Raw genomic sequence first — 72,089 nt, 5'->3', positions numbered from 1 at the left:
TAAACCACCACCCATCGGCTGGTATGATTCCAGGTCCTGGAATCATGAAGGCCAGCGCATTTGCGTCTGCTGCAACAATTCAAATTGGAGACCAAAAGGACAAAAATAAACAATCATGTTCAGAGTATGTGTGGAATTAAGATTATTATAACAGTGACACATATCATAGACAGAGAATTGCAATGCCGTGGTCATAATCATACCCCAAGTTAAAAAAATAAGCCAATGGCTTTCATATTCTAGCAATATGTCATGGTTCAAACATCATGTAACAATGAGAGGAAAACAGCTATGACAGCGCCTACTCATATTCTACCATAGCACTTACTACTACTATTCTCATATCAACTCTAAGCAATAACATGCGTTGTTATAAAAATCTTGTAAACGAGAGTAACATATAGCAATCATGATGTTATGCTCATAATATGTATTCTAACAATCATTAGATGCCAATTGTTCTCATATCAACTCTAACAATAACATGTGTGGTCATAAAAATCTAGCAAATGAGAGGAACATATAGCAATGATGTGGTTATAGACATGCTATGCATTCTAAATTTGTAACAAATGAACAGGCAGTCGTATTCATAAGGTAAATATGAGATGAGATAGAACAATTACACGACGATAGATTCCACCAGTATAGGCAGCCAATCTGTGCGTCGACCGCGTAAATGATGCCATCGTGCACTATAGCATCAGACAGAAATGTTGCCTCAACAGGATTGATGATGAGCCATAACCATGTATGGCGACCGGATTCCAGATAGACTAATCCCATGTTGAACAAGGCAATGAACTTGTAATCCATGTAGTCTTATGATGGTGTGGGCATTTCGCAGATTACAACTTTCTGCAAACACAGGTCGAGCCAAAAGCTTGACGCGTCTCGTGTGTAGTAGGCAGGAGTGTCCGGCAGGCCACGAGGCTCGATGGTGGCGGTATCCAACGATGGAAGGGTGATCTCTCGCTGGGTGTAGATATCCACGAGACGCCATGGACTACCGGTGTGGTGGATGAGGACGATCCAGTTGGCCTTCATGCCCGCCCAGTAGTGGCCACGCATGAAGGACAGGTGGACGGGTAGTGGTAGCATGTCGAGGGGAACCACGGCAACCTTCGTAGGATCGTCAAGTCAGTGTCTGGGCCACCTGCGAGGATCGGGCATCAGCAAGCAGGGTGTCTTGAAAAGAGTCGGCCGGTTGCAGGCGAGTAGACGGTACAAAGACACCGAGCATGCGGCCAGACGGACGGTGCTGAGTAGGCCCATACGACTACAGATATGCTCCAAGAAAACATCGGGGAGGGAATTCCAATCGCGGCTCTGCGTGTCAGTCGGTTCTGCCATTGGGGTTTTCGGTGCCTGCAAGCCAGCGGGGAAGTGGATTCGGGCGGGCGAGGAAGAAGCTTCTCCTCGTGTGGCCGAGCAGTGAGCGGGGGCATATGGTACACGCGAGCTACCAAGGAAGATGGCGCGGGCGGGCGAGCAGTGAGCAGGGGTAAATGGTGTGCGGCCGACGATGGGGAAGAGAGGAGGAAGAAGAGTGGAAGACGGGGAAGAAAGTGCATTCAATCTCAATTCTACTAGTACTACTACCAAGATATACCGTCCTTCGGAGTGTAAATAGTTACACCGATGACATGTGGGTCTACCACAACAGGGCCCATATGTCAGTTAATGGAGGACAGAGGTGCGTAGGCGTATTTGCGGAAGTGTGCTCTACTGGCAAACATGATGGCAGTACTGGGTAAGGCTGATTTAGTAACACCAACACACTGGTTCAGCTTATTAATTACGTGTCCCATCTGCTGCAGCGTGTATTGTCACTTCACTGCAAAGACTAGTTGAATAGTTCTCTCTGGCGGAGATGGGGAATAATGGATCGCGAGGACTTCCTTTCTACGGTATCCCTATGCCTCTACGCTCACTTCACTCATTTTGCGACGTACCTAGTCACTTGTTGAAATCTGTAGAAAGACAAATACTCCGTATTTGGGAACAGAGGGAGGCTTTTACTCCGTACTATTTGGGAACAGAGGGAGTATCACCATATGGAGGGAACAGAGGAAGCTTGAAATATGAACATGTCAATGGGAGGGAGTAAGCCCCATGCATGCATGCATGCATGCAACATGAAACACTCACACGTACACATGGACGCACGCAACACTCACGCACCCATGCGGCACACTGCACATGACGCAACACACACGCTCATGCTCAAGTGCTCAACCTACTCCCTACGTCCGTGAAAGACTGTACATTTAGAGATTTACACATTGACCAGGGCATAATTAACGCCCAAAAGTAGCAGACTTATGTGTGCATGCGACCATTGAGATAAGAAGATTAAATGAAGGCCGTTGCATGCTGTAATTAAGGATAGACATGTAGCCTATACCTACAGCACAAGTTGGTGCATTAGTCAATCAATATCGATTTAGATTAAAGGCTAAATGCATTGGAAGTGTAGATGTACATCACGTACTACACTCTTTGTTTTATAGCTGATGTACACTCTTTGTTGGAAGACCGAGGGAGGACAGGTGCATGCACTCACATACACAGCCAGGGCGGTTCGCGCGCAAGGGTTGGACTCGTGTTGCGCGTGCGTAAATTTTTGTTTAACTGATTTCTTTACTCTGCCAACTGACAGGTGGGACCCAAAAACCAGGTGACAATTTAACCAGTCAACAAAGTGCCACGTCGACTATGTGGCCGGTCAGTAGGGTGCAATACGGTGCTCTACGATGAGCTAGTGATCGTATAATCACCGCAAAACTATATGTAGTGACCGTAAAGAGCGTATTGTTACATACGTTGACCGCCAGTGTATTTTCTCGTTTCAAATTAAGCCATATTAATCGGAAAGGACGCAGTATGGACTACTACTACTACTACTACTACTACTACTACTACTACTACTACTAGTACTAGTACTGCTTTGATGTGTCCCGTCAACTCGCCGAACGAGGAGAAGCTTGCTTACTACGCCTCTCCCTCGCCCACGCGCGCGGTGGTTCGGAGGACGAGGAGAGGGTTTTGACTACAGCGCCCTCTCCCTCTCCCTCGCCCTCGCCCTCGCCCTCGCGGTGGACATGCAGCAGTTCAATCGGTGTCAGATTGCCAGAAGCATATTGTACTCTAGTATCATCATTGTTGGACCTTCCGGAGAGGCGAAGAGCCAAGTGCAAGGTTCACACGAGTACGAACTGTTGAACCTCCCGAAGAGGCAAAGAGCCAAGCGCAAGGTTTTATAGGAGTTATCATCCTAGTAGGAGTGTACTACAACTATAGCGAACGATGCTACAGTATGATGCCGCCACGTCACGTATATCCAAAGCTGTGCCACCTTTTTTCTCAAAGAGCGTGTTGGAGCCCGTGCAACAACCACACAAGTTGCACGTACACATAACACATTTACTAGTAATAAATTCTAAAGGACAAATGCCAGTATGCCACACAAGTTCATCTCCAATTCTTGTGATAAATTTGTGCACGACTAGTCTACATATATTCACAGCGCTACCGTTCACAATTACCGTACTCCACTTACACGTTATAGATGGGCTACATGTCCTCCTCCAGGTTCCAGTCCCAGGTGTTCTTCATGGATGGCACGATCCATAGCGGTGGGCAACGGGAATCATTGTCGCAGCTTTCTAGTCCGGTTCCACATGATGGAGACTCATCCAAGCTGAAGCGGCATAAATCAGGGATAGCGTGTCCCAGCATGACGTTCATCCGGCGGTGCACACTGAAGACACAACCATGCTTCATGAACGGCAGGCCTTCCGTGTTGTGCACGGAAGGTGGCATCCGCTTCACAATGGGGTAGCTGTCCCCGATGAAAAGCGAGTACTCTCCAAGAGTGTTCCTCGGCACCCACGTAGCATCACGGGGGTCGAACTCGGCGCCGTTCATCTGGTACACGCGGCATCCCAGATCTGGACACATGGTGACGTACATATTCAAGGTCCATGCATAATAATGTTGTGCTCAAATATGGCGGTCAGTAATACTGTGCAGCAAATAGTACTACTCTAGTATAGAGGAAGTAAAATAACCGGCTTATTATATATAGCCACTCTTGGCTACATGGATGAGATAGTAAGACATGGAAAAACAAAAATGGTGGCAGCTAGTGGGTTCAAGTCTTCAAGGGCCTAGCTAGCTATACACGTCCTCCAAGGTAAAAAGTACTCCTACTAGTACTACAAAGTATACTACTAGTACAACAATGAAAGAGAAGGCGAGAGGGTTAAAAAATGGAATACCTGGGTAGATGGTGACGGTCCGATCGTGGTAGATTGTGTGACCATGTTGCACATCAGTGGTACCATGGGTAACGACTGCTAAGATAGTTGATCCCAATATGCCAAAGTCAGCTACAAGGTTCCAGGTTAGACCGAATCGCGGATGCAAATGCACATCCAGGATCGGCGATCTTATTTTGATCGGGGGATGACTGGTCCCTGCAAAATAATGGAGTACCGTTAGGGATGCAAATGATGGTTTGTGCATTCCGTTTGTAATCCCCCGTACCGTAGGATGGCAACCAGATGAAACAAGTCCCCTAGCTTGTCACCGCGAAGATGCGGCCTAGATGGCGCACGGCGTCTTCGAACGTGTAGGGGTACAAATCTGCCGCCACCAACATGCGCCAGCCTCTACCGTTACTGCCTCTTGCATTGATGGCAATCCTTATGTCGAACACCGCGATGAGATAGTAATCGTCGTAGCCGCGTCGCTTTGTCGGCGGGTCCGCAATTGCTATCTTCTTCAATCTCATGTAGGCATCATCATACGCATTCAAGCCCAGCCAGTCCGGAAGGCCGATCCCAATGGTGGAGAAGGGGTCTATCGGAACGGCCGCACTGCTGTGGATGTTGTGCAAAATGATGGTGGTATCCGGCCGGAGGTATGCAAGCCAATCTTCGTTGGCACCGACCCAGACCTATATATAAGACGGTGGGCAGCGGAGAAATTATGGGATGGAAATGGAATAACTAAGTACTACATGATCAAACTCCATTATTGACCTGCTCATCAGACAAAATCCGACTACCTCTCAACGTCGGCAACTCTAGCGCAGTCAACGTGCAACCATGGCCAGGGAGCGGTGGACTGTTCGAAGGATTGTCCCATAGAAGAACCTTCTCCTCGAGGACGCATGGAAGACCAACAAGCATGGCCTTTTCCCAAGCCTGTTTAAGCAGCGTCTTGAAAAAGTTGGTGCAGGAAGCACCGAGTCTTGCGGCGGTGAGGATGTCGGAGCGGCGTGCGATTTCTCCCAGAGGATCGTCGTCCAAGGTCTCCCAGCCCCGACGAGGAGGAGAACCGCCTGGCGAATCCATGGGTGCAGCGACGAACTGCCTTCTCTTCGGGGGGAGGGGAACTGGCGAGGAGGAGATAAGAGCATAGTAACCGCAGGGCCTCGTCCCTTCCAACTGTAGATCGTTCCTCAGCGAAGGGGTGAGGCTATTATTTACTACTAGTACTAGCATTATGGAACGTTATGGGATTGCATTATACTGTAAATAATAGCACTAGTAAGAAATTTTTGGCCTAGGTAGTAGTTTTTGGCGTGGATTAAGAAATTTTGGGTATGTTTTTGCCATTTTTTGTACACGCCAACTAGTGTCAAAAACGTCTTACATTATGTGATGGAGGAGTACGTACTCGTACTGTAGCAGTACTAGTACTACTTTTCTAAACTAGTAGTGCGATGTACTGTACTTCTAGTCTAGTCTAGTATAGTGCACCAGTTTTGAACTCTTGAATCTCAGGGCCAAGGAGCTACAGTTGGAAGTGGAGGGTACTATTGTTCTCTAGAACCATCGCTGCACTATCAATGCAGGGGAAGTACACCTCATAGTGGCCTAGTGGGTACTCTCGGTGCTCTATTCAGCCGCTCCTCTCATGTAGCTGGCCTACTCAGCCGCTCCTCTCACGCACACACTAGCAGCATGTTTGATACAGCGAGACTAGGCTTTTCGCTTCCATTTGTGGAGGTGTAATGGATCTCGTCGAACTTTGTTAGTAGTTCCTTCTTTATGAATGAGATGAAGCAAAGCTTTTGCCTCCGCTTCAAAAAAACACGTCAAGAGGAATTTCTTTTATAGTAGAGCCGATAATGGAGTGAAGTCCATGCGTGCAAAGCCACAAGCTACAGAGTAGTAGTAGAGCACTTTACGTACAGAGCCATATTGCACAGTTCCCAATGCCCCGCCAGGCTTTTCCGGCTCCTCGGGCTTAATTGGGAGGCGCTAGTTTAAATATGCTACTAGCTGGAAGCTGCAAGCGAGGTGCGGCTAGGGCGAGCACGCGAGCCACGGGATGCTGGGAAGGAAAACCCGTTCACGTGGCTAGGTTGTCCAGTGCACCCAGATTGTGGGGCCGCACGTCCGTTTGACTTCAAAACTCAAACTACCCGTGTAAAATATTGGCTCGCAGCGAAGTGTAGTAGTACTATTTAAAAAAAAGCCACCGTGCGTTCGGCCGGGATCGAACCCACAAAACGAGGTATACACTCCCGCGACCACTAGTAGTACTCATTGGAGTACAACGCAACCTAGAATCGCCTTTTGTCGCTAGTAGTACGTACATTGTTCCTTACAAGAAACCCCTAATGGTTAATAGTATAGCCAGCTTACCTTCTCTCTCCTCTTCTCTTTCCTCCAACTAAGCAGAAATATACTAGTTTATTTCTTATAGCCCGCTGACTCAGCTCTATTGTACTTGCTCTAATAATGCAAGAAACCACTAAAATGCCAAGAAACTACTACCACTTGCATACGTGGCAGACTTAAGATAACACTACCTTATCAACCATTGTACATGCTCTTACCAACAAAAATCCTCGAGTGACCTCCTACCTCCGGCCCGTCCACCTAGTCATCCTCGGCCATGGGACGCAGCTACCGCCGCCGGCAGAAGGCGAGGTCAAAACCGCCGGCGGTGCGGAGCCCATGTTGCGGCAGCCCGGATGCCAGCTCCGTCCGGCGCTCGCGGCCGCTAGCTAGCCAAGATAGCTCCGTCCGGCTGCTTGTCTGCAAGGTTTGCTAGCTAGATTGGCACAGCAGCGCGGCGGCTTGCTCGCGCGCGCCGCGCTAAGGCTGGCCATCTGGCTCGAGCAAAGGCCAGCGCGGCGGCTTGCTCGCTCGTGAGTCACGCTCAGGCCAGCCTGCCAACCCGTGCGGAGGCCAGCGCGGCGTCCGGCCCGTCCGGCAGAGCGGCGGCCAACTCGCTCATCACCGGCGCCACCGACGAACACGCATCAGTACTGTTTGAAGTAATGTTCAGGAAAAATAATGATTTGAGGGGGAATAACAGGATAGAAGGTCAGATGTGGGTCCCTCGTGTCAACGGTCAAACAAAATGTGTTGGTTTAAGCTGCCTCTCAGCACGGACGTGTGGGCCAACCCTGTCATAAATGGGTTTAAACGAACCTAATCGGTAGGAGTACTAGGTAGTTTTTGGCGTGGATTAAGAAATTTTGGGTATGTTTTTGCTATTTTTTGTACAATAGATTCTTCCTAGGGCTGATTGAAAGTGGTAGTTTTTTGTTAAATACTCTACATATTGTAAGTAGGAGTGAAAGTTAAGCTTTGGAAGCCAATAAGCAAGGCTAGTTACATAGTGCATATGTGTACATGATTGAAAGTAAATATCAACCATGAGTGACTAATATCTTGATGGAAAACTCGAAACTATTGAATACTAGGAAAAAATGCATGGTTGGAAATACTAGCAATGTTCATGTCCGTTGCAACCAATCATAATTAGAATAATACTTATTCACAAACTTGGTACAAAACACTCTAATTTTGATATACATATGTCACTAGAGATATATTATGTTTCAATTAGAATATATTCCTTGGGCTGTTTTGGTGAGGTCAGGGAGGGATGTGGTTGGTTTTAAGATACTAATTATGGGTTTTTCTGCAAATTGGTAGACAAGTGGGATGTTGGTGAGAAAGGGCAACAACTTACCTCACAATCATTAGATGTAGATCTAATGGTCAGAAACGACGGATGGCAGACACACCAGCATCACCAACTTAGTCTTGTGTAGGAGTACTAGCAAGATCCGTGCATTGCACGGAACATCAAGATGCATTTTTTTATAAAACACTTGTTGTGATTGACCCTTGCGGGAGTAATCCCATGTGTAAAAACTAATGATATCTCGAGAAATATGAGATAAGGTGAAGAGGAGTGGGGTGTGGTGGTGGTTGGTGGTTGGACTGAGCGGAGGCGTGGGGATTGACGACGCCGGCAGCGGCCACCAGGCCAGTTTGTTCCAGAGGCTTCCTTTCTAAATTGCTCAACAATGAGGTTTTTTGGAGATAAGGATGAACGAGGGAAGGCCTTGTCTGCAAATGTGGAGAGGGGTGCGGGTATCTATTAGTTTAATTTCCATCCGTCAGATATAGATCGGACGGTCTATATTGCAAGATGGCACACGTACCATCATCACCAACTCGGTTTTTTATAAGAGAAGAAATATAAGTATGGAGATACAAATGTATTATCGATACTTGCTTCCGTAAACTAGCATCTACATTCTATTCAACGCCTCGGCATGTGGGGCCTTAGCACAATGACTTCTCGACTGTGTAAAACAAATATTTTCCCATCGCTGACAAGGAGGGGATGACGGCGGCGCACTTTTTGGCTTGCTCTAGTCCTAGTAGTCATACTAGGTGGTCTAAGCATGTGTAGATTTATTCTTTTTCACGTCTCGTGTTCGCCGTACTACCATGACTGTTGATGAATAGACGGTAAGTTATTCACGGGGAAACCCTTGTTGAGCGTGTTTGCGAGAGAGAGAGACAGTGTGCGTGTGTGATATGTTAGCGACTAAGGCAATGATAACAGATTCTTTGTGTCTATGTGTGTGGAGGATAGAGAGAGACATGTACATGGGGCTTTGAGTTGTGTAACGTGGAGACACATATACATAATTAGAGAGTGAGTGTGTGAGATACACATGCGGACATGAGGAGAGATGAGGATCCAGATAAATGGGTGTTTGTGAGTGTCTGTGTGTGTTTGTGCACGCGTTTGTGTGTGAGAGGGAGAGAGTGTATGTGGAGTAGAGAGACCACTGATGATGTAAACCTAGTATAAGGGAAGGGGGAATGGTGTGACATGTGTAGTAGCGAGATAGCACGGGTGCGGGCGGGAGGAGCAGACTATTTGGAAGAGACATCGAGTGTGTGTGTGGGAGAGGGGTGTGAGAGCGAGAGAAGGAGAGAGCTAGCGACGGAGAGAGAGAGAGAGAGAGAGAGAGAGAGAGAGAGGAAGAGAGGGGGCGAGAGGGGTCGTTTGTGTCCATAAATGGCGTATAGATAGGGAGACAATGTTGATGTTGTCCGAAATTGGCCTATGAATGGAGACGCAAGGGAAGCGAGTCATCGTGTGTGTGATAGGGACTTCATGAGAGATCTAGAATAGATGGTGTAGAGAACAATGTGCGAAATCGATAACGATTATACATTAGGGAGCTATGCAAAGAGTCACGACATATATGTATACAGGGAAGGAGCTGGGGCGGGTCCGCATGTGGGAGAGATAGAAAGAGGAGAGTGGTGCACAAGGAGACAAAGTGTGCTTGTTTGCAGTGGGGGTGGTGTGTGAGGTGAGTGCGCGAGAACCACATGACTAGGGAGATAGACGTTTGGGGGCGACGTTTTGTGTGTATGGGAAATATACACTCTACATAGTGCGTGTGCTTGGGTAAGAGATATAGCGGGAGACCTAGAGAGTGAGGGAAGAGATGTGTGCATGCCCGAGAGACAAAGTGATAGAGACCTATGTTGGGGTCCAGACTTTACAAGAGAGAGGGGTGTTAATGTGCTCGTGTGTTGGTGTTTGGGGGAGAGAACGACTTCTCTATGTGTGTGTGTGTGTGTGTGGTGGGGGGGGGGGGTTGACTTCAGATAAAGAGTGAGGTGTCTATATTTGAGGGACTTTAGCGTAATTGAGATATTTTGCACTCATGGTTGATCAATTTGTTTCACAGTTTGTACTATGAGATAACGATACTTTTGAACATGCGTGATATACCTTGATGTACCAGAATTACAAACCTAAGATTGGAATTTTGGAATTCGACTCCATCATTAGCTTTTGTAATTCATTTAAACGGAGGTACATTTTTTAAGCCGGGATTTCGTGATTTCAAATTCATATATCAAACCTAGAGATATACACATACGGGCATGTTCAAACTTTATAATCATCCACTTTATTCATACACATACACATTTTTGCTTTTGTCATCATATTTAGGATAAACACATTTGGAATTTCATTTGAATTGGACCGTATGATGGTATTTGCTTGTAGTAGCTCAATGATCCATATTTGAATTGAATGGACAATCTAAGTTTCGAGTTGGAGACATTGATTTTCAAAACTTGCACATTTTTTTGCGTGCAAAACAAACAAATTGTCGGCCATGATATCATAGCCGGCCGTACGAGAGCAGAATACTTATAATTTTAGGCGCCAAAAGCTTTCAAACTTCCCGCTCACATCGAAATATCACACGCCCGAAAGTTTAGCCCTGCGATATTCCTGTTTTACCCCTGCCACATGAACGGAAAAGGGCTGCTTTGGTAACTCCATTATTTTCCCCTCTTTGCCCCCAACATTCTTCCCCAGAGCCCCTCCCCTTCCCCTCCCCGACCCCCCCCCCCAACCACGGCAAGCCGCCGAATCTAGTCCTCCACCGCAGCGGTGGACCTCACACCCCGCCGGATCTACCTTCCGCACCTTGGAACCCCCAACTGCCAACTCACCACTTCACCGGAGCCGCTTCAGCGACTGGCTTGTCCACCGCTCCAGATCTCCTTGACCGCCATCATGGTCCACCGCACCGGATATGCTTAACCGGCGCCCTCGTCCACCACAGCGTAGGCCCTTCACTGACTCCCTCGTCCGCCGCAACAGATCCGCCTCACCGAAAGCACTGTACAACGCGCCCGCCGAAGCCTTCGTCCACTGCGCCGGACCCGCTCCACGGACGCCATATTCAACTCCACCGTCCCTGCTTTACCGACGCCGCAGCCTCATCAGGTTATTTCGATTTGTACTCCTTCGGTTTTTCTCTTTATCGTACAACTGTTCACTTACCACAGATGAGCTTTCTTGTATGTCGACAGGCGCCGCAACCATAGCACCGGAGCCGCTTCAGCGACGGCGACAGCCGGCCCAAACTCAACCGCAACACGAGCACCATCGACGATCCTTAGCTATCAAGTATGACAACGATACCCATACGCCGCCAAGAATCAGGTACTATTATCCAACGGCCGGCGCCTACGTTCACTTTCCTAGCATAAGCACCGCACCTTTGAATTTCTTCAGGGCATCATTCAGTTTTTCATGAGACGCGTTATTCTGCTTGCACCTGTAGGGCCATACTTCTGGCAGTGAACATGTTACATGTGCTAAATTACATACCAGTGCACATATAGTTAATATGCTTTTGTTTTGTTCTGATGCCACCTGTTGGTTCCATCAGACTGCTTAATGTTCTCTATGCTTAATTACACATCAGCAAACTAGCATGTGGTTCCGCTGCTTTTTGTTCGTTTTACCCTGCATTTTCTGATGCTAGCTATTACATCACTGCTCCGAGCCTCTGTTCATTACTTGTTTGTGTGTTCTTGATCTTCCCAAGTTGCATGACTAATTTCATGCTTCTATTAATTATGGAGCTGCCAACCACATCAAGCAAAATATTTGTTCTTTTGGGGCTGGCACCTCGAACAAGCATAAAAATAGAGGGAAGCAGATATATTGTCGTGTATGCACACACCCTTCTTTTATTAGTTTAGATGAACCATTGATGATCAATTCGGACCAGTGCATGCGATTAAAATTAATTTCACCTAAATAGATGGTGCAGAATAAACTACAACAACTAGATTTGCAACCACGGGATGCTGACGATATCTTCAAAGAACATTGCAACAGCAGCTAGGCTTCACAGCAACATATGGTAAGCCAGTGTGTTTTAGTACCTGTGAAATGTAATGCGAGTGGGCTGCTTTCTTGGCTTGTGCCCTCAACGTGTAATCCTACTGAATTACAAATAGTTCAGTTGTCTGCTTTGCTGTATTGCTTGATTCGAATGCTTATTTGTTGTTATGCTATACCTGAGTTGGCCAATATGTCAGTAGTGCCTGCTGTACTATCATAAAGAAATGCATGCCTATTTCATTTGAGTCCTTAACTTTTCCTCTCAACTTCATCACGAGACTGTCTTCGTAGTTTATATGAGGCCACACTGTTAAGTGCTTTCTCAGATTATTTCAACTGCTTAGATGCCTTGGCAACTTAAATATAGCGGTTGTACACTCCCTTTCAACTAGGGATGTCAACTGGGTCCCGTTTAATCCCGATTAAAGTCCACTGGTGGTATGATAGTTCAAAAGAGTTTTTGTTTTTTGTGGAAAATGAACTAGGGAGGTAGCAAAAACTAACTAGATGGGACTGGCGGATGTCGTTTATTTGCCACTTACATCCCTAGTTTCATCTTACCATTTTAATTTCTTTTCGGCTGATGCTGCTTCGAACCATTTAAATATAGTTTGCCATGCTCGGCAATAATTCGTCCGTCGTTTACCATGTAAGCTTACTGCCTGGATCATACGATAACTATCTCTTACTGATGTCCAGCAGAAACCTTTCAGGATGCCGTTCACACTAGGACACAATGTACAACCCCAGAATCTATTTGTGGAAGCAGTGTGCCATCCATGTTACCAGATGGTAGCAGTTCAGAGGCAACACCGCCGGAGAGCAGTCTGAGCACATATATTATAGTGCTTGAGGCTCTACTAGAGGCAGAAAAAGATGGTGTGGCTGCCATGAATGAGGTAATCTTTATCTTGAGGCTGGAAATTACGGAATTAGTGGCACGCATTATGAAAGCAACCCAAGAATTGGAGGAAGTAAGAATGTTGCATTTGAAGACGGAGGAGGTCCTGCTGTTTCTGCTATTTGAAGCCCAAGGTAATCCCGGTTCTTCTTTAGATACCAGTTGAAATTGTCATTAGATTATTGTACTTGCATGTTGTGTCATGTCTCTGAATGGATTATGTTGCAAGACCCCCTATGTTGTCCATGTGTTGTAATGATCCGAATTTTTTAGGCGAGGTAATCCTCAGTACTTGTATGATTGACATAAGGTGAACTGTTTTTCGTGTGAGCATATTGTACTGGATGAGATAACTGTTTGACTCAGAGTGTATCCAACCTACTGAATTCGAAGATCACGGCAATTCTAAATCATAATCATATATAAAGGTGGAATAAATCTTTGTTGTGGTTTTGAATAAATAAATAACAAAACGTATAGTTATCTGTGGATATTCGTAATCGAATACAAATTGGATTTGAATTTAGTTTGCCAGGTCCCAGGGCAAACGTGAATGCTAATTCTCCCAAGTTTTGAACGAAGCGGCTAAACACCCACTATAATTTGTGGGCTTCCCGAAGCAAGTGTTTGCGAGATGGAAATTACTGTCTACCCCTGACACTTGACATCCTTATCGACCGGATTTACACTGCTGTCGATAGGGGTAGACTAGTAACTTCAATCAGATGTGACACGACGGCCTCTGAGCCCATTCAGACACAGTGGGCGCCAAACGTGGGCGGCAAAACACATTTGATTCAAGCTCGTCCGAAAGACATGTGTCTCTTCCTCCATTTCCCCATTCATACACGTTGGGTGGCAAAACAAACTCTCCTCGTCCAAAATCGATGTAGGCTAATATTTTAAATAGGGGCAGATGTGTAACTTCCAGCAGACGTGACACAACCGCCCTACCTGTCAGGCCCGTTCATACACCGTGGGCGCCAACCGTGGGCGGCAAAACACCCTCTCCTCGCCTGAAATAGTTACCGGCAAATATTTGGGAGATGCAAGATTACCATCCTATCCCCAACCGACGCGATGTCCGAAATTTTAAACGGGGGATAAGTTCGTAACTTCCCCCCATTTCAGAGAAGTGTGTCCCAAAGTTTGAGATCCCGCCCCCCCCCTCCATTTCCCCATTTATACACCGTCGGCGGCACGACAACCTCCGCACTGCGGCCAGCCTCCTCCGTCCGCCACCCCATCCTCCACCTTGCTGGAGCCGCTACCCCTACCCCGTCGTCCACTGCAAGAGATGGACGTCTCTCATCCACGGCGCTGGACCAGGATACTTTCATCGCCTCCTCTCGCTTCATCGGCGTCGTCGTCCACCTTGCCGTTGCCGCTCCTACGACCGCCTCGTCCACGGCAACAGGATATATCCCCCGACCCGGCCGTCTGCCGTCTAAAGTCTTCTTCCCCGCCGCCGACAGCCATCGCACCCGCAGCACCCTCAACGTATCAGCATAGGCCTACACGGCGTCGCAAGAGAGGTGGTACTCTTCCATATGTGCTTAAGTTATTGATCTCACCCAGAAAATAGATCGTAATTTGTTTACTGTACTTTTCTTGTCCGTACCAAATCGTAGTGGCTAGTGGAAAGCAAACATTGGTTGCGAAGTAGCTTCGTCCGGTTTGCACCTTCAGATCCGCCATGGCACGGGCACTATACTCGTAAAGCTTATGGTTTCCCCCCTTTATATTCACTACCATCATCGTAGGTGCTTCGTGTCGTGCTAGCACTGCTCCTCACGACCTCAACCCAAAGCTTACGTGTTGAAATACGAATCTGATATGACGCTCATATCACTAAAATAGAGAACGTTTAATTGGTCACCTAATGTTCCTATATTCGTTTCGAAAAGCATGTGCGCCACCCACTGGTCCAGCTAGTTCCACTTTCCTGATTTTTCTCTTGATGCTTAGGGTTTTCACCTTTTATCTACTCTACTATGATCTGCGTAGGTGCTTTCTGTCGTACTAGCATTACTCCACCCTTCAAGCTAAACAACACAACACTCAGAATTCGAAAGCTTAGTTGTTCAAATATGATTGTGATATGATACTGATATTAGTTAATCGACACATTTAATTGGTTAGCTAAAGGTCCCACTTGAGTTTCCAAATGCATGTCGCGACATATAGAGAGACAGCATAATTGCATTTCTTTGTACTTGTTGACCGTACTTTCTTGTCCATACCAAATCTTAGTTGTTATTTCAAAGCAAACATCGGTTGCTAACTACCCTTTGCGCGGTTTGCAGCTTCAGATCTGCCATCCCACTGCCAAGGTCAACATTGTACTCATCATGCTTATGTTTTCCCCATTTTATGATGACCACAATCAGCCTACGTGGTTCGTGTCGTAATAGCACTGCTCCACCCATCGAGCTAAACAAGCTTAGTTGTACAAATTCATATCTGATATTATTGCTGATATTAGTAAAACTGAGAGATGTTTAATTGGTTAGCTAAATGTTCCTACTTTAGTTTCAAAATGCATGTGAGCCACATATGGAGAGACCGGAAAGAATAGTATTTCTCTGTGCGCTCTGGTTCATCATGGGAGGCCAACCGACATTGTATTGAAAGACTTGTAATATCTTCAATCTGCTTGCTCTTCTGCTCTTCTTTAAGATGATACTCTTCTCTTGCGGTCGACTGGTCAGGTCGAGTTGTTCTCCCTTAGTATATTTTGAATCTGTCAGGTCAGGTCGACTTGTTCTTCTTTACTATATGTTGAAGCTATCATCTGCAAAGTGTCATCACTTCTGGAGCTCTCATATTTTGAGTAGTAGGCCACATTATATTAATGCACACAACAAATTACAGCATGCATGGCATCTTTTAAAAGAATTGCAGAGATAGCACAAAGGGGTTTACAGGGAGGCAGTATTGGATTAGAATCACTTCTGCATTACAAAGAAAATCTCACTTGTTTTTATGTTTTCATGCATGTCAGATATTGAACATTATCAAAATGAATATGAGAATGGGCACACGAGAGGAATATTGCGGAACGATCCACTGGCTAACAAACTTGGCATGGTGGAGGATGGCATATCTTATTCACCCATCAAGGTGCTTGCTCTAACTTTGCAAAGTTGTATTGGTCGCACATATTTTGCATCTGACCTCTTGCATTACTTCTACTTTGTTACACCATCTGCTTAGTTTAAGCATCATATATGAGTATATGCCATACCTATCCATTTTCTGTACCTATTCCATGTGTCGTCACACTATGTTTTTCCAGTCAAATGTTGTTCTTTCATAATAGATGTCCAAAAGGAAGAGGGTGAGTGCAGATCCTCAAGGAGTACAAACTAGGTATTTGGAAAAGGTAGTGATACCTGTTAAATCAGATAGATCAACAGCCACAGAAAACACAGGCCCAACTGTACCACACTTTACCCCTACTCCAGTGGCCAAACCCCTATTAGAACTGTTGGGAGCCCAGCGTCAGGTACTGTCTATGATATCAATTCAAAATTTGAACTCCTAAATTTCTGCTTGTGCCTTACCTTCTCTCTTGTATGAAAACCAATTTCAGATGAATCTCCTTGCTCAAAGGATCATACGATCTCAAAACAATAATGGGCTCTGCATTGCTCTTGTCAGTACCTCTCTCCCTTTTGCCTTGTAACGCTGTACTTAATTAATTGCTATTTGATTATGTATCATCAGTCTGCACCTGAGCTTCATTATCCTCTATTTCTTCCAATATTATTTGATCTATATTTACTCTTTGCAAAATGTAGAATAATGGCAACGCTTGTAAAGAATTTTCTTTGGGGAATTTATTGAACTATCCTTCCATCAACATGGAGAAGGGCTTTGTCCAGCCCGTGTTAACATGTAATGTAAGTTCATCCTTCTCAAGCCTTCAAACTTTGTTCTAGTATAGATTTGGATAGGCATCATTTCCTCCACTGTTGTTTGCTTTGCTGTTTACATCTGATTGGATGTTTGCAACAACTACCAGTTTCAAATTGTAGTTGTAAAAACATGTTCCTTATGCAGAGCAGATCCATTTATTTGCTTATATAATTGTGAAACCTGTTACGTGTCTCCTCGTTTCTCTTTCAGACTCGTATCTCTTACGCCAGGCAAAACTTTAGGGAAGATAGTGAGCCAAACCATCTTGAGGACAACGAAATGACCCCAAGGTCCTGTCTTGATGAAGACAGTGAGTTGAAGCTACTCACCAGCAGGTGTGAGACAACCTATGTGCAGTCGCTGCCTCAATCAGTTCGACTTCTTCAGTCTCAACTTAAAGCGGAAAGGCTTGCTTCAGCTCAGCTCCGACTTGAAGTCAAAGATGCAATGATGATGTCAGAGGACTGCCGTGCGCACCATCATGCCTTAAATCTAGTGTTGATGCATCTATCGTTGACACAACTGAGGTCTACTCAGCTTCTTCAGCTGTTTGGGGGGCCCGACGTGGCCAGGCCTAGTGCCTTCTGAAGTGCTCTCAGTTTTGTATATTCTTTTGTCGGCGCGTTTATTTGCACTGGTGGCGAACTTTGATGCACAGTGGATGTAATATGTGTGATAGCCGTGATAGCCTAGCGTAAGTTGCTTGCTTATTTATTTCCTTGTTGTCTTGTTTATTTGTTTGCTTGTAGTCATTGCAGTTCTTTTTTCGCGGTTTGCTAGTGGCTGCAATAACCTATTTTTTAAAACTAGGCCACAATAACCATGGGCTAATATTTACTGTAGTGACACTGGGCCTCCTACGGGCCGTAGAAACAGTGGGCCTTCTACGGGCCGTAGAAACAGTGGGCCTTCTACGGGCCGTAGAAACAATGGGCCTTCTATGGGCCGTAGAAACAATGGGCCTTCTACGGGCCGTATCATCAATGGGCCTTATACGGGCAGTATGATCGATTGGCCAAACATGGGCCAATAACAGGCCGCATTATGGCCGTAAACGGGCTAGAGTTGGAATCGTCTGTTCATGGGCCGACCATAACGGGCCATCATTAATAGGCCGTATTTGATGACGCTATGAAAACGGCCCAACTTATTAACGGACCACAAACGGGCCGACTGTAACCACGGGCTGAATTTGGCCCACAAGCAGAAAATGACAGTAATGGGCCGTAAGTAAACGAATGCTGGAAATGAGCCCAAGAATAAATGGGCTCTGAGAAGGCCGAAAGATAACATGGGCTAGAAACGGCCCAACGGAATAACAGGCCGTTAATGGGTATAAAGTGATACACTGTTCATTACGGGCCAGTTTCAGCACGGGCCGTTAATGGGTGTAAAGTGATACACTGTTCATTATGGGCCAGTTTCACGACGGGTCGTTAATAGGCCAAGAGTTACATAGGGCCTCATATGGGCCGAAAGACGTCATGGGCCATACATGGGCCAGAAGTGAAAATGGGCTGGAATCATATTGGGTGGCCCAGATGACGCTACTGGGCCTAATTCGGATAGGGCATAACGGGCCTTGGGTTAGCGGACTGTAAATGGGCTATATGCGAACAGGCCGTTAACAGGCTTTACATGGGCCGGCCCGCCACCTTTTGACCAAGTCAAACGGGCCGGCCTTTTCACAGGAATGGGCCTCTATTGGGCCGTGCCACGTGTCGACATATCATAGGCGCCTTCTGTCCAATGAGTGGATGACATCTGTCCCAACAATGAGCCGACACGTGTTTCCTCCAGCCAATGATGATTTTACACGTGGAAAATCCCCATTGGTCGGGGCTGTTAACGGGTTATCGGATCCAAAACCCGACCCGATAGCTTAACGGCGTTCCGTTACGGTGGATGCCACGTGTCGGTCACCCTTGACGAAAGCACTTCTGTGACGCGGGATTTATCGTCATGGAAGTGGACACTTCCGTGATGATAATTTTGGTAATGTCATGGAACACTTCTACGACAGCACAGGTATGACTATCTTGATTCTGTCATAAAATCGTCATGGATGTACATGCATGATAGAAAATGCGACCTACTGTGACAAACACGTATCATCACGGAAGTGTATTTTTTTGTAGTGCTAGTGGTGTACCCTTTGTAACTGTTACCGCTGAAACGGTGAACCTGTCTCCGACACTCCTCCCAGTCGTCGTAGACTCCGGGAACCTTACCCTTGTACACGACATACGACGGCATCTCTATGCACTAGACAAACAAAACGTTAGTAGCAATTGACAAAAAATACATAAGCAATATATAAGTATGCAACAAAAGGATCGGAAGAGAAAAGCAACACATTAATAGCACAATTCATGGTCCTACTAATAAATAGCATCGATTACATATAAGTTGAATGACTGTCCAAACCAAAGAGACATACAAGTTCATTAAAGTTTAATTACAACATGAGCTAATCGATATTTCAGAACTACATAGCATCACTACTTTCGACTCGGCTCAGGGACCGGAGCGTGGATGAAGCCGCCGTCTTTCGTGATGGTCATGAATGTGCGTTCGTTGTCAGCCTGCATTTGTAGCGTTGTTTCTATTTCACTATTGGACGGTTGATATTTGAGGTAGAACTGCCCCAAGGTACGAAGGACATCTTGATGGATGATTTCCGCAAACTCCGACTGGATGCGAAAGAATTCTTGTCTGAGGTCCGCGTCCTGGATTGCCGACAAGCGTGCGGCCCAATCTTTGAGACTATTTGGCAGCAAAAGGTAATTATGGTCCCGTACGATCGCCCGCATGTGATGGAGGGCGTAGTAGGCATCCTTCTGACCACCAGGCGGCTGCTTGACGCAGGGGAACGTCGTTACGTGGGTGAACACGTGCTTGCCGTACCTAAAAATTGGCCTCTTGAAGGTGCCTCCAGATTTGGCGTAGCCTGGGAGAACATCATCAAGAACTTTCTTGATATTTGTGTAGTCTTTCTTCGACTGACGGTCCGAGTCGAAATACGTGGCCATGGAGTAGTTCGGGCTTAAGAGGATGAGTGTGCAATGTGTGTCACTGCACAAAACACGGAATGTTAGAAAAAAAAAAGAACGATCGAAATCTAAGAAATCATATGTTACGGGGCGGTGAGGGGATGACTTACTCGGGAAAGTAAGGCACGAGGAAGTTATCCTTATCTGGGTTCGCCAGAATGACGCCTTCGAGGTATGAACTCGCGACTTGCCGGTCCCCAGCGCTGCCCAAGAACTTGGCACACATGTAGAAGGGGTCGACTATCACGATGTCCGGGGTCTTGTCTCTAATGATCCGCATCTCCATACTCAGCGAAAATAGCCGAACGAAGGTGTAGTGCAGCGGATGAAGGTTAAACATAGCGAAGATGTCATCAAACCGCAGGACGATCATACCCCGATGGCGCTATCCACAAAGCCTTGCCCTCTGGCACCTTGGCCACAAAAAGTGGGTATGCCACATCATTCTCGGAGAGACGCCGCTTCTCCAAAGAAAGAACACTGTCATGCAGACTCCGCATAGCACCGGTTGCAGCATTGAGCAGATTAGTCGGTAGCATCGGCCTAGGTACATGCTTGATCCTAGGAGTGGACAAATGGATGCAGTATAGCCTATTTTGTCGTATCTAAGATGCAGTCCTGGGAAGGGGTTTAAGCAGCAATTAGTTGTGTCCAAATCAACAACCAAAGTAGAGTACAGATCTATGTCACTAGGACTTAGTGAAATATTATGGGTAGAAATCCTCTATCAGAATGAAGGTGCTGGGAAAAGATCTTTGAAGGTGTGGTGTAATAATGAATCAGCTATAAGCATAACCAGTAACCCGATCTGGCACGACAGAACGAAGTATGTGGAGATAGATCCTTTATTTATTAAGGGGAAGTTCTATGATGGTATAATTCAATTAAATCATGTAATATCAGGGAATCAAGTAGCAGATGGTCTAACTAAGGGTTTTGGAGTCAAGGAACATAATTTAGCTTGTAACAAAAGATGGGAACGATATCTATCTATCACCAATCTTGACTGGGAGTGTTGGGCTGAGCATAAGAGGGTGATAATGAAGCATTAGTATATTGCATCTTACATGTCCAGCTCTACTTTCTCGTGGCTTTTTATCCCACTAATTGGATATATATTGCATGTACACAGAATATCTCAGATAGAGGAATACAGCTAGTTGCCAATAATTGTCAAGGAACAATTTTGGAAATCTATAGATTAAGTACTAAGATACCCCGGCCCATGCATTAGTCGCAAGTACCCCATATGTCCTATTTTTAGCAAAGTCATGCTAAAATTCATGGAAAATTTCAGCATGACCTTTGCTGAAATAAGACATATGGAGTACCCGACTTTGCCGGAACGGAAGTTAATCGACATTCCGGCAAACTCAAGGGCCTCTCGGGGTACCTGCAAAATCATTATCCCACCTCTCGGGAAACTAGAAGAGACAAAACCCCCCAATATCATCACGGCACGATGGTCGGAGATAAAACCCAGCAATATATCTTCTAGCCATGAAACCCTACCCTGATTCTCCTTTCTTCCTCTTTTTCCACTTAAACCTGCAAACATGTAGGGAAAGCAATTAATACAAGGCACAAAAATGGCATGCTATGTAGCCTTAATGCTACAGAACATGTGAAAGGGAAGCTCTAACAACTATGCTAGCTAGGAACATGCCCCCCGACTGAATTGGTTGCTCAGTCACATCCACATATAACTATCCACATAACTAAGTCCAACAAACATGATCCAATATGATGTAAACAAAAACATCGCTTCTCCTTTAGCTGGTAGTACAGTGGTAATAACTAGGATTACATTGGCATCTTCGAAAAGGGAAAAAATGCAGCTAATTAAGCTAAGCCATGATAATTTGTTCATTTTTAGAAAACTTTTTATTATGTTTTGTGGTCCATGTCAAGCACAAGAGCATTGTTCAATCTACTACCACTACCATATATCCATGTCGATTAATTTGTCTGAAGCGTTCATGTCCATAGTCCCAGATGCCAAATGCACTCTGCACCCTTAATCTTCAGCTTGAGCATCAACAACTACACACAGCTTCCTTCAGCCTGAGTGACTACCAGATGCATATATGTCTCAGATTATTAACTTTACTACTGAGTTCAGTTCATCAACACTCCATTCTCTCACCCCTGGCTAGTAGTATGATGGATGCATTTGCCAGAGCATACTGCTGCTTGTTCATCCATTTACCAGGGGCCTCTCCTACTCTGAACCAGCACAACTACATTCAGTTATCTACTCAAAGATGCATTTGCCAGTACATATCACAGATCGACCAACATGGCAGCACCAAACTAAAAGCTGAACACAGCAGCACTAATCCAACATCTAACCAAATTTGATGAAACAATGCAGATCCTTGGATGGGGTCGGTCGGAGGAAGAAGAAGTGCTCGGGCCTCCTCTCCTGGTGGACGTGAGGCAGAGGGCGGCCAGCGCGAGCAGGGGATGGCCTGGGGGTCAGGGGAAGGTGGGCATGGGCGCAGGGCTACCGGCCAGGTGAGGCAGGGCTCGCGGCCAGGGACTTCAGAGGCGCGGCCGGACGCGGCGCGCGTGCAGCAGGACGGGGCAGCAGAAGGAAGCCCGGCGCGCGGCGAGGCCGTATGCCGCGCAGCAGCAGTAGGGTTCGGTCACGATAGAGTCAGCGTCCTACGGCATCTAAATCGAAGGGGGAAAGGGGGCGAGGGAGGAGCTCACCACGGGGCTTGTGGACACCTCGGTTGCCGCAGGGATGGACCGGAGCAGCGGTGGCGACGGCGAGATGGGGTCGGTCGAAGGAAGAAGAAGTGCTCGGGCCTCCTCTCCTGGTGGACGCGGGCCTCCTCCTCCTAGTGCTCCGGCGGTGGAGCGGGCGCGGGGGTCGTCGGGTGCGGGGGGTCATCAACGGCGGGGGGAGGGGGATCTGGCGAGGGCGATAGCGAGATGGAGGGGGATCTGGCGCGGGGGGCGAGGGAGGGATAGAGGGGGAATGTTAGCAATGGCGCACCTCCTAGGGTGTGCCATAAGTACATCGATAGCAATGGCGCACCTCCTAGGGGTGCGCCATAAGTAACTTTTTATTATTATTTTTAGTTGCATCTAATAATTTTTTAGAAAATGACGATCAAATTTGAAAACATTTATGAATGTGAAAAAATATCATCAAATTTGTTATTTGAAAATATTTATGAATATGAAAAAATATCATCAGATTTGTTATTTGAAAATATCACAAATTTTTTATTTGAAAATATTTGAAAAAATATCATAAAAATTGGTATACCAATGGCGCACCTCCTAGGGGTGCACCATAAGTACATTGATAGCAATGGCGCACCTTCTCCTGGTGCGCCATTAGTAACTTGTTTTATTATTATTTTTAGTTGCATCTAATAATTTTTTAGAAAATGACAATCAAATTTGAAAACATTTATGAATGTGAAAAAATATCATCGAATTTGTTATTTGAAAATATTTATGAATATGAAAAAATATCATCAAATTTGTTATTTGAAAATATCATCAATTTTTTTGGATTTTTAGTTGCATTCATTTGTGAATTGGTAAAACATTTATGAATATGAAAAGATATCATCAAATTTGAAAAAATATTCATGAATTCAAAAAGTGCCCATGAAATTTAAAAATATTCATGAGTTCAAAAAATATTAACAAATTCAATACTTTTTGTGAGTTAGAAATTCAATACCAGAATAAACATAAATATATATTCATGAGGACTAGAACAGAAGAAATATCATTTCAATATGTTGAAATACAATCGAGAAATGAAGACTACGATTTAAATACAATTGATCTTAGCTAGCTATCTTTTCACAATCTTCTTGCCCTTCTTTTTCGCAAATGGAGTTCTTCTGTTGAACGGACGTCCTTTAGGTAGGGTGGTCCTGCTTCTTCTTGTGGTGTATGGCACTTCATCGTCGTCGTCATGTTCCATCTTCGGGTCGCCGTACTTGTCGAAGTCTTGCTCATTGGCGACTCCATCAGGTTGTGCTCGGCGCCCTGTGACAAGGCGAATATGAGTTTTTCTTCTGCGGAAGAATCCTCGTGTAAAGGGTACGACAGAAGCTTCTCCTTGAACCAACACGTGAAACATGAGTTGTGCTCTTTGATTATATCTCCGTCCGTCCTCTGTTCGCCTCGGTCAATGTACGTCTTCTCAATAAAGGTTTTGTGCTCTACCACCCAAGGATCGACCATGTCTATGTGTTGTAGCGCGACTAGGTTTGCTCTTTCAAAGTCGGCGAGTCAACCCTCGAAGTCGACATGCATTTCGCGGTGACCATCGCGGTGACCCCATCCAGCGAGCCTGCCGAGGTGCCTGTTGATGGGCAGACCAACGGGGTTCTCGATGCCTAGATAATTCGTGCAGTAGGAGATGCACTCCTCGGTCAGAAAGCCCCTGGCTATGCTTCCCTCTGGGCGTGACATGTTGCGAACGTATCCTTTGATGACACCATTCATCCTTTCGAACGGCATCATGCTGTGCAGGAACGTCGGCCCGAGTTGGATGATATCCTCCACGATATGGACCAGCAGATGCACCATAACATCGAAGAATGCGGGCGGGAAGTACATCTCAAGCTCGCATAGTATCACCACGATCTCTTCCTGTAGCCTTCTGAGTTGCCTCACGCCAACCGACTTCCGAGAGATGACGTCGAAAAAGTTGCATAGGCCAAATAGCGTTTGACGGACGTGCGCGTCCATGATCCCACGGATTGCAACTGGAAGTATCTGCGTCATTAGCACGTGACAGTCGTGAGACTTCATCCCACTGAACTTCTGCTTCGCTGAGTCTAGGTATCTGCTTATCTTCCCCGCGTAACTGTAAGGAAGTTTTACTCCTATGAGGCAGGTGAAAAACTTCTCGATCTCCTCCTGACTTAGAGTGAAGCACGCGGGAGGGTAGTCATTTCCGATCTTCTTGGCCTTTTTGCCTTTGCGACGACTTTCCGTGTCCTGCTTCGCCTCATCATCATCATTATCATTAGTGTGAAACTCCTCCCTGATGCCCATTGATTTCAAGTCTGCCCTTGCTTTCGGCCCATCTTTGGTCCTCTCTGGCATGTTGAGCAGGGTACCAAGCAGACTCTCGCACACGTTCTTCGTGATATGCATGACATCAAGGCTGTGAGGCACACGGAGGATCTTCCAGTACGGCAAGTCCCAGAAAACAGACCTCGTTTTCCATACCTTCAATAGCGGCTCTGGTGCCTTTCGCTTCTTTCCCGGCTCTGGCGCCTTTTGCTTCTTTCCCGGCAGTGGGCAATCTTTCCAATTTTTCAATAGCTCGTCCATTTCCTCGCCGCACCTCGTACGCGGGCGTCTTCGGGGTTCGGTTTCACCATCGAACAGATCCTTGCGTTTTCTCCATGAGTCATCGTCGCGAAGCCACCTTCGATGTCCCATGAACATGATTTTCGAAGACCCAGGATCTCTATCTAGCTGGCGATACGTTGTGTCATCCATGCACCTGACGCATCCAGAAAATCCGTGGACCACCTGCCCCGCGACATATCTGTAACCGAGATAGTCGTGCACTGTCGTGAGCAGTGCGGCTCTCATAGGGAAATATTCTTTCTCTGCGGCATCCCACGTATTGGCTGGCGTTTTCCACAGCGTGTCTAGCTCCTCTTTCAGCAGCCCCAGATATAGATTGATGTGAATGTACTTCCTCTTCATGCACAACCAGGGGGAAGGTTGTACATCCACACAAACACAGGCCAGGTGCTATGTGTGCTTCTCTGGCTGCCAAACGGATTGACTCCATTGGTGCTCGCGCCCAGCACGATGTTCCTTGGATCGTCCCCAAATTCTGGGTGTTCGAAGTTCAACGCTTGCCACTGGCTCGCATCCTTAGGGTGACTCAGCATCTTGTCTTTTTTATTTATCTCCAGATCATTTCCGTCATCTTCTCGCTTCTTCTCCTCCCTATCCAAGTGCCAACGTAGGAGCTTTGCTACCTTAGGGTCCGCGAAATACCGCTGCAGACAAGGAGTGATCGGAAAGTACCACACCACTTTTCGAGGAGCTTTCTTCCTCTTCTTGTATCGAGTGACGCCGCACACTGGACATATGGTAGACTCCGCGTGCTCGTCCCGATAAATGATGCAATTGTTCATGCACACATGGTATTTCACGTGCGGTAAATCCAGAGGACACATGATTTTCTTCGCCTCCTCTAAATTGGTCGGGCACTTGTTCCCCTTGGGAAGACGTTCATGCCAGAATGACATGTTCTCGTCGAAGCATGCGTCGGTCATTTTGTGTTTTACCTTCATCTCCAGAGCCATGAGCGTTACTTTCAGGCGGGTATCCTCGGGCCTGCATCCTTCATACAATGGAGTAACCGCGTCTATCTCCACTTGATCCAGCTTGGCTTTCTCGGGCGGCAGCTCTTGCGTTATCCATCTGCTTGAGAAGCAGCTCTTGAATATGAGGGTCCTGCACCCAGCCCATCGATGGTCCATCGTCGTCTGCTTCGGCATCTTCATCTTCATGATCATGCCCTTCGTCTTGATCTTCCTCATCATCATGTCTGGCATCTTCTACATGATGACTATGTACTGCATCACCGTCGTGATCATGTCCTGGAGATTCTTCGTCTTCTCGCCCGCCCTCGCCGCGGTTGTCTTGCTGCCCTTCCTCATTTCTTGCCCGGCCCCCATGGACGACTTCATAGTCATCTTCATCACCTTGCCACCGATAGCCATCCATGAAACCACGCAAGAGCAGGTGGTCTCGCACCAGTCCGGAATCCGGGTCCGCAATAAGGCTCTTTAGCTTGCATCTTCGACACGGACATCTTATCTCCGTCTCGTTCTTTTGAAGCATCTCGGCCTTCGCGGAGCTCAAAAACATATTCATGATGCCTTCGGTCATCGTGCGGACCATGGTCGCCTGCGGGGTAGAGCAAAACGATATTTTAGAACCAAAAAAAATTTGGCATGACTTTGCCTAAAAATAGGACCAAAAAGAATGCATAGTGCCAAATTCTCGCCGAAACGGAAATGAATCAACATTCCGGCAAAATATTGGCAACTATCGCATTTCAAATACCAGTACATGCAAACACAAACATATGCAACACCACAAACATACGTAGATCTAGGCCATAAAAAGTGCATGTGCACGTTGTTGGAGGGAGAAAAAAAGTAGATCTACAACATAAAGAAGCTTTCCCCTTACTTACCTATCAAAAAAAGGAAATTTAACCACTTAATTTGGGTGAATCTATGGTGCAAATGAGGTGAGGAGGAGGAGGCAGCCGAGACAAGCTTGGAGGAGGAGGTGGAGAGAACGAAGTGGGGAAAGTGAGTGTGGTAGGTGGCTGTCCAAAATATCTAGCTGCTCTCAGGTTACCAATGGTGCACCACCTAATAATGTGCCATTAGTAACCCTGGTTACTAATGGCGCACCTGTTACGTGGTGCGCCATTACTAGTTTTGTTAAAAAAAATATAATTGTTAGTAGTGGCGCATCGTGGTTGTGGTGCGCCATTACTAGTTTGAACTAGTAATGGCGCACTATACACTGGTGCGCCATTAGTAGTTTTGAAAAAAAGTAAAAAAAAATTGTTAGTAGTGGCGCACAGAGTGTGTGGTGCGCCATTACTAATTAAAACTAGTAATGGCGCACTATGCCCTGGTGCGCCATTACTAGTTTTGGAAAAATAAAAAAAATTGTTAGTAGTGGCGCACCGTGGGTGTGGTGCGCCATTAGTGATATGGACACTAATGGCGCACCTACACATGGTGCGCCACTGCTATATAGCAGTGGCGCACCACATATGTGGTGCGCCATTAATGTCCATATTAGCTATAGCCCTTTTCCTAGTAGTGTAGGGTGCCCAAATATAGTTTTCATCTTTTCATAAATATCGATGGCATCCCCCTCAAGAAAACCTTCTTCAAAAATAGAATCCAAAACTTGCTTGAAAGAAGATGGTAAGCCAACATAAAAAAAATTTAAGTATATCTCAATTTGATATTGGGGCACATAGCTGGCTCGGATTCTTAATAGCCTATCCCAAGCATCTTCAAAGTTTCATCAAGAAAATAACGAAAAATTTCGGGGTCATCTTCATCAAAATTATTCAAACTCTCATCAATAACCCCGGTAGGTCTTTGCATAGCATCATTATTTATGAGCTTAGAAAGGACAGAGGGACTATCCAAAGTATTAAAACCCGGGAAAAAAACCCTTAGCCCCTTTTGGTTCGGCCATAGCGATAGAAAAGCAAACTTAAGCAAACAAGAGGACAACAAGAGGAGGCAAAGGTTTTTGAAAATCATTTTAGAAGTGGGGGACAGGAAAACGAGAGGCGAATGGCAAATAATGTAATGCGAGGGAGAAGAGTTTGTGATGGATACTTGGTATGTCTTGACTTGAGCGTAGATCTCCCCGGCAACGGCGCCAGAAATCCTTCTTGCTACCTCTTGAGCATGCGTTGGTTTTCCCTTGAAGAGGAAAGGGTGATGCAACAAAGTAACGTAAGTATTTCCCTCAGTTTTTGAGAACCAAGGTATCAATCCAGTAGGAGATAACACGCAAGTCACCTAGTACCTGCACAAACAATCAAGAACCTTGCAACCAACGCGATAAAGGGGTTGTCAATCCCTTCACGGTCACTCGCAAAAGTGAGATCTGATACAGATAATAAGATAAATATTTTTGGTATTTTTGTTGTATAGATTAGAAAGTAAAGATTGCAAAATAAAATAAATAGGAAACTAGAATTGTAGATCGGAAACTTCTATGATGTAAAATAGAAGATTATATGATGGAAAATAGACCCGGGGGCCATAGGTTTCACTAGTGGCTTCTCTCAAGATAGCATGTATTACGGTGGGTGAACAAATTTCTGCCGAGCAATTGATAGAAAAGCGCATAGTTATGAGAATATCTAGGTAATGATCATGAATATAGGCATCACGTCCATGTCAAGTAGACCGAAACGATTCTGCATCTATTACTATTACTCCACACATCGACCGCTATCCAGCATGCATCTAGAGTATTAAGTTCATAAGAACAGAGTAACGCATTAAGCAAGATGACATGATGTAGAGGGATAAACTCAAGCAATACGATATAAACCCCATCTTTTTATCCTCGATGGCAACAATACAATATGTGCCTTGCTGCCCCTACTGTCACTGGGAAAGGACACCGCAAGATTGAACCCAAAGCTAAACACTTCTCCCATTGCAAGAAAGATCAATCTAGTAGGCCAAACTAAACTGATAATTCGAAGAGACTTGCAAAGATATCAAATCATGCATATAAGAATTCAGAGAAGAACCAAATATTATTCATAGATAAACTTGATCATAAATCCACAATTCATCGGATCTCGGCAAACACACCGCAAAAGAGTATTACATCGAATATATCTCCAAGAACATCGAGGAGAACTTTGTATTGAGAATCAAAGAAAGAGAAGAAGCCATCTAGCTAATAACTATGGACCCGAAGGTCTGTGGTAAACTACTCACACATCATCGAAGAGGCTATGGTGTTGATGTAGAAGCCCTTCATGATCGATTCCCCCTCCGGCAGATCACCGGAAAAGGCCCCAAGATGAGATCTCACGGGTACAGAAGGTTGCGGCGGTGGAAAAGTGGTTTCGTGGCTCCCCTGATGTTTCTAGGGTATAAGAGTATATATAGGTGAAAGAAGTACGTCGGTGGAGCTTTGTGGGGCCCACGAGGGTGGGGGGCGCGCCTACCCCCCTGAGCGCGCCCTCCTGCCTCGTGGCCACCTCGCGGAGTTCCAGACTTCAACTCCAAGTCTTCTGGATTGCGTTTGTTCCAAGAAATATCATCGCGAAGGTTTCGTTCCGTTTGGATTCTGTTTGGTATTCCTTTTCTGCAAAACACTGAAATAGGCAAAAAAACAGAAAGTGGCACTGGGCCTTCGGTTAATATGTTAGTCCCAAAAATAATATAAAAGAGCATATTAAAGCCCATTAAACATCCAAAACAGATAATATGATAGCATGGAACAATCAAAAATTGTAGATACGTTGGAGACGTATCAGCATGCTTAACGTTCGCTTTACCTAGAACAAGTATGAAACTAGAAATACTTTGTAAGTGTTATAGGATAGGTTTGCAAGATAATAAAGAGCACGTAAATAAAAACTAGGGGTTGTTTAGATAAAGAAACTATTAAGTTAGTTTAACGAGTGTGGAAAAGTGGTGGAAGGATTTGGAAATTGTCCCTAAGCAATTGACTACGTTACTAGACCGATAGCCAGTTTTCTGTGGGAGAGGCCACTGCTAGCATGCCATCCATTACTTGGAATTCTATGCACTTATGATTGGAACTATTAGCAAGCATCCACAACTAATAATGTTCATGAAGGTAAAACCCAACCATAGCATTAAGATATATTGGCCCCCCTTCAATCCCGTATGCATGAATTTTTGTGCTAGGCTGAAGCTGCTGTCACCCTTGCCCTCCAATATATAGTCCTATCAACATACAACTAACCCTATGGTGTGATCCACACGCGCGCTCATATGATGGGCAACAAAGGACAGGAACATAACCACAAGCAAATTAAACCAATCATAGCAATTCACCAATCACCGATAGGACAACAAAAATCTACTCAAGCATCATAGGATGGCAACACATCATTGGATAATAATATCAAGCATAAAGCACCATGTTCAAGTAGAGGGTACAGCAGGTTGCGGGAGAGTGGACCGTTGAATATAGATGGGGGAAGGTGATGAAGATGTTGGGGAAGATGATGAAGGTGTTGGTGTAGATCGTCGTCACATGATGATTGCCCCGGCGGTGTTCCGGCGCCACCGGGAGAGAGGGGGAGAGAGCCCCCTCCTTCTTATTCTCCCTTGACCTCCCCCCTATATGGGAGGAGGGTTTCCCCTCTGGTCCTTGGCCTCCATGGTGGCGGAGGGGCAGGAGCCCCTCCGAGATTGGATCTCTCTCTCTGTTTCCGCGTTCCTAGATTCTGGCCTTTCACCGTTTCTTAAATTCCTGGAGATCCGTAACTCCGATTGGGCTGAAATTTTAACACGATTTTTATCCGAATATAAGCTTCCTTGCGACCGAAGGACACCTTCAACCAACCTACGAGGTGGCCACAAGACTGCCAGGCACGCCCTGGGTAGGGGAGTGCGCCCCTAGGGCTTGTGGGCCCCTCGGGCATCGTCTCGCGTTGATTCTGCTTCCCGAAAATCACATACATTCCTGAAAAAATCTCCGTAAATTTTTATCGCGTTTGGACTTTGTTTGATATGGATTTTCTGCGAAACACAAAACATGCAACGAACAGGAACTGGCATTGGGCACTGGATCAATATGTTAGTCCAAAAATAATATAATAGTTGCCAAAAGTATATGAAAGTTATAGAATATTGGCATTAAACAATCAAAAATTACAGATACGACGGAGACGTATCAATGGGGTCCAACCCCTTTTTTGTCCCAGTTGCAAGTCCATAATCGAGTCGCAATTGGGCTCATAGTTGTTGTACCAGTTGCAAGTCCACCCTCGATTTACAAATGGTATCATAGTTTTGTGTAATTGTTCCAGTTGCAAGTCCGCCCTTGACTTGAAATTGGGCCCATAGTTTGTTTCATCCTACTTGCAAGTCCACCCTTGACTCGTAACTAGGCTCATAGTTTTGTGGTTGTCCCATTTTTAAGTCCGCCCTCGACTCACAAATGGGCCTATATTTTTGTTATTGTCCCAGTTGCAAGTCAGACCTCAACTTGCAACTAGTATAATAGTTTTGTGAAGTTCTCCTAGTTGCAAGTCCACCATCGTCTCACAACTAGGCCCATAGTTTGGTTTTCATCCCAGTTGCAAGTCCATCCTCGACTCGCAACTGGGACTGTAGTTTGATTTTTATCCTAGTTGCAAGTCCATCCTCGACTCACAACAAGGCTCGTAGTTGTCCCAATTGTTGGTCCACTCTCGACTCACAACTGGTCTCGTGGTTTTGTGTAGTTGTCCCAGTTGCAAGTCTACCCTCGAATTGCAACGAGAGCCATAGTTTGTTTTTCATCCCAGTTGCAAGTCGACCCTTGACTCACAACTGGGACTGTAGTTTGTATTTCATCCTAGTTGCAAGTCCACCCTCGACTCACTACTAGACTCGTCATCCTCCTAGTTACAAGTCCACCATCAACTTGCAACTGGGCTCAATCTAGGCCCGACCTTTTATTTCCGCCTCACTTGCAAGTCCATCCTCGGCTTGCAACTGCTAGTGTTTCACCGACTGCAAATTCAAGCCTTCAACACTACTGCAACTGAGGGTGGTTGGGGTTTGACCCCTTTTTGTCCCTATACAAGTTCACCCTCAACTCGCAAGTGGGTTTGAAGTTTTTTGTCTCGATTGCAAGTCCACCATCGACTTGCAATTGGTCCCAAAGTTATTTGGTGTCCTAGTTGCAAGTCCCTCGTCAACTCGTAACTGGGCTAATCTACGCCTCATCTTTCTTTGGCCTCAATTGCAACTCCGCCCTCTCGACTCACGACTACTAGTGTTCCCCCCTGCCACCCCCCGACTGCAATTGCACGCCTTCAATGCCTGCAATTGGGGGTGGTTGTGTTCGGGTTGCAGAATTAGTGTTGTTGGAGGGCAATTGCATGTCGAATATTATTACTACAATTGTTCCGTTTTCACCCTGAATGCGTGGTTATGAGAAGAGCAAGGTGAAAATTGTTGGAGGAACATTTATAACGTATTATTTTAAAATACATGGTTAAATTTTCTAAATACAAGTAAAACATTTTTAAAATACGGGATGGGGTGTCGCATGGGCTGGGTCAAACAAATCGAAATCTCTATACGCTGCTCATTGAGGCAAAATGCCGCTACTTCGCACACACGAACAACGAGCAAACCGTAGATGGTCCAGCCCAAGTAGTTAGGATACGCATTTCGTTTTGTTTTGTTATCTCCATGGTTTTTACTGGTTTTTTCCTTTTTCCTTTTTTTCTTCACTGGTTTTCTTTTCCTTTTTATTTTCTATTTCTTAAAAGGCAATATCACTTTTTAGTAAAATCACAATTTTCAAAAAAATATTAGAAATTCATAAATTGTTCATTTCTCTCAAAATTGTTCGTATTAATCGAAAAATATGTGAAAAATAAAAAATGTGTTCATGTTTTTTTCAAAAATTTCTTGCAGGTTATAAAATGTTCTTGATTTTTCAAAATAAGTTCAAATGTTTGAAACTATGTTTTCGTTTCCAACAATTGTTTGCAAATTTAAAAATCAACTTTTTGAAAAATCATGCATGTTTTCAAAAAAATGTTCATGTTTTCAAAAAATGTTTGGAAGGTTGGAGAATGTTCATATTTTCAAAAAATGTTCTCAACAAATGTTCGTCTCAATTGAAACATCACAAATTTTGAGAAATGTTCGGAGAAGTACTGAAATTGTTCAATCTTCCGCTTTATGTCTGTATTTATAGTTTTACGGTGAATTGAAAACACCAACACTCAACTTATCTGGTGGCTAGCTGCAGGCACAGGAGAATATCAGGTGGTACCATCACTCACATGCTCCCATGATACCAATTCAAAAAATTCAACTTTAAACATTTCAAAAATTCAAAAAAATCATGGATGTTCACAACACACGTGTCTACAGCCCCTAAAAATGCAGATCCAAATTCCATATACACATGGAGAAACAAAAAAGACAAAAGCATGAATGTTGTGAATAAAGACAAAACATGATAAGTGTCAAAAAAAACTACACTATTCACATCAGATTTATCTTTTTTTGTTTCTCAATGTGTATATTGATTTTGGATCTGAAGCTTTTAGGGTTTTAGACACATATGTTGTGAACATCCATGATTTTTTTCAGAATTTTTTAAAGCATTTAAATTTAAATTTTTTGATTTGGTATCATGGGAGCTTGTAAACATAGGTATCACTGATCTTTCTCCCTGCAGGTACTCCACAGTAAGAGGTCTTCTGTTCGAATCCATGTGGTCGCACTTCTTTTTTGGAATTTTGACATTGCATTGTTCGACTGACGCAATGTGGGGCAATTCCCCAAACAAACAAACAAACAAACAAACAAACAAAAAGTCAAACACTGACGCTATGCGGGGCAGCTCCCCAAATAAGCAAACAAACAAAAACGTGGTGGGCTTGTCTCATATGATTTGTTGATGATGCCAAAACTCAGATGAGACATACTTATGTTTCATCTAGATGAGTCCTAGATAGACCCTTAAAAGATTAGCCACTGATTGCTTATACACCGACGTTAACGTGAAGCTGGTGAATGGGAACAGTCGGATGTTTGGCGACCACCCGACGATTCCAGTCCAGATTTTTTTTCTAGGCGATGCGAGACAATGGAGTCTTCGCATCCCTGCCGGTGAGCTGGTTGACACATCATAAACGTATCTATAACTTTTGCCCTTTCATTCTGAAATTATATTATTATTGCATAAGTTTGGCACTTACTTACTTTTTTTATTAAGGGTCTGTTTGGCAACGGACCACTCCCGCGACTCCGCTCTGCTCAGCGCTAGAAATGAGGAGCGACAGAATGGCTGCTCCGCAAAAATAAACTGTGTGCCGCTCCGCTCCACCACTTCAGCTCCACGGAGTTGGGAGCTGGAGTGTTTCCGAACGGGCCCTAAATCTATTAATTCGGTGCTCAATTGTTTTTTTATGTTTTTAGAATTTCCAGGAAAATCAATTTTGCAATAAAAAAACGGAAAATCACTTTTGGAAGTTTATAGACGAGACGAAGCCGGTGGCACATGAGTCAGTAGAGGACCACGCGGCCCCACTACATGGCCAGGGGCATGTGTGGGACCCACGGTGGGACTCCACCGCCTCTTTCTTCCACTGCCTTATATATTCCCAAAATCCCTGAAAATAATTATAAAGATTTTTTTCCATCACACACCTCTCTAGTTTGCCACCATCCAATCTGAAGTCCTTTTTCGGTGCTCTGCTATAGGAGAGAATATCACATGGAAACCAACATTTGATGAAAACCAGACGGAAACAACGATTTGAAGTTTCAAAAAAAATCTCAAAAAATATGGATGTTAAAAGGGTGATGTTTTATTGCCAATGCGAAAAATGAAGTTCAAACACATTATATGATGCCAGCTATGAAAGAAAAACAAAATCAGCATTGAATTATTGAATTTGTTTTTTTCTGTAGCTCGCATCTCGTAGTGTGTTTCAACATGAAATTTCACATGGCAATAGAACATCACCTTTTTAATGTCCCGTGTTTTTTAGATTTGTTCAAAACTTACAAACATGTTCTTCATGAAGTTTTCTTTGAGTGTTAGGTTTTTATGTGATATTCTCACCTACGTGTAAGCCCTGCACCGAGCGCGATTATTATTATTTTTCTATCCGATGGGAGCCCATTAAGTCAATTTAAGTGGGATGGACTATTTAGTCTCACTTGATCCCACTTCCGCCTACAGCCTGACACATGTATATAGACATGTTTTAGTGTGTTTATTCACTTATTTTCAATCCGTGTGTAGTCCATATTGAATTATTCAAAATATCTTGTATTTTTGTGAACTGAGGAGTAAGAGCAACTCCAATGCAGGGACCCAAACGGACATGAACATTGTTCGTTTTTGTCTGTTTGGGTCGCTCGTCCGCTTAGCGGACATGCGGCGGACACGCGAGGACGATGGATACACCCAACGCAAAGACATGCGGCGGACCCATTTGCTGTCTCCGCGGCTGATTCCGTCGGTGAAGCAAGTGCCCGTGCAGCTCGAGCAGGAAGCAACGGGGCTAGAGTGTCCGGACGCGGCTCGGAGCGCGGGCGCGCGTGCATGGCGGGGCCGACGCGGCGAGCTCCTCGAGTTGGACTGCAGGACGCGCTGGCGGGGACGGCAGGCCGGCACTGCTTCAGCTCTCGAGCGGGGTGGGCGGGTGGGTGGGAGAACAGAGAGGAAAAGAAGGAGGGAGATGGAATGGGACGGGTGGGTGGTGGCAAATGGGCCAAGCGGCACATGCAGCCGGACAAAGGCGGATGAAGAGGGCACAGAGAACGTCCGTTTTGTGTCGCCTCTGACCCAAATGTGCCTTAAATTTGGATCGATAGGGGTCCGAGCGGACATAAAACGAACAGCGGACGAACGGTCACCCCGTTGTGTCAAATTTTGTGTCCGAATGACTCAAATGAATAAAATGGGTCACCCGGTTGGAGTCTAGAAGCTATCGGTCTAACGAGGAACGCACAAATCCACCGCGCGACCTGCCTGTATAGCTGACACGTTGGTTCTGAAAGCACTGGCCGTATCCACGTAACAAAAAACAAAGCATTGGCCGTATCACTTAACAAAAAACAAATCATGGCCGTATCGCCGACCTCACAGGCTCACCTGTCAGTTGCAATGCGCCAGCAGGAGGAAGCTTGCACGTGAGGGCAACCAACCTTATCTCCACATCACCGTCACGTCGCTTACACGTCAACGCATATCTCCTTCTCGGTTCCTTGCCTTGGCGGCCTCGCCGTCCCAACTCCCAAAAAGTCCCCGGCTACAGCGTAATAATCACGTTCCGCCCCCTACACAACCAGAAAATATATGATCTCTCATCACAACAACACACACACAAAAAATCCATAACATAAGTACATACACGAGATGATGGACGGGGGAGTCACATGACACTATTTTTTTCTCCGGCAAATGGTGAATTTTATTCACTCAAAATGACACTATTGGTTGAAATTATGGAATTTGCCATGATTCAGAATAATCTCGTGGCACATTCGACATTCATTACAACTTAGCAATGGCGGCAATTCAACATGATAACTACGACGGCAACCAAATGTCGGATCCGCGCGTGAACATGGGGCTCCTCGCCTGAGTCACATATTGTGACTCTTTGTAGATGGACGGCTTCATTTTTCAGAAATAAAAAAGATCCTTGCAAAAAGTTACAGCTAAAATATAGTATGCCGTGGATGAGAACCATGACATTGTTTACGAGATCATCTACTTCTAAATAGAAGGACTACAAGAGTGCTCAAATGAGATGATGAATCCCATAAATATGTAAAACTGTGAATTGCACACGTTCAAAAATATGCCAATGGATGGTTTTACGTCTAATCCACTAGCTATTGAACCACATATTTGACGCCGTATGTCTCGTAGCAATTAATTATTCTTCACGTGGGAACAATGTTCCTATTAGCAGTGCCAGAGCTTCACGGAAAACATTGAGGGGACTAAAAATACAAATAAGCAATTGAGAGTATATTTAAGTATCTTTCTAGAATGATGGGTGGGGGAGCGATGGCTCATTTTGATCGTACGGAACCTCCACCATCACCCTTTGGGCAGTCTGGACAAAAACCAGCGACCAAATCGGCCTCCCCAAATCGCCCCGATTTTCCCGGATAGTTCAGGCCGCCCTAGACCTAGTCCAGATATGAGACCTTGTCCGGGCATGTTCATCATGTCGACCTAGACTTTTTTTGGCCCAACCGAGACCCCACAAAATCCCCTCCACCCCATCCACGCGCAAACCTTAACCCTAGCTCACGCTCACTTTCCTCTCCTGTCCTCTCCTCTACAGTCCCTGTTGCCATGTCTGAATCTAGATCCGGATCAAAGATGATGATATCAAGTGGGACCTCCTCACGGTGGAGGATGACGAGAAGCTCGTTGAGTGGATTGCCCTCTGTTGGTCCTTGGTCGAGATGTGGAATGTCATCCCTGCGCGGATCCAACAACCACGAGTCTTCCCTGCTGCCTTGGCATGGGTCTTGCAGCGCCGGTGCGTCCAACTCACTGTCACTGATTCAGCAGCAGCTCTACCGGCTCACAGTGTCGCATGTCCAGCAGTAGCGGGCCGTCCCCGCCATCCTAGTGGTGGTGGTTGACCCGCCGCCCTCCCTCGCCACCCTCATCTTCTTTGTCCCTGGCTCGAGTGGATGCAACGGCGACAACGACTATTGTGAGTCTGGGCACAGACAACCCGACTCAGAGCTAGCGGCATCGCATCACTTTTCGTTCCAGTGCATGTGTTGCCTGAATCCGACAAGGACCCCGATCATTGACCACCAAAGAATCGATGCTCGCTGCCGTAGCTGCAAGAACGCCAATATGCCCAAAAGAGCTTGTCACCGCTGGCGCGTCAACTAGACGAGAAGCAAGCTTGTACTGTCTGACCCCTCGAGGGACCGAAAGACTACTCATATGACTCCAACGACGTCTCTGATGGCCCCGACGATGTCCCACATGCCGCCTTCAAGCTATGCTACCACTACGGAGAAGGAAACGGAAAGGGAAAATGAAGATCCTTTGACTTTATTTTGAATGTAGTATGTCATAGTGGTATAAACTATGTGTTGTGTGCTATGTCTTTTGTTGTCGAACTATGTATTATTTTGTCCTATGTATGAACTATGTTGAATGTGCTATGCCCTATGTCATTTTTTTGGATCGATATTGCATGGCTTGCATGCATTTGAGGAGGGGGGGGGGGGCTGGTGGTTTTTTATCATTTCATTGACCTTCGAACCGCTCTTGCCCTCCTTTCGGTGTAACGATAGTTCGTTGTATTACACTTTGAACTAACCTAGAGGCCGTGCTTAGGCGCCTGCGCATACGTTTTCTTGCTGGGTCGATTTGTTTTTGGGGGGTGGGGCAATAAGCTTGCTTCTTCACAAGCTTATCCCCGCCCCCTTTCCTGTCTGTCCCGACCGGCAGCAGTTGGGTCTCCCCATCTCTCCTCAACTTCCCCGGTCTTCGGCCCGAGCTGGGGTCGGACAAAGGGATTGCACATGACGTGCTGTCCATGGACAAATAGGAGGGCAAATTTGGCACTTACCCTTAAAGATGCTCTTAATTAGGGAGACATGTATGTGATTTTGTCGGTCTTGAGTCCATAACTTTTATCTTTGTTATATATGTCTATATTATACTCCCTCCATTCCTAAATATAAGTCTTTTTTTAGAGATTTCATTATGGACTGCATACGGAGCAAAATGAGTGATTCTACACCCTAAAATATGTCTATGAACATCCGTATGTAGTTTATAGTGGATCTCTAAAAAGACTTATATTTAGGAACGGAGGGAGTACTCGGTGTTTACATAGTAAAAATATGTATAAACTCATAAGATGGTGTGCATTTCACGTTAGATAGCCGTTTTTCTCTACTCTTATAAAAAACAGAGTTGGTGATGATGGTGTGCCTGCTATCCTGCAATATAGGCCGTCCGATTTATATCTAACGGATAGGAAGGAAACTATGGCAATTTTGCAAAAAGATAGCCACACCCCTCTCCACATTTGCAAATAAGGTCTTCCCTCGTTCATCCTTTTGTCTCACAAGATAAACTACTCATACAAATACATCTTGATGTTACATGCAACGCACGGGCATCTTGCTAGTTTTATTTAAAAACATGTGAACACGTGGATTCGGGAGGCAAAGCCAATATCACGTACTTGCAGGGGCCCAACTGAAAGATGCGCCTCCCGTTGGACCCCATTAAAGCAACGTCCGAACGTAACGGCACCGACTAACTTCGGCTTCGCTTTCCCACACCCCCGCCCCGGCGCGCGCACGCTTCGTCCAACGCCTCACCGCCCGGCGTCGCCATGGCCACCACGTCCCGCTCCGGCCGCCACGGCTCCGACGACGAGGAGTCGACGCCGGCGATGCGCCGCCTCCGACGCCTCTCCCTCCACCTCCTGCAGCCCGCTCCCGAGGGGGGTGGCTCTCTGGGCCCCGCCGCGTGCGCGGGGAAGCGGCGGGCGGGCGGCCTGGACGCGGACGCGGCCGCGCTCACGGCGTACCTCAGGGGGCGGCACCGGAAGATGCAGGCGCGGGTGTACGAGTTCTACGTCGCGCGGCCGGAGCTCCAGACGCCCGTGGAGCTGCCCATGGCCGCCCACCGCGACCTCTGCTTCCGGCAGATGGCGGCGCTCGTCCGGGAGGCCGGGGTGCGGCCGCTCAGCCTCATGGCCGCCGATCCCGCCGAGTACTTCGCCGTCATGGAGGCCGTCGGCGGGGTCGACATCTCCCTCGCCATCAAGGTCGGCGTGCAGTACAGGTTGGTTCGCTGTTTTTATTTCGAAATACCGCGCGTTGTAGTGAATTTACTGGTCATTTGGTGATTCCCTCACAAATAAACTGGTAAAGAACACACCTCGGTCCTGAATTGCTTCCAGATGTTTCATATGGAGATTGTTAGCTGGTAGTCAACGAGAGGGCTTACATAATTGCTTGATGGGTGTGGGATAGAGTGTACAACTCTCCCTTTTGCTTGATGTGATGTTACGAGGGGAACTGCAAACTACATCCATGGATTAATTGGTAATTGACTTTCGGTCTCAGTAACTAAAATCGTTTTGTTTTACTCTTTTGAATGTGTATGATCTCGACGGTTCTGATTATCACATTCACGAGGATTCTAGCATGTTAGCATGGTTAATGTTATTTGTGGTGTGGGGCTTGGATCCGTTGTTAGCTTAACTGCAACCTACTTCACGTACGGCTAGATTGCAATTGCACTCCTTATTGAGGCAAGTACTTATGACTTGTGAGTTGTGAGTGACAAGGACTCTGAAAACAGAGTCGCCTTCAGCATGAGGACAGTTGGGTTTATATTATTTTTTTGGTCACTTGCTAATAGATTATGGCTTTTCCCTGCAATAGTGTGGGCTACACAACTTTGGTTACGATGGTTGGTTGGTTGTTGTGATGAAAAAAGCGGCATTAGCTCTTGATTACGATGGTTGGTTGCTACACAACTTTGGTTATGGTCAGTTTGTGATTCATTTGATTGCCTGCAGCTACAAGGATGCTTGCGTGCACAACTTTTATTGTGAAATGTCAAGCATTTTATGTCCCCATTTGGTGTAGTCATGATAATTTTGTTTCGAGTTTTGGGATTATGCATGTGGAGTTTGGTTGGTGGTTCATTTCATACAACCTCAAACACTGCACCTTTTTCTTTTTATCATTCTGGGATGAGATGAGACCCTCCATTTTTTTAGTAGAACGGGAGGGGAGACCCCTGCCTTCAGATTTTCATTAAAAAACATAAGGAGATAATTTCTTTGGAAAGGGGAAGAGAAAGCTAATGGAGCTGATTGCTTGGTTGCTTGGGACCATGTTAGATTTTTTAAGAGTAAGGCGACCACCTTTCGACGGGAAACCTAAGGAGAACCTGGTCAAACATTTAGCAACAGAAGAGATCACCGGAAGAAAAGCCTCTCTTGGCAACTTGGAGTCTGACAGGGGCAGGCCCAGGTGGGTTTGAGGAAAAGATTCGATCGGGCAGCCCAATACTGTAGAAATATCACCGGAAGAAAATACCCTCAGTGGTTATCTCAGTTTATTTTCTTTGGTGATCTTAGCAGGACAATAACACATCATTTGACATTTGTAATTATTATTTACGGTTTTACATCTTACATTTTTCCTTGTCTGTCCGTTGTTATAAGTCCACTAACTTGCCTGCTTATTAACGCAGTCTTTGGGGGGGTTCCGTAATAAATTTGGGAACCAAGAAGCACAAAGAAAAGTACTTCGACAAAATCGACAATTTGGAGTATCCAGGCTGTTTTGCTATGACAGAACTGCATCATGGTTAGATTATCTATTTAATGGTTTCATCAGTATTTCTGATTTCCTGTTTGGCACTTTGATTGATTTGCGGTTTAACTGTCTATTGGGACTTGTACCCACCACCTAAAACACTGTTTGCAATAGTTTGAAAAGATTTTTTTCATTTCTGTTCGTTGCTTTTCGACAGGATCCAATGTTCAAGCCCTACAGACCACTGCTACATTTGATCCAGTTACTGATGAGTTCATTATTGATACCCCAAATGATGGAGCCATTAAGTGGTGGATTGGCAATGCAGCTCTTCATGGAAAATTCGCCACTGTTTTTGCGAGGTTAATTCTACCGCTTCAGGGAAAAGGAGGGGAACCTGCTGACATGGGAATTCATGCATTTATTGTCCCGATTCGGGACCTTGAAACCCATGCTGTTCTTCCTGGAATTGAGATCAATGATTGTGGGCACAAGATAGGCCTAAATGGTGTAGACAATGGTGCCCTGAGATTCCGTTCAGTTAGGATACCCCGTGACAACCTTCTGAACCGATTCGGTGATGTGGCGCGAGATGGAAAATACACAAGCAGCCTCCCCACGATTAATAGAAGATTTGCGGCAACCCTTGGTGAGCTTGTTGGGGGGCGAGTTGGTCTTGCGTATAGTTCGGTGGGAGTACTCAAAGTTGCGGTAACCATTGCTGTTAGATATGCTTTACTGCGCCAACAGTTTGGTCCACCTAAGGAGCCTGAAATCAGTGTGCTGGATTACCAGTCTCACCAGCACAAACTAATGCCTATGTTGGCATCAGCGTATGCATTTCATTTCGCCAGAGCGTATCTGGTAGATATGTACTCGGAAATGAAGAAAACCAATGACGAGGATGTTACCGCTGATGTCCATGTACTTTCCTCTGGGTTGAAATCCTACATAACTTCATACACGGCAAAATCTATCAGCATATGCCGAGAATCATGTGGTGGACATGGGTATGCTGCTGTAAATCGCTTTGGTGGTCTGCGGAATGACCATGATATATTTCAAACATTCGAAGGAGACAACACAGTTCTGCTGCAGCAGGTACCAATCGGAATCCTCTACAAAGCTCATTACGATATTCGATAGGCATACCTCCAATATTGTACCTTTTATCACGATGCTATATATTGTAGGTTGCTGGAGATCTCCTGAAGCAGTATCAGCAAAAATTCAAGGGAGGAACACTCTCGGTCACCTGGAACTACTTGAGAGACTCCATGGGCACCTACTTGTCTCAGCCTAATCCCGTTACTGCTCGGTGGGAAGGGGAAGATCATCTCAGGGATCCTAAATTTCAGCTGGATGCATTCAGAGTGAGTCCTGTCTTTGTTATTTATAATATCAGTAGCTATTGGATAGAAGTCCTGTACTGATTGTACAAACTCTCTTCTCAGTACCGAACATCTAGACTATTGCATAGTGTTGCTGCTCGACTCCAGAAGCACATGAAGACACTCGGAGGCTTTGGTGCGTGGAACAGATGTTTAAACCATCTGCTCACGCTCGCAGAGTCACACATTGAGTCTGTCATCCTCGCTAGGTTTATAGAAGCAGTGAAGAGGTATAGTTTTTGTGCTGTTACCTGACCTCAGTTACATTATTCTTACCACCATTGCTTACTAGCTAGTTAGCTGCACACATTAGTTTAAAAATAAGATTTTGTTGAATAGTTACTACAAATATTTATTTGGTTGAGACTTGTTATCGGTGAAAGCACTGAAAAATCCTCCTGTCGCCCTGACTGCATTTTCCAACACATCGATCATGATTATTTGTGCTTGAGTTGAAGAATTATCCCTTGAAAATCTTCCTGTCGCCCTTTGTATATTGTTATAGTTCTCTTGCTGGCACCCTTGACTTCTGCCACTGAGCACTCCTTTCTGTGTTTGAGCCATTACCCTCATTCTGTTGTTTAGCTGAATCATGAATGCAAATTAAAGCTGAACTAACAAAGCCTACTCACCATTGAGATGTTGCACGTAACCTTTTCACTTTATCTGGTGAAGTTAAAGCGACAACAATGGCTTATGATTTGTCTATGCAGTTGCCCCGATGAAAAAACACGCGAAGTACTGAAGCTGGTGTGCGACCTTTATGCGCTTGAAAGGATCTGGAAAGACATCGGGACATATCGGAATGTAGACTATGTCGCGCCAAACAAAGCCAAGGTTTGCATCTGCTTGTCAACCCCATGGCACACAATTGCAATTTCAGTTCTTAGCTTCAGACCAGAACCAGAACCAGAACCAGGACCTGATGCTATGCTCCTCTGTATGCTTGCAGGCTATCCATAAACTGGTAGACTACCTCAGTTACCAAGTGAGGCTTGTGGCTCGAGAACTTGTCGACGCCTTCGATGTCCCAGATCAGATCATCCGCGCCCCAATCGGCATGCAATCAGAGGCCTACGCTCAGTATACGCAGGGTGTCGGCTTCTACAGACAACCAACATAGACCTACCATTCTACTTCAAGCTCAGACCGTAAGGCAAGAAGCTATATATAGACAGACTTCTATCATATACCCAACATAGCAAGTCGAAATAAGTGTATAATAAGATTTATACAAAAGAAGGTGTATAAAAAGATGAGTAATAGACATCAGATGTGTATTAAGTGATAATATTGTGAATAAATTTTGTCAGACTTTGTTTTGGCAGCATTGCTTGGAATAAAGCTCATATGTGAGAAATTCTGTAGCTACAATGTCTGATGAATTATCTCCCTTCAGTCACGTGACAAGGCTTGATGTGATGAGGGAAATACCAGAGATGAATAAGGAAGCTGAAATGCCTAACACTGAAGCATAATTGCAGCACTAATACTTAGTCATACATATGCATTGTACTCTGATAGCTGGTGAACTATAACCCAGATCATGTAAAACTGGAGCTATTGACAGATCACTAATACATCCAGCCTCCAGTTCTCTTGTTCGATACAATACGGCACACATAAATCATAAAGAAGCTTTTGAGAACTAGAGTACAAAAGAGACAAACTTATAATGTTACAAAAGACAGGATCATATCACTTCATCTCTTCAATCTGAATCTGAATCATAAGCAGTGGAAGATCTAACCCTCCTATCCTTTGACATGTCAGTTTCATCATCTTCGTCATCATCATCTTTCTTCTTTTCCTCAATTATACCTATATTTGCAGGGTGTTAACATATTCGTTATTTCGAATTGTGAAGGAATGCTGTATGAAGAAGTTAACAGTATCTCTACCTTTCCTCTTCAGTACATTTTCCAAAGCCCTGGTAGAAAAATCATCTTTACTTCCAAGGTCATCAAAACCAACCAACCGATCAACAGCAATACCCTTCCTAAAATACAAAAGCACCGCAAAAACACTAAATTAGAATGAGCCTCGATTAAATTTGACATGACGACATATAGGAATAAAGAGTACAAAACAGTTAGAAGGCTCATTATCTAATGATGGAATAGGTAGAATTCATGAACAATTTATGCACTTACTTGAACAATATAACACATGGCAACGTTTTGATTGCTAGTTTTGCCACAAAGAAGGGAGCATTCTGCAGTAGTTATCAACAAATCAGCATCCATCGATGTAGTAAAAGCAGAAGTAACTTAAAACTAACAGCGTTATACGAACTTCGGCATCAAGCTTGACGAATTTAGTTCCCAAATAGACCGGTGCGAGTGCCTTCAAATGCTTATCCATGATCCTACCAAGATTTACATCATTATCAAGTGTGAGACGCAGATCAGCACCTTACTAAATCATCAGGGGCAAGAGGCATTGTATACATAAAAAGGACTTGTGGCTTACTTGCAGCGGTAAAATTCACGATGGTAGAAATGACAGATGACCTTGTCACCACGAGTGACCTCTCCTAAGAAGTCCCCTTCAGTTATTTCCCTGTATTCACCATGACCTTGCCTCTTTAGCACCTCACGCTTCTCAACCTCTCTCTGTTGCATAGAGAAAAATGAGGTACTTAATGCATGATATGGCACTTATACAAGCCTCTCAAGTGTGAGACGCGGATCAGTACCTTAAGAGCAGCAAGCCGTTCAGCATGCAATTTCTCAAGCTCTGGGTCCTACAAAGCAGTTCTGCATTATAATGGTCGCGCGACAGATACCAAAGTTGTTGGTGGTCTACACTAATGAGAAACGCAAGACGGTAAGAGATGGTGTAAAGTTCAACTCACATCCAGTAACTCATCAAGATCGACTTCATCGTGGATGGCAGGTGCTGCTTGAGCCTTCTCTTTAGCTATAACTTCCTATCATGGTGTCTGTGTCAGTATTGCAAAAGGAAAAATCATGATGAAACAAAGATTAGTGTTATTCTTGCTCCATCTGTAGATTTGGTAAAAAGCACAGGTTCAGAGCCATTCAAGATAGATGTCACCAGCTTACAGGATGGTGGAATTCATGAAAAGTAACCACATTTGAGAATCAAAAGCAGCCTTTATCCTCATTATGCAAAGAAACGGAAAACATTACTGCATGATTCCCAAGCATTATAGATGTAACCATTTTGCTAGATCCCCGGAGCAGGGCTGTCCACTTCCACACGAGCTAACATGACCCGCTCGCCGAATCTTAGGCTCTCAGCAGCGCCCGTCGTTTGATTCCGAAGGCCAAGAAATGCAAGCACACGAAGGAACTTGTCCCAAGATCCAAGGGGGGCACCGGGCACGGCTCGGGCGTCGCTGGATCCTCAGCCGGCCCGGCGACCCGATCGCTGGATCAGACCAGAGGAGGGGTAACGGCGACGCGCAAGGCGTGGAATCTCAGATTGGGGAGAGGTAGGAGACGTCGGGGGCGAGCGAGAGTCACCTTCTTGTAGTCGCGGGCGGCGGCGGCCAGGACGTTGCCGAAGGCCAGGCCTTGGAGCTTCGACTTCACCTCGTCCGGATCCATCTCTCCTGCTCGCGCGGGTCCGCCGCTTCGGCTCGAGCTCGCCGGAGATTTGCTCTGGTTCGGTGCAGGTGGCGATTGCGGTGTTGTGTTTCTTTTTTCTCTGAGTAAAGTTTCCGGTGTTGTGTTGTAGCGCCGTCGCAGCAGCAACAGATTTATACTTTCCTCTGCAAAATTCGGCCCATCAGGCCTACCACTAAGAGCATCTGCCCATCAAACCCGTAAAACTTTTTCCTAAAAAATAAAAAATAAAAAAAATCAAACCCGTAAAAAAAGTGTTTTAGAGTTTCGATTGAAAAAACGGCGCCTGGCAGATCCTGTAATACTCATTCGGCCCTTAAACATTTTAAAGGGCACTGAAAATCTATCCGCGAGAACCTCATATGTACAGTTTTGAAGACAGTATACAATTCAATCCGTAAACTGGTCAAACCTCGTCGGAGCAGACGCGTCGCCCCGCAACTGGCCGGAATCTACCTGGAACTCGCCGGAATCCATCGCCGCACGTCGGAAGAAGCCGTCACACGCCGGAATTTGCCGCCGCCGGTCTGAATTGCGGCCGGCTTGACCTCCACTGCCGAGGCGAAGCGGTCAACAAGCAAGGCGCAGTAGGCCACCGGCGGCCCGAATCAGGACGGGGCGGCACCGGGGCGAGGCACGCTATGGCCGCAGCTTATACGCGTTTTATAGGGTCAACTTATATGGAATCTGTTAGAGATGCTCTAAGGGCATAAGGGTCTGTTTAGGATTGCTCCACCCTCCCAAAATTCAGGTCCGATCTAAAAACGCAAGTGCAGTTTCGAGAGGTTTCTCGTGCCGCCGTCGTCACCGCCATCTGAGAAATTTAGATCCCCTCGCCTCCGACTGTCATCTTGGCACTGAGAGGTGGGAGGACCACAGATCTTCAAGACCTCTATGTTCTTTCTCAACGTCTAGTGATTACCATGGTTAATATATAGTGATTCGACGCCTGCACTTCTAGGGAATCATCCCCAGCCCAAGTATGCTCATCGATCAAGACTTTCCATCTTTTTGGATGGGCAACTCAAGGGGCTTTCAAAAACCACTACTGGTAATGTTCATGTGGGTAAAAGAGTGATAACATCATTGCTTCAGTTCAATTGCAGCCTCTTTACCGAAGTTGTTAGAGTATTTCTTCGAGCAGAGATTGATACCACGAAAAATGTGTTTTCAAGGGATTTCATTGTAATTCTTAGTCATAGGGTTACTTTGTATTTTCTTGGATTTTAGATCCAAATTAGTGTACCTATAATTGTTATGAGTATGAATAAAGTCACAAGTGTTTCTAAAAATAATAATTTAAAAACGCAAGTTTCTCTAAAAGAAAATCTAAAAACGCAAGTTGTCTAAAAAAATCTGGAAAAAAATGGCAAGCCAACGGGCGCGATGTATCGCCCTATAAAGAAAATACCTAAAATTAGAGTACAACTTCCTTTTTTTCGCGAAGCTCTTCAAAAACTCAATTCAAAGAGTCCTCGTGGAGTGGCGGGGAAATTACCCACCACTGTCATCAATAAGTAGATACCCCTTCGTTTTATTTCCACACGTCACCAGCCAAAAAGACCTTTCCCACCAAATTTTCTTATTCTTAATTCTTAAAGCTAGAGCTAGTTCGAAGCCAAGCAGAATAAACTGCCCTTTGATGAAGCTCCAACTTGCATGAAACTGCTTCAAAATGAATTTGATTTAGTGGAGCTGATTTTGAAAAGGGAAAGCAATCCCAGACAAGCCCTAATTTTGGCCGATAGATTTTGGGCAAAAACGTGTAAATAACTAGGTTTTTATTTCTCTTGTAAAAATATTTAATTCCATCCTCTGTAATATGGAAACATGGAAGACCAGCACTCAGCGTCGGGCAACTGGCCAGGTCTCCTGAGCAGTCCTATCCCGAACCTTCTGATCCCTCTCATCCCGCTGTTGAATTTCCCTTATCCCGCACAATCTTCTCTCGTGACCCCTGTACGCGTTCCCCATCTCACCAACCGGTGACGCCATCGCTCGTCCTCCCTAAACCGTCTGATGGGAACGTAGCATGCAATTTCAAAAAAATTCCTACGATCACGCAAGATCTATCTAGGAGATGCATAGCAACAAGAGGGGAGAGTGTGTCCACGTACCCTCGTAGACCGAAAGCGAAAGCGTTAATTTAACGCGGTTGATGTAGTCGAACGTCTTTGTGATCCAACCGATCAAGTACCGAACGTACGGCACCTCCGAGTTCAGCACATGTTCAGCTCGATGACGTCCCTCGAACTCTTGATCCAGCAAAGTGTCGAGGGAGAGTTTCGTCAGCACGACTGCGTGATGACGGTGATGGTGAAGTGATCCGCGCAAGGTTTCTCCTAAGCACTACGACAATATGACCGGAGGAGTAAACGGGGGAGGGGGCACCGCACATGGCTAAGAACAATTGATGTCCTTTGGGGTGCCCCTGTCCCCGTATATAAAGGAGGAGAGGGAGGAGGCCGTCCCTAGGGGGCGCGCCAAGTGGGAGGGAAACCGACTTGGACTCCTAGTCCTAGTCGGCCCCCCTTCCTTCTTTCGGAGGGGGAAAGGGGGAAGGAGAGGGAGAGGGAGAAGGAAAGGGGGGCCGCGCCCCCTCCCCTTGTCCAATTCGGACTGCCCATGGGGGGGTGTGCCACCCCTTGTGGGCTGTCCTCTCTCTCCCCTATGGCCCATGTTGGCCCATTACTTTCCCCGGGGGGTTCCGGTAACCTCCCGGTACTCCGATAAATATCCGAAACGCTCCGGAACCATTCCGATGTCCGAATACTATCGTCCAATATATCAACCTTTACCTCTCGACCATTTAGAAACTCCTCGTCATGTCCGTGATCTCATTCGGGACTCCGAACAAACTTCGGTCACCAGAACACATAACTCATAATACCAATCGCCATCGAACGTTAAGCGTGCAGACCCTACGGGTTCGAGAACTATGTAGACATGACCGAGACACTTCTCCGGTGAATAACCAATAGCGGAACCTGGATGCTCATATTTGCTCCCACATATTCTACGAAGATCTTTATCGGTCGAACCGTTATGACAACATACATTATTCCCTTTGTCATCGGTATGTTACTTGCCTGAGATTCGATCGTTGGTATCCAAATACCTAGTTCAATCTCGTTACTTGCCTGAGATTCGATCGTTGCATCATTCCGTAACCAACTCATTAGTCACATTGCTTGCAAGGCTTATCATGATGTGCATTACCGGGAGGGCCCAGAGATACCTCTCCGATACTCGGAGTGACAAATCCTAATCTCGATCTATGCCAACCCAACAAAACACCTTCGGAGATACCTGTAGAGCATGTTTATAATCACCCATTTACGTTGTAATGTTTGATAGCACACAAGGTATTCCTCCGGTATTCGGGAGTTGCATAATCTCATAGTCAGTCATGAAGAAAGCAATAGCAATAAAACTTAACGATCATTATGCTAAGTTAACGAATGGGTCTTGTCCATCACATCATTCTCCTAATGATCTGAAACCGTTCATCAAATGACAACACATGTCTATGGTTAGGAAACTTAACCATCTTTGATTAACGAGCTAGTCTAGTAGAGGCTTTACTAGGGACACTGTTTTGTCTATGTATCCACACATGTATCAAGTTTTCGGTTAATACAATTCTAGCATGAATAATAGATATTTATCATGATATAAGGAAATATAAACAACAACTTTATTATTGCCTCTAGGGCATATTTCCTTTAGTCTCCCACTTGCACTTGAGTCAATACTCTAGATTACATTGTAATGATTCTAACACCCACGGTGTCTTGGTGCTGATCATGTTTTTCTCGTGGAAGAGGCTTAGTCAACGGGCCTGCCACATTCAGATCTGTATGTATTTTGCAAATCTCTATGTCTCCCTCCTTGACTTGATCACGGATGGAGTTGAAGCGTCTCTTGATGTGTTTGGTTCTTTTGTGAAATCTGGATTCCTTCGCCAAGGCTATTGCTCCAGTATTGTCACAAAAGATTTTCACTGGACCCGATGCACTAGGTATTACACATAGATCGGATATGAACTCCTTCATTCGCTGCTTCCGAAGCAGCTATGTACTCCGCTTCACACGTAGATCCCGCCACGATTCTTTGCTTGGAACTGCACCAACTGACAGCTCCACCATTCAATATAAATACGTATCCGGTTTGTGACTTAGAGTCATCCGGATCAGTGTCAAAGCTAGCATCGAAGTAACCATTTACGACGAGCTCTTTGTCACCTCCATAAACGAGAAACATATCCTTAGTCCTTTTCAGGTACTTCAGGATGTTCTTGACCGCTGTCCAGTGATCCACGCCTGGATTACTTTGGTACCTCCCTGCTATAATTATAGCAAGGCACACATCAGGTCTGGTACACAGCATATATAGCATACATGATAGAACCTATGGCTGAAGCATAGGGAATGACTTTCATTTTCTCTCTATCTTCTACAGTGGTCGGGCATTGAGTCTGACTCAACTTCAGACCTTGTAACACAGGCAAGAACCCTTTCTTTGACTGATCCATTTTGAACTTCTTCAAAATCTTATCAAGGTATGTGCTTTGTGAAAGTCCAATTAAGCATCTTGATCTATCTCTATAGATCTTAATGCCCAATATATAAGCAGCTTCACCGAGGTCTTTCATTGAAAAACTCTTATTCAAGTATCCTTTTATGCTATCCAAAAATTCTATATCATTTCCAATCAACAATATGTCATCCACATATAATATTAGAAATGCTACAGAGCTCCCACTCACTTTCTTGTAAATACAGACTTCTCCAAAAGTCTGTATAAAACCATATGCTTTGATCACCTCATCAAAGCGTATATTCCAACTGCGAGAGGCTTGCACTAGTCCATAAATGGATCGCTGCAGCTTGCACACTTTGTCACCACCTTTAGGATCGACAAAACCTTCTGGTTGCATCATATACAACTCTTCTTTAAGATATCCATTAAGGAATGCAGTTTTGACATCCATTTGCTAGATTTCATAATCATAAAATGCGGCAATTGCTAACATGATTCAGACATACTTAAGCATCGCTACGGGTGATCGAGAAGGTCTCATCGTAGTCAACTCCTTGAACTTGTCGAAAACCTTTTGCGACAAGTCGAGCTTTGTAGACAGTAGCATTACCATCAGCGTCAGTCTTCTTCTTGAAGATCCATTTGTTCTCTATGGCTTGCCGATCATCGGGCAAATCCACCAAAGTCCATACTTTGTTCTCATACATGGATCCCATCTCAGATTTCATGGCCTCAAGCCATTTTGCGGAATCTGGGCTCATCATCGCTTCCTCATAGTTCATAGGTTCATCATGGTCTAGTAACATGACTTCTAGAACAGGATTACCATACCACTCTGGTGCGGAACATGCTCTGGTTGACCTACGAGGTTCGGTAGTAACTTGATCTGAAGTTTCATGATCATTATCATTAGTCCTCACTAATTGGTGTAGGCATCACTGGAACTGATTTATGTGATGAACTACTTTCCAATTCAAGAGAAGGTACAATTACCTCATCAAGTTCTACTTTCTTGCCACTAACTTCTTTCGAGAGAAACTCCTTCTCTAGAAAGGATCCATTCTTAGCAACAAAGATTTTGCCTTCGGATCTGTGATAGAAGGTGTACCCAACAGTCTCTTTTGGGTATCCTATGAAGACGCACTTCTTCGATTTGGGTTCGAGCTTATTAGGCTGAAGCTTTTTCACATAAGCATCGCAACCCCAAACTTTAAGAAACGACATCTTAGGTTTCTTGCCAAACCATAGTTCATACGGTGTAGTCTCAACGGATTTAGATGGTGCCCTATTTAAACTGAATGCAGCCGTCTCTAATGCATAACCCCAAAACGATAGTGGTAAATCGATAAGAGACATCATAGATCGCACCATATCTAATAAAGTACGGTTACGACGTTCGGACACACCATTACGCTGTGGTGTTCCAGGTGGCGTGAGTTGTGAAACTATTCCACATTATTTTAAATGAAGGCCAAACTCGTAACTCAAATATTTGTCTCCGCGATCAAATCGTAGAAACTTTATTTTCTTGTTACGATGATTCTCCACTTCACTCTGAAATTCTTTGAACTTTTCAAATGTTTCAGACTTGTGTTTCATTAAGTAGATATACCCATATCTGCTCAAATCATCTGTGAAGATCAGAAAATAACGATACCCGCCACGAGCCTCAACACTCATCGGACCGCATACATCGGTATGTATTATTTCCAATAAGTCAGTAGCTCGCCCCATTGTTTCGGAGAACGGAGTCTTACTCATCTTGCCCATGAGGCATGGTTCGCAAGCATCAAATGATTCATAATCAAGTGATTCCAAAATACCATCTGCATGGAGTTTCTTCATGCGCTTTACACCAATATGACCTAAACGATAGTGCCACAAATATGTTGCACTATCATTATCAACTTTGCATCTTTTGGCATCAATATTATGAATATGTGATAACCCACAAGTATAGGGGATCAATTGTAGCCTCTTTTGATAAGTAAGAGTGTCGAACCCAACGAGGAGCTAAAGGTAGAACAAATATTCCCTCAAGTTCTATCGACCACCGATACAACTCTACGCACGCTTAACGTTCGCTTTACCTAGAACAAGTATAAAACTAGAAGTACTTTGTAGGTGTTGTTGGATAGGTTTGCAAGAATATAAAGAGCACGTAAATAAAAACTAGGGGCTGTTTTAGGTAAAGAAGCAATAAAGTTAGTATAGCGAGTGTGGAAAATGGTGGTAGGAGTTGCGAAATTGTCCCTAAGCAATTGACTACTTTACTAGACCGATAGCAAGTTTTATATGGGAGAGGCTAATGCTAGCATGTCATTCCTGACTTGGAATTCTATGCACTTATGATTGGAACTATTAGCAAGCATCCGCAACTACTAATGTTCATTAAGGTAAAACCCAGCCATAGCATTAAGATGTCCCCCTTCAATCCCGTATGCATCAATTTCTATGCTAGGTTGAAGCTTCTGTTACTCTTGCCCTCCAATACAAGTCCTATCAACATACAACTAACCCTATGGTGTGATCCACGCGCGCACTCATATGATGGGCACCAAAGGACAACAACATAACCACAAGCAAATTAAACCAATCATAGCAATTCACCAATTACCAATAGGACAACGAAAATCTACTCAAACATCATAGGATGGCAACACATCATTGGATAATAATATGAAGCATAAAGCACCATGTTCAAGTAGATGGTACAGCGGGTTGCGGGAGAGTGGACCTCTGTAGATAGATGGGGGGAGGTGATGAAGATGTTGGTGAAGATGACAGAGGTGTTGGTGTAGATCGCCGTCACACGATGATGGCCCCGACGGTGTTCCGGCGCCATCGGGAGAGAGGGGGAGAGAGCCCCCCTTCTTCTTCTTCTTCATTAACCTTCTCCCTAGATGGGAGAAGGGTTTCCCCTCTGGTCCTTGGCTTCCATGGCATGGGAGTGGCGAGAGCCCCTCCGAGATTGGATATGTCTCTCTGTTTCTGCTTTCCAGATTCTGGCCTTTCACCGTTTCTTATATTCCCGAGATCCATAACTCCGATTGGGCTGAAATTTGGACACGATTTTTATCCGGATATTGGCTTTCTTGCGAAAAAATAAGGGCACCAACCGCCTTACGGGGTGGCCAAGAGGGTCAGGGGCGCCCCCTGCCTCGTGGCCCCCTCGGGCATCGTCTCGCGTTGATTCTTCTTCCCAAAAATCACATATATTCCAAAAAAATCTCCATCAGTTTTTATCCCGTTTGGACTCCGTTTGATATGGATTTTCTGCAAAACAAAAAACATGCAACAAACAGGAACTGGCATTGGGCACTGGATCAATATGTTAGTCCCAAAAATAGTATAAAAAGTTGCCAAAAGTATATGAAAGTTGTATAATATTGGCATGGAAAAATAAAAAATTATAGATACGACGGAGACGTATCAGCATCCCCAAGCTTAATTCCTGCTCGTCCTCGAGTAGGTAAATGATAAAAAAAGATAATTTTTGATGTGGAATGCTACCTAGCATAATCTTGATCATGTAATCTAATCATGGCATGAATATTAAGACACGAGTGATTCAAAGCAATAGTCTATCATTTGACATTAAGACAATAATACTTCAAGCATACTAATAAAGCAATCATGTCTTTTCAAAACAAGATGGCCAAAGGAAGTTATCCCTACAAAATCATATGGTCTGGCTATGCTCCATCTTCACCACACAAAGTATTTAAATCATGCACAACCCCGGTTTTAGCCAAGCAATTGTTTCATACTTTAGTATTCTCAAACTTTTTCAACTTTCACGCAATACATGAGCGTGAGCCATGGATATAGCACTATAGGTGGAATAGAATATGATGGTGGAGGTTGTGTGGAGAAGACAAAAAGGAGAAAGTCTCACATCGACGCGGCTAATCAACGGGCTATGGAGATGCCCATTAATTGATGTCAATGTGAGGAGTAGGGGTTGCCATGCAACGGATGCACTAAGAGCTATAAGTGTATGAAAGCTCAAACTGGAAACTAAGTGGGTGTGCATCCAACTTGCTTGCTCATGAAGACCTCAGGCATTTGAGGAAGCCCATCATCGGAATATACAAGACAAGTTTTATAATGAAAATTCCCACTAGTATATGAAAGTGATCACTCAAGGGACTCTCTATATGAAGAACATGGTGCTACTCTGAAGCACAAGTGTGGTAAAAGGATAGTAACATTGCCCCTTTTCTCCTTTTCTCTTATTTTTTTTGTTTTCTCTTTTTTAGAGACTCCCCTTCTTTTTTTGGAGACTCTTTCTCTTTTTTGGAGAACTCTTTTGGCCTCTTTTCTTTATTATTTCCTCACATGGGGCAATGCTCTAATAATGATGATCATCACACTTTTATTTACTTACAACTCGATATTACAACTTGATACTAGAACAAAATATGACTCTATATGAATGCCTCTGGCAGTGTACCAGGATGTGCAATGGTCTAGCATAGCAAAGATATCAAAAAATGGACAGGCCATGAAAGCATCATGCTAGCTATCTTACGATCATGCAAAGCAATATGACAATGAATGCTCAAGTCATGTATATCATGATGATGGAAGTTGCATGGCAATATATCTCGGAATGGCTATGGAAATGCCATAATAGTTAGGTATGGTGGCTGTTTTGAGGAAGATATAAGAAGGTTTATGCGTGATACAGCGTATCGTATCACGGGGTTTGGATGCACCGGCGAAGTTTGCACCAACTCTCGAGGTGAGAAAGGGCAATGCACGGTACCGAAGAGGCTAGCAATGATGGAAGGGTGAGAGTGCGTATAATCCATGGACTCAACATTAGTCATAAAGAACTCACATACTTATTGCAAAAATTTATTAGCCATCGAAACAAAGTACTACACGCATGCTCCTAGGGGAAGGGTTGGTAGGTGTTAACCATCGCGCGATCCCGACCTCCACACAAAGGATGATAATCAAAAAATAAATCATGCTCCGACTTCGTTACATAACGGTTCACCATACGTGCATGCTTCAGGAATCACAAACCTCAACACAAGTATTTCTACTAATCCACAATTACTCACTAGCACGACTCTAATATCACCACCTTTATATCGCAAAACTATTGCAAGGAATCAAACATATCATATTCAGTGATCTACAAGTTTTATGTAGGATTTTATGACTAACCATGTGAATGACCAATTCCTGTCATCTCTCTAAATAGATATAAGTGAAGCAAGAGAGTTTAATTCTTTCTACAAAAGATATGCCCATGCTCTAACAAGTATAAGTGAAGCAAAAGAGCATTCTACAAATGGCGGTTGTCTATGTGAAGAGAAACAGGCAATCCAAACTTCAAAGGTCTTGATAACCCACAAGTATAGGGGATCAATTGTAGCCTCTTTCGATAAGTAAGAGTGTCGAACCCAACGAGGAGCTAAAGGTAGAACAAATATTCCCTCAAGTTCTGTCAACCACCGATAGAACTCTACGCACGCTTAGCGTTCGCTTTACCTTGAACAAGTATGAAACTAGAAGTACTTTGTAGGTGTTGTTGGATAGGTTTGCACGATAATAAAGAGCACGTAAATAAAAAGTAGGGGCTGTTTAGATAAAGAAGCAATAAAGTAAATATAGCGAGTGTGGAAAAGTGGTGGTAGGAGTTGCGAAATTGTCCCTAAGCAATTGACTACTTTACTAGACCGATAGCAAGTTTTATGTGGGAGAGGCCACTGCTAGCATGTCATCCCTGACTTGGAATTCTATGCACTTATGATTGGAACTATTAGCAAGCATCCACAACTACTAACGTTCATTAAGGTAAAACCCAGCCATAGCATTAAGATATATTGGTCCCCCTTCGATCCCGTATGCATCAATTTCTATGCTAGGTTGAAGCTTCTGTCACTCTTGCCCCCCAATACATAGTCCTATCAACATACAACTAACCCTATGGTGTGATCCACGCGCACGCTCATATGATGGGCACCAAAGGACAACAACATAACCACAAGCAAATTAAACCAATCATAGCAATTCACCAATTACCAATAGGACAACAAAAATCTACTCAGACATCATAGGATGCCAACACATCATTGGATAATAATATGAAGCATAAAGCACCATGTTCCTGTAGATGGTACATCGGGTTGCGGGAGAGTGGACCGTTGTAGATAGATGGGGGAAGGTGATGAAGATGTTGGTGAAGATGACAGAGGTGTTGGTGTAGATCGCCGTCACACGATGATGGCCCCGACGGTGTTCCGGTGCCACCGGGAGAGAGGGGGAGAGAGCCCCCTTCTTCTTCTTCTTCCTTACCTTCTCCCTAGATGGGAGAAGGGTTTCCCCTCTGGTCCTTGGCTTCCATGGCATGGGAGGGATGAGAGTCCCTCCGAGATTGGATCTGTCTCTCTCTGTTTTTGCGTTCCAGATTCTAGCCTTTCACCGTTTCTTATATTCCCGGAGATCCGTAACTCCGACTGGGCTAAAATTTGGACACAATTTTTATCTGGATATTGGATTTCTTGCGTGCTGGCCACGAGGGTCAGGGGCGCGCCCCCTGCCTCGTGGCCCCCTCGGGCATCATCTCGCGTTGATTCTTCTTCCCCAAAATCACATATATTAAAAAAAAATCTCCGTCAATTTTTATCCCGTTTGGACTCCGTTTGATATGGATTTTCTGCGAAACAAAAAACATGCAACAAACAGGAACTGGCACTGGGCACTGGATCAATATGTTAGTCCCAAAAATAGTATAAAAAGTTGCCAAAAGTATATGAAAGTTGTATAATATTGGCATGGAAAAATCAAAAATTATAGATATGACGGAGACGTATCAATATGTGTAGCACCACAATCGAGATTCAACAAAAATAGACCACTCTTCAAGGGTGCATGACCATAAAAGATATTACTCATATAAATAGAACAACCATTATTCTCTGATTCAAATGAATAACCGTCTCGCATTAAACAAGATCCAGATATAACGTTCATGCTCAACGCTGGCACCAAATAATAATTATTCAGGTCTGAAACTAATCCCGAAGGTAGATGTAGAGGTAGCATGCCGACGACGATCACATCGACCTTGGAACCATTCCCGACGCGCATCATCACCTCGTCCTTAGCCAATCTTCGTTTAATCTATAGCCCCTGTTTCGAGTTACAAATATGAGCAACCGAACCGGTATCAAATACCCATGCACTACTACGAGCATTAGTAAGGTACACATCAATGACATGTATATCAAATATACCTTTGTTCACTTTGCCATCCTTCTTATCCGCCAAATACTTGGGGCAGTTCCACTTCCAGTGACTAATCCCTTTGCAGTAGAAGCACTCAGTTTCATGCTTAGGTCCAGACTTGGGCTTCTTCCCGGGAGTGGCAACTTGCTTGCCATTCTTCTTGAAGTTCCCCTTCTTTCCTTTGCCCTTTTTCTTGAAACTAGTGGTCTTGTTAACCATCAACACTTGATGCTCCTTCTTGATTTCTACCTCTGCAGCTTTAAGCATTGCGAGGAGCTCAGGAATAGTCTTCTCCATCCCTTGCATATTATAGTTCATCACGAAGCCTTTATAGCTTGGTGGCAGTGATTGAAGAACTCCGTCAATAACACTATCATCTGGAAGATTAACTCCCAGCTGAGTCAAGTGGTTATGGTACCAAGACATTCTGAGTATGTGTTCACTGACAGAACTGTTCTCCTCCATCTTGCAGCTATAGAACTTGTTGGAGACTTCTTATCTCTCAACTCGGGCATTTGCTTGAAATATTAACTTCAACTCCTGGAACATCTCATATGCTCCATGACGTTCAAAACGTCTTTGAAGTCTCGATTCTAAGCCGTAAAGCATGGCACACTGAACTATCGAGTAGTCATCAGCATGTGACTGCCAGGCATTCACAATGTCCGCAGTTGCTGGAGTGGGTGGCACACCTAGCGGTGCATCAAGGACATAATTCTTCTGTGCAGCAATGAGGATAATCCTCAAGTTACGGACCCAGTCTGTGTAGTTGCTGCCATAATCTTTCAACTTAGCTTTCTCTAGGAACGCATTAAAATTCAAGGGAACGGTAGCACGGGCCATTGATCTACAACATAGATATGCAAAAACTATCAGGACTAAGTTCATGATAAATTAAGTTCAATTTAATCATATTACTTAAGAACTCCCACTTAGATAGACATCCCTCGAGTCATCTAAATGATCACGTGATCCAAATCAACTAAACCATGTCCGATCATCACGTGAGATGGAGTAGTTTTCAATGGTGAACATCTCTATGTTGATCATATATATTATATGATTCACGTTCGACCTTTCGGTCTCCAGTGTTCCGAGGCCATGTCTGTACATGCAAGGCTCGTCAAGTTTAACCCGAGTATTCTGCACGTGCAAAACTGTCTTGCACCCGTTGTATGTGAACGTAGAGCTTATCACACCCGATCATCACATGGTGTATCGGCACGATGAACTGTTGCAACGGTGCATACTCAGGGAGAACACTTATACCTTGAAATTTTAGTAAGGGATCATCTTATAATGCTACCGCCGTGCTAAGCAAAATGAGATGCATAAAAGATAAACATCACACGCAATCAAAATATGTGACATGATATGGCCATCATCATCTTGTGCCTTTGATCTCCATCTCCAAAGCACCGTCATGATCTCCATCGTCACCCGCTTGACACCTTGATCACCATCGTAGCGTCGTGGTCGTGTCGCCAACTATTGCTTCTACAACTATCGCTAACGCATAGTGATAAAGTAAAGCAATTACATGGCGTGTGCATCTCATACAATAAAGCGACAACCATAAGGCTCCTGCCAATTGCCGATAACTTTTACAAAACATGATCATCTCATACAACAATGTATATCACATCATGTCTTGACCATATCACATCACATGCCCTGCAAAACAAGTTAGACGTCCTCTACTTTGTTGTTGCAAGTTTTACGTGGCTGCTACGGGCTTCTAGTAAGAACCGTTCTTACCTACGCATCAAAACCACAACGATGTTTCGTCAAGTTTGCTGTTTTAACCTTCAAAAAGGACCGGTTGTAGTCAAATTCGATTCAACTAAAATTGGATAAGCAGACACCCGCCAGCCACCTTTATGCAAAACAAGTTGCATGTCTGTCGGTGGAACCGGTCTCATGAACATGGTCATGTAAGGTTGGTCCGGGCCGCTTCATCCAACAATACCGCCGAATCAAAATAAGACGTTGGTGGTAAGCAGTATGTGAAGGAAATATGCCCTAGAGGCAATAATAAAGTTATTATTTATTTCCTTATTTCATGATAAATGTTTATTATTCATGCTAGAATTGTATTTACTGGAAACTTAGTACATGTGTGAATACATAGACAAAACATAAGTGTCCCTAGTATGCCTCTACTTGACTAGCTCGTTTATCAAAGATGGTTATGTTTCCTAACCATAGACATGTGTTGTCAATTGATGAACGGGGTCACATCATTAGGAGAATGATGTGATGGACAAGACCCATCCGTTAGCTTAGCATTATGATCATTAAGTTTTATTGCTATTGCTTTCTTCATGACTTATACATGTTACTCTGACTATGAGATTACACAACTCCCGAATACCGGAGGAACACCTTGTGTGCTATCAAACGTCACAACGTAACTGGGTGATTATAAAGATGCTCTACAGGTGTCTCCGAAGGTGTTTGTCGGGTTGGCATAGATCGAGATTAGGATTTGTCACTCTGTGTTCGGAGAGGTATCTCTGGGCCCTCTCGGTAATGCACATCACTATAAGCCTTGCAAGCAATGTGACTAATGAGTTAGTTGCGGGATGATGCATTACGGAACGAGTAAAGAGACTTGCTGGTAATGAGATTGAGCTAGGTATGAGGGTACTGACGATCGAATCTCGGGCAAGTAACATACCGATGACAAAGGGAACAACATATGTTGTTATGCGGTTTGACCGATAAAGATCTTCGTAGAATATGTAGGAGCCAATATGAGCATCCAGGTTCCGCTATTGGTTATTGACCGGAGATGTGTGTCGGTCATGTCTACATAGTTCTCGAACCCGTAGGTTCTGCACGCTTAACGTTCGATGACGATTTGTATTATGAGTTATGTGATTTGATGACCGAAATTTGTTCGGAGTCCCGGATGAGATCACAGACATGACGAGGAGTCTCGAAATGGTTGAGAGGTAAAGATTCGTAAATTGGAAGGCTATATTCGGACACCGGAAGTGTTTCGGGTGATGCCGGGTCACCGGAAGGGGTTTCAGGCAACCCCCGACAAAGATATGGGCTTTATTGGCCAAGTAAGGGAACACACCAGCCCACAAGGGGCTAGTGCGCCCCCTATAGGGCCAGCCACGTGGGGAGAAAGGGAAAGGAGAGGAGGAAAAGGAAAGTATGAAGTAGGACTCCTACTTCCTTCCCCTCCCCCCACCTTGCTTCCCCCCTTGTCCAAATATGGTAAGGGGAGCCGAATTAGACTAGGGGCCCAAGTAGGATTCCTCCTACTTGGGTGCATCCTAGGCTGCCTCCCTCCCTCTCCCTCCTTTATATACGTGGGGAGGGCACCCCTAGAACACACATCAATTGTTCCTAGCCGTGTGCGGCGCCCCCCTCCACAGTTAACACCTCGGTCATATCGTCGTAGTGCTTAGGCGAAGCCCTGCACCGGCAACTTCATCATCACCGTCGCCACGCCGTCGTGCTGACGAAACTCTCCCTCGGCCTCAACTGGATCAAGAGTACGAGGGACGTCATTGAGCTGAACGTGTGCTGAACAAGGAGGTGCCGTACGTTCGGTGCTAGGATCGGTCGGATCGTGAAGACGTACGACTACATCAACCGCGTTGGTAAAACGCTTCCGCTTTCGGTCTACGAGGGTACGTGGACACACTCTCCCCTCTCGTTGCTATGCGTCTCCTAGATAGATCTTGCGTGATCATAGGATTTTTTTTGAAATTACTGCGTTCCCCAACAGTGGCATCCGAGCCAGGTCTATTCGTAGATGTTATATGCACGAGTAGAACACAAAGAGTTGTGGGCGATAATAGTCATACTGCTTACCAGCATGTCATACTTTGATTCAGCGGTATTGTTGGATGAAGTGGCCCAGATCGACATTACATGACCGTGTTCATGAGACTGGTTCTACCGACGTGCTTCGCACACAGGTGGCTAGTGGGTGTCTGTTTCTCCAACTTTAGTTGAATCGAGTGTGACTACGCCCGGTCCTTGTTGAAGGTCAAAACAGCACACTTGATGAAAAATTGTTGTGGTTTTGATGCGTAGGTAAGAACGGTTCTTGCTAAGCCAGTAGCAGCCACGTAAAACTTGCAACAACAAAGTAGAGGACGTCTAACTTGTTTTTGCAGGGCATGTTGTGATCTGATATGGTCAAGACGTGATGATATATAATTTGTTGTATGAGATGATAATGTTTTGTAAAAGTTATTGGCAACTGGCAGGAGCCTTATGGCTGTCGCTTTATTGTATGAAATGCAATCGCCATGTAATTGCTTTACTTTATCACTAAGCGGTAGCGATAGTCGTCGAAGCAATAGTTGGCGAGACGACAACGATGCTTCGATGGAGATCAAGGTGTCAAGCCGGTGACGATGGTGATCATGACAGTGCTTTGGAGATGGAGATCAAAGGCACAAGATGATGATGGCCATATCATATCACTTATATTGATTGCATGTGATGTTTATCCTTTATGCATCTTATTTTGCTTAGTACGGCGGTAGCATTATAAGATGACCCCTTACTAAATTTCAAGGTACAAGTGTTCTCCCTGAGTATGCACCGTTGCGACAGTTCATCGTGCCGAGACACCACGTGATGATCGGGTGTGATAAGCTCTACGTTGACATACAACGGGTGCAAGCTAGTTTTGCACACGCAGAATACTTGGGTTAAACTTGACGATCCTAGCATATGCAGATATGGCCTCGGAACACTGAGACCGAAAGGTCGAGCGTGAATCATATAGTAGATATGATCAACATAGTGATGTTCACCATTGAAAACTACTCCATCTCACGTGATGATCGGACATGGTTTAGTTGATTTGGATCACGTGATCATTTAGATGACTAGAGGGATGTCTATCTAAGTGGGAGTTCTTAAGTAATATGATTAATTGAACTTTAATTTATGATGAACTTAGTCCTGATAGTATTTGCATATCTATGGTGTAGATCAATAGCTCGCGTATAGCTCCCCTGTCTTATTTTTGATATGTTCCTAGAGAATACTAAGTTGAAAGATGATATTAGGAATGATATGGACTAGATCCGTGATCTGAGGATTGTCCTCATTGCTGCATAGAAGAATTATGTCCTTGAATGCACCGCTAGGTGACAGACCTATTGCAGGAGTATATGCAAACGTTATGAACGTTTGGCAAGCTCGATATGATGACTACTTGATAGTTTAGTGCACCATGCTTTACGACTTAAAATCAGGATTTCAAAACGTTTTGAATGTCATGGAGCATATAAGATGTTCCATGAGTTGAAATTAGTATTTCAGACTCATGCCCGTGTTGAGAGGTATGAGACCTCTGACAGTACTTTGCCTACAAGATGGAGGAGAATAGCTCAACCAGTGAGCATGTGCTCAGATTGTCTGGGTACTACAATCGCTTGAATCAAGTGGGAGTTAATCTTCCAGATAATATAGTGATTGATAGTGTTCTCTAGTCACTATCACCAAGCTAATAGAACTTCGTGATGAACTATAATATGCAAGGGATGACGAAAACGATTCCCGAGCTCTTCGCGATGCTGAAATCGGCAAAGGTAGAAATCAAGAAAAAGCATCAAGTGTTGATGGTTGACAAGACCACTAGTTTCAAGTAAAAGGGCAAAGGGATAGAAAGGGAACTTCAAGAAGAATGGCAAGCAAGTTGCCACTCCCATGAAGAAGCTCAAAGCTGGACCTAAGCTAGAAATTGAGTGCTTCTACTGCAAAGGGAATGGTCACTAGAAGCGGAACTACCCCAAATATTTGGCGGATAAGAAGGATGGCAAAGTGAACAAAGGTATATTTGATATACAGATTAATTATTGATGTGTACTTTACTAGTGTTCATAGCAACCCCTGGGTATTTGATACTGGTTCAGTTGTTAAGATTAGTAAGTCGAAACGGGAGCTGCAGAATGAACTAAGACTAGTTAAGGGCGAAGTGACGATGTGTGTTGGAAGTGGTTCCAAGATTGATATGATCATCATCGCCCACTCCCTGTACTTTTGGGATTAGTGTTGAAAGCTAAATAAATGTTGTTTGGTGTTTGCGTTGAGCATGAATATGATTTGATCATGTTTATTGCAATACGGTTATTCATTTAAAGTCGGAGAATAATTGTTGTTCTGTTTACATGAATAAAACCTTCGATGGTCATACCCCAATGAAAATAGTTTGTTGGATCTCGATCGTAGTGATACACATATTCATAATATTGAAGCCAAAAGATGCAAAGTTAATAATGATAGTGCAACTTATTTGTGGCACTGCCGTTTAGGTCATATCGGTATAAAGCGCATGAAGAAACTCCATGCTGATGGGCTTTTGGAATCACTTGGTGCTTGCGAACCGTGCCTCATGGGCAAGATGACTAAAACTCCGCTCTCCGGAACAATGGAACGAGCTACTGACTTATTGGAAATAATACATACCGATGTATGTGGTCCAATGAGTGTTGAGGCTCGTGGCGGGTATCATTATTTTCTTACCTTCACAGATGATTTGAGCAGATATGGTTATATCTACTTAATGAAGCATAAGTCTGAAACATTTGAAAAGTTCAAAGAATTTCAGAGTGAAGTGGAAAATCATCGTAACAAGAAAATAAAGTTTCTACGATCTGATCGTGGAGGTGAATATTTGAGTTACGAGTTTGGTCTTCATTTGAAACAATGTGGAATAGTTTCACAACTCACGCCACCTGGAACACCAGAGCATAATGGTGTGTCCGAACGTCGTAACCGTACTTTATTGGATATGGTGCGATCTAAGACGTCTCTTACCGATTTACCATTATCGTTTTGGGGTTATGCATTAGAGAAAGCTGCATTCACGTTAAATAGGGCACCATCTAAATCCGTTGAGGCGACACCGTATGAATTGTGGTTTAGCAAGAAACCTAAGCTGTCGTTTCTTAAAGTTTGGGGCTACGATGCTTATGTGAAAAAGCTTAAACCTGATAAGCTCGAACCCAAGTCGGAAAAATGTGTCTTCATAGGACACCCAAAGGGGACTGTTGGGTACACCTTCGATCACAGATCCGAAGGCAAGATATTCATTGCTGAGAATGGATCCTTTCTAGAGAAGGAGTTTCTCTCGAAAGAAGTGAGTGGGAGGAAAGTAGAACTTGATGAGGTAATTGTACCTTCTCTCGAATTGGAAAGTAGCTCATCACTGAAATCAGTTCCAGTGATACCTACACGAATTAGTGAGGAAGTTAATGATGATGATCATGAAACTTCAGATCAAGTTACAACCGAACCTCGTAGGTCAATCAGAGTACGATCCGCACTAGAGTGGTACGGTAATCCTGTTCTGGAAGTCATGTTAATAGACCATGATGAACCTACGAACTTTGAGGAAGCGATGATAAGCCCAGATTTCACGAAATGGCTTGAGGCCATAAAATCTGAGATGGGATCCATGTATGGGAACAAAGTATGGACTTTGATTGACTTGCCCGATGATCAGCAAGCCATAGAAAATAAATGGATCTTCAAGAGGAAGACGGACGCTGGTAGTAGTGTTACTATCTACAAAGCTCGAATTGTCGCAAAAAAGTTTTCGACAAGTTCAAGGTGTTGACTACGATGAGATTTTCTCACTCATAGCGATGCTTAAGTCTGTCCAAATCATGTTAGCAATTGCTACATTTGATGAAATCTGGCAAATGGATGTCAAAACTGCATTCCTTAATGGATTTCTTAAAGAAGAGTTGTATATGATACAACAAGAAGGTTTTGTCAATCCTAAAGGTGCTAACAAAGTGTGCAAGCTCCAGCGATCCATCTATGGACTGGTGCAAGCATCTCTGAGTTGGAATATAAGCTTTGATGAGTTGATCAAAGCATATAGAATTATACAGACTTGCGGTGAAGCCTGTATTTACAAGAAAGTGAGTGGGAGCACTACAGTTTTTCTGATAAGTATATGTGAAAGACATATTGTTGATCAAAAATGATGTAGAATTTTCTGGAAAGCATAAAGGAGTGTTTGAAAGGAGTTTTTTCAAAGAAAGACCTCGGTAAAGCTGCTTACATATTGAGCATCAAGATCTATAGAGATAGATCAAAACGCTTGATAAGTTTTTTCAATGAGTACATACCTTGACAAGATTTTGAAGTAGTTCAAAATGGAACAGTCAAAGAAAGAGTTCTTGCCTGTATTGCAAGGTGTGAAGTTGAGTAAGACTCAAAGCCCAACCACGACAGAAGATAGAGAGAGAATGAAAGTCATTCCCTATGGCTCAGCGATAGGTTCTATAAAGTATGCCATGCTGTGTACCAGACTATTGTATACCCTACCCTGAGTTTGGCAAGGGAGTACAATAGTGATCTAGGAGTAGATCACTGGACATCGGTCAAAATTATCCTTAGAGAACTAAGGAAATATTTCTCGATTATGGAGGTAATAAAGAGTTCGTCGTAAAGAGTTACGTCGATGCAAGCTTTGATACCGATCTGGATGACTCTGAGTCTCGATCTAGATACATATTGAAAGTGGGAGCAATTAGCTAGAGTAGCTCCGTGCAGAACATTGTAGACATAGAAATTTGCAAAATACATATGGATCTGAATGTTGCAGACCCGTAGACTAAAATTTATCTCACAAGCAAAACATGATCACACCTTAGTGCTCTTGGGTGTTCATCACATAGCGATGTGAACTAGATTATTGACTCTAGTAAACCCTTTGAGTGTTGGTCACATGGCGATGTGAACTATGGGTGTTAATCACATGGTGATGTGAACTATTTGTGTTAAATCACATGGCGATGTGAACTAGATTATCGACTCTAGTGCAAGTGGGAGACTGAAGGAAATATGCCCTAGAGGCAATAATAAAGTTATTATTTATTTCCTTATTTCCTTATTTCATGATAAATGTTTATTATTCATGCTAGAATTGTATTAACCAGAAACTTAGTACATGTGTGAATACATAGACAAAACATAAGTGTCCCTAGTATGCCTCTACTTGACTAGCTCGTTTATCAAAGATGGTTATGTTTCCTAACCATAGACATGTGTTGTCATTTGATGAACGGGGTCACATCATTAGGAGAATGATGTGATGGACAAGACCCATCCGTTAGCTTAGCATTATGATCGTTAAGTTTTATTGCTATTGCTTTCTTCATGACTTATCACTACAAAAAAAATACACTTCCGTGATGATACGTGTTTGTCACAGTAGGTCATGTTTTCTGTCATGCATGTACATCCATGACAAATTTACGACAGAATCAAGATAGTCATACCTGTGCTGTCGTAGAAGTGTTCCATGACATTACCAAAATTATCATCACGGAAGTGTCCACTTCCATGAAGATAAATCGCGCGTCACAGAAGTGCTTTCGTCAAGGGTGACCGACACGTGGCATCCACCGTAACGGAACGCCGTTAAGCTATCGGTTCCAGTTTTGGATCCGATAACCCGTTAACAGCCCCGACCAATGGGGATTTTCCACGTGTAAAATCATCATTGGCTGGAGGAAACACGTGTCGGCTCACCATTGGGACAGATGTCATCCACTCATTGGACACAAAGCGCCTATGATACGTTGACACATGGCACGGCCCAACAGAGGCCCATTCCTGTGAAAAGGCCGGCCTGTTTGACTTGGTCAAAAGGTGGCGGGCCGGCCCACGGCATGCCTGTTAATGGCCTGTTCGCATATAGCCCATTTACAACCCGCTAACCCAGGGCCCGTTTACGGCCTCTCCAAATTAGGCCCAGTAGCGTCCAATATAAGTCCAGCCCGTTTTAACTTCTGACCCATGTATGGCCCATGACGTCTTTTGGCCCACATGAGGCCCTTAGTAACCCTAGGCCCATTAAGGGCCCGTGGTAAAACTGGCCCGTAATGAACAGTGTATCACTTTATACCCATTAACGGCCCATTATTCCGTTGGGCCGTTTCCAGCCCATGTTATCTTTCGGCCTTCTCAGGGCCCATTTATTCTTGGGCTCATTTCTAGCATTCGGTTACTTACGGCCCGTTACTGTCATTTTCTGCTTGTGGGCCAAATTCAGCCCGTGCTTACAGTCGGCCCATTTGTGGCCCGTTAATACGTTGGGCCGTTTTCATAGCGTCATCAAATACGGCCGATTAACGACGGCCCATTATGGTCGGCCCATGAACGGACGATTCCAACTCTAGCCCGTTTACGGCCATAAAGCGGTATGTTATTGGCCCATGTTTGGACAATCGATCATATGGCCCGTATAAGGCCCATTGATGATATGACCCATAGAAGGCCCATTGATGATACGGCCCGTAGAAGGCCCATTGTTTCTACGCCCCGTAGAAGGCCCATTGTTTCTACGACCCGTAGAAGGCCCAGTGTCACTATAGTAAATATGTAGCCCATGGTTATTGTGGCCTAGTTTTTAAAAATAGGTTATTACGGCCACTAGCAAACCGCGGAAAAAGAACAACACTGACTACAAGCAAACAAATAAACAAGACAACAAGGAAATAAATAAGCAAGCAACTTACGCTAGGCTATCACGGCTATTACACATATTACATCCACTGGGCATCAAAGTTCGCCACCAGTGCAAATATAGGGAACAAAGCAGCATATCATATACACTGGTTGTCAAAGTTGGCGACCAGTGCAAATAAACGCCCCAGCAAAACAAGTCCAGAACTGAAACCACTTCAGAAGATCTCAAGAAACAATATCCCGGGTACCCATAATGCTGGCAAGATGCTTAGCAAGCTTATTAACTTTCTCTTGTTTGGCGCTTAAATCCTCCAGCGCTTGCTGTTGCACCAGAAAGTATGCATCTGAATTCTGTAGGGACTTCCTCAGTCCTTCAGCTTCCTGTCGCAACACATCTGATCGATGTCTTTCAACTTGAAGCTGAGACTGAAGAAGATGAACTGATTCACGTAGCGAGTTCTTGTGCCAGCAGTAGTGGTCAGTAACTCGAACACTACATCAAGACAAGACTCCTAGGTTCTCTCACTATCGTCAAGGTAGTTCTTATCAGCTTTCTTGGAGACCAACATGGATGTCTCACTATCTTGAACCTTATCTGCATTACTTCCTTCACCATTGCATAACGGGGTACTGTTCTCCAATATTTTGTCCGCATTCTAAAAGAGAAACAAGCAGACACATCACAGGTTTACCATGTTGTATATGAAACTCATTTTGGTAAATCAGTTCAGTAGTAAAGTGCACAGGATAACAGCATGAAACAAACATATATCTATGTACCATGGTCACTTTATGGTCTATATCATTCTAGTTTTTGTTGCCAAATCAAGATAGAGACACAGTTCAAATAATATTTGTTCAAGACAAAGCAGAATAGACATAATATAAGTGTGGGAAACTATAGACACTTGTAATGTGCATGACATGAGAACATAACTGTTTATTCAATTGAAACTGAAATCAATATAGAGCAAGTTACAACAGCAAAGCAGTCAAAGAAACAAGTTTAAAACATACCTGTTGCGCCATTGGAGTTTCAATTCCATCCTTCAAATTTGAAAATAGTTGGTCTGAGTAAATACAGTGATGCAAGAGCAAAGGAGTATGAACCATAGCTACAGAACCTGACCTGAGAACAATTCTTCTTCTCCTTTAAGCGTTGAGTTGGGATTCGGAGTGGTGGTCCTCGTGCTTTGGGCACTGCAGTTCCCTTACTAACTGCTCGTGTTTGGGTGCTCTGTGGTGGAGACGGTGCTGTGTCAACTGGAACTGGGTTACTATCTGCTGGGGTTGGGGTTAGAAGGGGTGTAGCTGGTTCTCTGTCCAACTGGGTAGGGGTACAATCCGCGAGAGTCCGGGTTATGTGTGGTGGGGCTGGTTCTTGGGCAAGTACAACCGTGATTCTATCTGCATCAACTAGTAGCACTATCTTTTCTGAAGACTGTGTTGTTACTCCCTTAGATACTGCCATCACCCTCTCCAATTCAAGTGGCTAATAAACAAGAAAAGTAATTGAATGTACAGACATTGTATGATAGACAGGTGCAATGGATAGTGGGGAATAAAAGAGGGCATGAAATAATTCACATTTATGTTGTCTAACCAAACAGGATAGCATGACACAATTTCACATATATGATGGCTAACTAAACAGGATAGCATGATACAATTTCACATTATGATGGCTAACTAAAAAAGATGGAAAGACATAGTTCAAAATATGATGACTATGTAAACAAGATGACATGATATAACTATATAATGTGTTTATTAAATAGGTTGGCATGCCATAATTCACATACATGCCGCCTATGGAAACATGATAGCATGATATAATTCCCGGATAGAATGACATAATTCAAAATATGCTGACTATAAACACTAAACAGGATGAGATGATATAACTATATGATGTCTTTATTAAATGGGTTGCCATGCCATAATTCAGATAGATGTTGTGTATGTAAACATGATGGCATGATATAATTCAAATATATGATTTATATAGTAAGCAAGTAAGTAGATGGCAATCCATATATGATGTAAAAACTAAGCAATGCAAGACAACATGCATGACATGGGTAATATAACCCTGCCAAGTTTGAGCATAGACCTCAGGGGGGAATATGACTGGTCATCAGTCTCTGAATCCTCCTCTGAGGAGCTCTCTGTATCCAGCAAGATGTCTGCTTCAGCAGGTAGCATTGTCTGCTCTGAATACCTTGTTTTCACTCCAGATACTTCCATCACTGCTTCAAATGGATGATGCACAGGAAGAGTAGTTGAATATACAAACGTTGTCGACAAATGGAACACGTAATACAAAAAAATGATAGCATGATATAATTCACATACATGATGATTGGCTCAATAGCATGGCATTGCATAATTCACATATATAATGCCTTTGCAACAAGATAGCATTGCATAATTCACATATATAATTTCTTGCAACAAGATGGCAATGCATAATTCGCATATATGGTAATTAGACACTAAACAGGTGGCATTCACACAAAGCATGTCTAAACTAATCAAATGACATCACAATGCAAGACACCATACGCATGATATGAGCAACATAACCCTGCCAAGTTAATTAGAGCATACACCTCGGGGGGGGGGGGAATAGGACTTGTCATCTGTCTCTGAATCCTCCTCTGAGGAGCTATCCGTAACCAACGAGATATGCGCTTCGTCAGGTAGCATAGTCTGCTCTGAAGACCTTGTTTTCACTCCAGAATTTTCCATCACCGTGTCAAATGGCTGATGCACATGAAGAGTAGTTGAATGTACTAACATTGTTGACAAATGTAATACGTAACGAAAAAAAGGATGGCCTGATATAATTCACATATAAGATGACTGGCTAAGCAGGATGGCATTGCAAAATTCACATATATGATGCCAGGCTAAACAAGATGGCATTGCATAATTCACATAAACGATGAATAAACTAAACAGATGGCATTCACACAAAGCATGTCTAAACTAAGCAGTTGACATATTTGATGTATAAAGTAAGCAATGCAAGGCACCATATGCATGATATAACCAACATCAGCATGCCAAGTTAGAGCGAAGACCTCATGGGGTAAATAGGAGTGGTCTTCTTCTTCTGAATCCCCCTCAGAACAGTTATCTTCCTGTTGATTACGATCCGAAATGGGTGGAGGGGGGCTGCCTTTGCGCCCACCATGGAGCGATGTCTGCATGAAATTTTATTGCCATACAAGGCTCGTCTCTTTTGCTCTACATGTTCAGTTCCATTGTGTACAATAACTGACATGCATAGGAATAAAACATAGTGAAATTATGTAAGGAGTGTATGCACAAATCTAGTGTGATGGTAGCAAACTGTGGATAGACCCAAAACCAAT

General features: G+C 44.3%; 2 protein-coding genes across 2 annotated transcripts; one reads left to right on the top strand and one right to left on the bottom strand.

Moving 5' to 3' along the window:
• The first annotated feature begins 39,246 nt into the window (after positions 1-39,246).
• Positions 39,247-44,216, top strand: LOC109747304 (acyl-coenzyme A oxidase 2, peroxisomal). Its single transcript, XM_020306386.4, has 7 exons — positions 39,247-39,975; positions 41,401-41,516; positions 41,683-42,566; positions 42,659-42,838; positions 42,920-43,086; positions 43,570-43,693; positions 43,809-44,216. Exons 1-7 carry the CDS (start codon positions 39,521-39,523, stop codon positions 43,977-43,979), a joined length of 2,097 nt encoding a protein of 698 aa, XP_020161975.1. The 5' UTR covers positions 39,247-39,520; the 3' UTR covers positions 43,980-44,216.
• Positions 44,217-44,300: 84 nt separating this feature from the next.
• On the bottom strand, positions 44,301-46,614 carry LOC109747305 (thioredoxin domain-containing protein PLP3B). Its single transcript, XM_020306387.4, has 8 exons — positions 46,348-46,614; positions 45,714-45,788; positions 45,555-45,602; positions 45,329-45,471; positions 45,152-45,224; positions 45,010-45,071; positions 44,758-44,855; positions 44,301-44,677 (listed from the first exon to the last, which is right to left on the bottom strand). The coding sequence occupies exons 1-8, from the start codon at positions 46,429-46,431 to the stop codon at positions 44,568-44,570; spliced, it is 693 nt and encodes a 230-aa protein (XP_020161976.1). The 5' UTR covers positions 46,432-46,614; the 3' UTR covers positions 44,301-44,567.
• Positions 46,615-72,089: the final 25,475 nt, after the last annotated feature.

Source organism: Aegilops tauschii, chromosome 7, assembly GCF_002575655.3.
Source record: "Aegilops tauschii subsp. strangulata cultivar AL8/78 chromosome 7, Aet v6.0, whole genome shotgun sequence".
NCBI lineage: Eukaryota > Viridiplantae > Streptophyta > Magnoliopsida > Poales > Poaceae > Aegilops > Aegilops tauschii.
This window is presented reverse-complemented; position numbering and strand designations above follow the sequence as displayed.

What these genes read in the sequence shown, in the direction of transcription:
- LOC109747304 (XM_020306386.4), top strand. Translation starts at nt 39,521, where the DNA reads ATGGCCACCACGTCCCGCTCCGGCCGCCACGGCTCCGACGACGAGGAG. An exon ending in TATGACAGAACTGCATCATG is followed by an intron (nt 41,517 to 41,682) that starts GTTAGATTATCT and finishes GCTTTTCGACAG; the next exon opens with GATCCAATGTTCAAGCCCTA. An exon ending in TTCAGCTGGATGCATTCAGA is followed by an intron (nt 42,839 to 42,919) that starts GTGAGTCCTGTC and finishes CTCTCTTCTCAG; the next exon opens with TACCGAACATCTAGACTATT.
- LOC109747305 (XM_020306387.4), bottom strand. Translation starts at nt 46,431, where the DNA reads ATGGATCCGGACGAGGTGAAGTCGAAGCTCCAAGGCCTGGCCTTCGGC. An exon ending in CGTGAATTTTACCGCTGCAA is followed by an intron (nt 45,225 to 45,328) that starts GTAAGCCACAAG and finishes AAATCTTGGTAG; the next exon opens with GATCATGGATAAGCATTTGA. An exon ending in CCATGTGTTATATTGTTCAA is followed by an intron (nt 44,856 to 45,009) that starts GTAAGTGCATAA and finishes TTTGTATTTTAG; the next exon opens with GAAGGGTATTGCTGTTGATC.